The following is a 57,114-nucleotide window of genomic DNA, read 5'->3' on the forward strand; positions in this document are numbered from 1 at the left end:
CACTCCATATCCTTTCATATTTTCATTGGGTATACGACAGACTAAAATACTGCTACATACTACAACTAAAAATCAGAAAGCTTTAGTCATGGTATCTATTTACAACCACTGGGTCGATGCCACTGCTGGTGGAGATTTATTTCCCCCGAGGGTATCACAAGCCCAGTAGTCAGCACTTTTTGTGCTGACATAAATTGTCATTGATATGGTTATATTTATAAATTTACTGTTTACAATTTTTTGAATTTTTTGAAATACTAAGGCTTTTCTACCTCAGACATAGATCACCTTAGCTGTATTTGGCAAAACTTTCAGGAATTTTGGTTCTCAATGCTCTTCAACTTCTTTGGCCTTTTGAATTTTTTTGGATTCGAGCGTTACTGATGAGTCTTTTGTAGACGAAACGCGCGTCTGGCGTATATACTAAATTTAGTCCTGGTATCCTACATGTCCTATGATGAGTTTATTCTGACAAATCCTTTACAAAATGTTTTTATTTGAATCTGTTAGGTTGCAGAGAAATTGCAAAGTATTAACGAACACCAATTGGTTATTTGAGGGGATCGAAAATCACTTTCAGTTATTGAAACAGGCGATACATTCCCCATTTCCTTTCTCAATTTTACCTATTTAAAAAACCTCCCGAGATCGTTTACGTTGAAAGTAAAGATATCTTTATTATAATTATGTTTTTAAATGATCAAAACTGTATATATTATAATCAAAATAGAATATACAATAACTATATTGAGAAAGCAAAAAAACACAAACTATTAATCATTTTCCAATGTTCTAACGACGAGTTGTTACCTGGTTTCATTTCTAAAAATAACCTGGTTTGGGAAATCCCCAAATACGAGTCAAGCATTATGTTCATAACAAAACAATGAACATTTCGTTGTTATAAATATTTTGCATCATCTTCTTATATGAAAATTAATAAAAAAAAAAAATGAATTCACTTCAATTATCTAAAATATTTAATTTTCATAAACCGCAAAAAATAAAAATATAGATCCACAGAAACGCATGTAACAATCTCACACCCATATCATATAATGGACATTGGCAATTAAAAATATTCTTTTTGTTTGATCATGACAAGGATTTGAATAGTACTATACAAATCCTTGTGATCATGATCATTGATCGTAAAAGATATGATAAGTTTTACAATGACGGCTCGTCTAGAACGATATATGAAAAAGTTTTACGACGGCTTATCGTTATCATCCTATATTTACAAAATAATATTACTTTTGGGAATACGTTTATGACATTTTGGTGAATCGTAAATCGTTTTGCTTTCGCGATCTGTCTGTGTAATAAAAGACTTAAAGTTCTATTTGAAATTGTCTCAATAAAATCTCCAATATGTGTGAAGGTGTAATTAACGCAAAATAATTACATTAGATGTATGTTTCACTATAATACGTATTCTGATTGGCCAACTGTACATCACGTGTTATTCCTTCAGCAATTGCATTACTCAATAAAACTTTTCATTCATGATGACACGAGGTCCAACAATAAAGTGCACAGGTGAATTAAATAAAAAATGATAAAATTCGTGTTTTCATGATCCTAGCTAAAAAATGTAATTATAGGTTGCACTTTGTAAATACAGCTGTTTCTCAAAACACGCCTCTTTTGGGGAGTAATTGAATATTCATAGAAAATTCATTTTGTTTACATACTGGTTCCCAGTTATGCTCTCTGTGTTCCATATCGCAGAGACAGAACTTGGGAATGTTACCAGTAAATAAACACGTGCATATTGTTTACATTGAAATCTGTGGTAACCTTTCATTCGAGGTAGGGGTAGTTAAGAAAATTAGTGTAAGTTTAAACTCTGGGAAGATCAGGGCATTTAAACGTTGAAAATATGCCGCACAGCCCTATATTTTAACCTTTGAAAAAAATTGTGGTGCATATGAACTTTCAATTCTAGGATAAGATTTTTTTCAAAACTTCATAGTAAAAATGCTTCTTTTTGTAACTTCATAGGGTTGTAAAAGCGTTGACCGTGTGCACATTTTTAGAATGAAGTGCTTCCGCGCTTCATACAAAATGTACTTCGGTCAACGCTTTTACACCCCAATGAAGTTACAAAAAGAAGTAAAAGCGTTGACCGTGTGCACATTTTTTAAAATGAAGCGCTTGCGCGCTTCATACAAAATGTACTTCGGTCAACGCTTTTACACCCCAATGAAGTTACAAAAAGAAGCATTCAATTCTTAATTAAAGACTTAATTTTTCATAAAAGAAAAAAAATATATAAGACACAAACACGGTGGGTATGGTTGTCCTGCGAGATAACGTACTGTGCTGGTGATTCGGTCCTGACGGGTGCTGGTGATCAATGGAAAAATGTAAACAAAGACGAAAATGATGATTTTTGACGTTTTCACTCATAAAAAATGGAAGAAAACAGTTGATATTTTTCAATTTTGTTTCTTATGGGTTCATATGTAAACCATTAAAAAGTTGACCCTCTAAACTGTTTCACTAAGCGTAACACAAAAATGCTCATTTTCAGAAAATCTAGAATGAAAAAATAAAACAAAAATACTCATAGAGTCCGCTTTCTATACCGCAATCCACACGACAAAACTATTTTGTGAAAAAACATTGCAATTTATTAAAATGTATCATTTTCTCAATTTATTCATGTCCTGATACTGTGCTGGTGGGTCCTGTCATTGTGCTGGTTGGTCCTGATACGGTGCTGGTGATTTTGGATAAGAAGTTGGTCATATTTGAAACAAATGTTACAAAATCAATAAAATTTATAAAATCAGATAAATGTTGTCAATAGGATCTATGACTCCTATTTTAGCTCTTGTGCATCCATTTGGCTGTTTAATATGTGTTTTCAAATGATCGTAACTTGTATTACATAATTACATAAAAGGGCAACATCTTTCGTCCAATATAAGAAAACAATATATAGTATCTAAAATAAGAATAGTTATAGCTATAGAATAGAAAAGATATTTAATGCTTCTTACATTGATGCTTCAACAATGATCAAAGCCCATGCCGCATAGACATGTTTGTTAGAGCTCCGCACACCCCTCCCCACTTCCACCCAACCAACCCTCCTCGTTTCCTCCTTCATTGTTACAGTGGTGTACCAACACAACAATTTATCACATAAAATAATAACACAAAGACACACATTATTGAACAACGAATGCTCGCAGGTACTAAAAGCTAGTTCAAAGCCGCATTTTCAACTAATAGATAAACCATGTTCTCATATACAAAAATCCCAATCGTGTCGATTAAAAAAGTCTCAAAACTTAAGTTCACATTTTAATGTTTGATGAAGCAGAACTTTAAAAGTGTGCAGTGAATCTTGTGCTCACAACAGTTATTGTCATAATTATGTTTACATAAGACTTATAAAGGAATTAAGAAGGTACCAAGAAATATTTTACAGTTCAATTTAGTAATCATGAATGGAAGGAAATGGTACGGAAGTTTACATAGGACAAAAACAAATTGATCGTATTTTTTGGCGAAAGACTTACACGCTTCTTTACATTATACAGTACAACTCTTCTATAAAAGCATGCAAAAAAAACTTTGATTGACTTGCTTGCTATGTTTGCTTGGATGTTTTCAAACAATAGGTAGACGGAGTTTCAATACATACTGGGATTAGATTGGACAAATACAAACTGACAGGAATTGAAGTTAATGTTTATTGTCCAAACAAATTCTAGTATATAGTAAACAGACTACTTACCTGTCGTTTACAAACATCCAAACAATCATAGCAAGCAATTTGATCAATGGTTTGCTTTGCATATGAAGTTACTACCTACAAACGTTTTACCGTCGACCACACTGTTATGCAATTAATTCTATGTACACAGATATACATATAAGACTAAAACTGACATTCGGTCTTTACTGACATCTTCATTCCCCAAGTCATTTTCAAATCTGACTTCATGATAAAATAAGATTCCATATCTACAACCAATGAAAATCAAATATCCCTCTAATAGACTAGCATTGAAATCTCAGTTTTCTTAAATGGTAGCTAGGTGGAACCTAAAACTAAAAATTTGAAACAATATATCTTAAATATTTCAAATGCATGTACGTGTAATAATATAAATTCTCCAAAATTCGCTATATTTTTCCTTTTTTTTTTGTCACGAATATAGTCCCTATTGTTGACAGTGGGTTACTTGCCATTTATTTTTATACTCCTTCCAAATTTATTTCTCCATCTTTAATGCCTCAAATTGCAAGTAGGGGGGGGGGGGGGGGGGTGAAATTACACTGTAAAAAAATTTGGGTCAAGAATTTTAGAGGAAAGTAGTAATTTGGTCCAGCTGAAAAAGGTTTTATTAAAATTTAGCACCTCGGAAGCTGTCAAAAGATTTCAAGACGCTCCAAACATAAAATGTCCATATTTTGAGTTAGAGCCGATGAAGTTTTCTATAATTTTGATATAATTTGTCCCACAAATAGTACAACACACTGTAAAAATTTCTTTGAGAAAGCGCAAGTGGGATTTTTTAAATTTTCATTTATGTTCTAAAAGAAAAGCACTACGAAATAATTGTGGTCTCGGACCTTCTGTTCGAGACTGTATATTGACTTCTTAATGTCTTTAAATTACATTCAGTTTGGTGTGGGTTGATGTTTGATTGTTGTACATGTTACAACCAGATGCTCCGCAGGGTGCAGCTTTATACAACCGCAGAGATTGAACCCTGAACAGTTAGGGACACTACATTCAAGCTTCGGTTTTGAAATAAGGGGGAACAAGTAACTTTTTCAACTTATAAAAGGGGGGATACATTACCATAGAATAAAACTTTTCTGAAAGATGATTCCATTTATTTTCAATAAATAATAAATATTGAAGTCTATCTCAGTCATCTAGGAACAGACTCAACATTATTTCTATACATGTATTAATATATTTCAAAATGTGGACAAGCTTACATTACATATTCTACATAAACGACTTTAATTATAGTGGAGGAGATCAAATTAAAGAGTCGCAATGGTTAAATACTCCAATTGCCGAGTCTTTCCTGCTAACATCTCATGTGTAGAATGTGATATTTCATTTTTGGGTCTATATACTGTATATGTAGGTCATTTTGACACAGCAAAATATAAAGAAATGTAAACTATGATCTGGAAATTGAGTTCTTTTTCGCAAAATAAACCCACTAAAACTGAACTTTAAATGCAAAAGACCCCTAAATGGCTAAACAGATATTGCTATAAAGAATAGTCCGGCCATGATTATTCTTGTTATCGAAGAATTCATGAAATTTACACCGATTCTGTCAGTTGAATGGACTAGAATGAGATAAGTTATATAGACATAAAGGGTTTTTCAACAGTTGTGGTGTAAACTAAATCAGTTGTATTTTATGGTTGACATATTTATGTACATATAAAAAAGAAGATGTGGTATGATTGCAATGTACATGTATGTAGATCATTGGCTTAACAACACATTGATATTTTACAATATCGATTATCTATTTATTGTTCTATTGTTGGATTTTTCATCAGCTTCCTAAAACAGTTTTATTCCAACATGAACGCAAGCTTGATAGGGTGTCCTCACACATTTTGACGTGGCTGAAAAATTTAGGTTGACATATCTCTTCTCATTGATTATCGTGCTATTAAGAATGCATTATGGCGTCACAATTTTACATTGAAAAGGCATGCAAAGTACAAATTCATATGACATACAAAAACATATGATCTGACCATATACATATACATGTATGAGGGTAGTAATGGGGGTACCTCCTTATTGACGTATTCGTATATATGTTTTTATATATAGTATAGTAATAATCACCTCATTTAATGATATGAAACCACAGCCAGTAATATATAGAAACATACAACTTAAAGTTATATAAATTTAATACATGTAGATACTCTTACCAATCGTCGTATTTTAAAAGGTGATTGAATATATTTTATTTCATATCGGTTGAGAATAAGATACTCTTATTGGATAAAAAGGGGTCACATGACATTTATTATTCTTCAGTAATAAATTCCATCGGTCATTAACAAAACAAAACGGACCAGAAAACCGGTCGTTAACGAACTTTTACATGATAATGACCGGTGGGGCGTGGTTTCCGTCTGATAATAACCGCTGGGGCGTGGTTTTCGTCTGATAATGACCGCTGGGGCGTTATTTCTCTGTTAATGACCGCTGGGGCGTGGTTTCTCTGTTTAGAGAGATATACCTTTTATAAAACATGTTCCTGTTTTTTTATATTTTTAAAAGTTGTTGAATTGTTTATTATATGTTTTCGCTAATTATAAAATTAAAGATAACTTAATTAAATATTTATATAACTGAAAAAATGCACTAAAGTGAATGGCAGTATTACTACGACTGGTCTTCACTATTTGCCATAGAAATCGTACAATTTTTCAAAACATGGTTTCTCAATGAAATAAACATAATAGTTCTTAAAAACTGGTCATTTTCGTGATACATGGACTGCGACAACGATAATGACCTCGCCTTCGGCTCAGTCATTATCACTATCTTTAATAGTCAATACCATTGTCCTGTGGGCAGTCCATATATCACGATAATGACCAGTTTTTCAAGAACTATTATATAAATAATGTATAATTTACAATAGCCAATAAACAACGTTATTTTCAATCATGCCTTGATTGCATTCGATTCGGTTCCTGAACATAACCACCTCGTGTTAACGAGTGTATTGTCATTGGAATATGAATAAGACTGTTATCCCTCTACTAGATTATGAAGTAAGTGAATTTAGCAGCATGACTCTGTAAGAATTTTTCAGAGAATCATGAAAGGTGAGTAAGAAGATATAAGCATTTTGTGAGTTACTTAAGGTTCATGTGGACACTATGGCTAAAATGGCCGTATTTTCACCTCAAAATTTACTCTGAGTACAGGCAAACCTGTGCATTCGGAAAAGTTTTAAGCCATAGCATGCTCTAGATAAATAGAATTCAAATGCATTGTATGATTTAGAAAATTCATAACTTAACTGGATTTTGCCGTACACTTTTTTCGTCTCTGCAGAAGATGATAAAATTAACAAACAGTTGAGTTTACCTTGATATGGTCCACTCAGGTACACAGTTTAAATAACCAATCATTATCAGGTATCTATTGTTCATCTCATGTCTATGTCAAGAAATACAGCTCACTTCAATTATTACCTGTGGGGAAGTTCTCAAACCTGTTTCCCAACTTAGTTTATTTTGGCACCTTCTGGAGGAATGAAAAAAAGTGCACGGCAAAATCCTGGTAAGTTTTTATTTTTCTAAAACATAAAACATATTTGAAATGTATTTATCTAGGGCATGCTATGCCTTAAAACTTTTCCAGATGCACAGGTTTGCCTGTACTCAGAGTAAATTTTGAGGTGAAAATACAGCTATTTTAGCCATAGGGTCCACATGAACCTTAAATACTTTTGTAAACAATAAACGCTAGCACATCATAGAACAATAAGTGAGTTATCTATGTTTAAAATTTTATAACAAAAAGCTCTGTATTAAAGTATGTGGACTTTCTACAAAAATCTTGGTTTTATTTTGACCACAGGCGCTTGGGTCTAGGATACAGATTTTTTTTTTTTTTTATTATTATTAAAATATTCAATTTTCTATATTTATAATGCATATCTATCACTTCTGTGCATGTATCACCTTGTTTCGAGTGATTTAAACGACCCAGAGAAAATACCCAATTTTACTATCCATACTAAGAAACAAAGTGTCTTAGTATGGATAGTAAAATTGGGTATTTTCTCCCAGAGAAAATACCCAATTTTACTATCCATACTAAGAAACAAAGTGTCTTAGTATGGATAGTAAAATTGGGTATTTTCTCTGGGTAAGTGTCTTAGTATGGATAGTAAAATTGGGTATTTTCTCTGGGTCGTTTAAATCACTACCCAGAGAAAATACCCAATTTTACTATCCATACTAAGAAACAAAGTGTCTTAGTATGGATAGTAAAATTGGGTATTTTCTCTGGGTCGTTTAAATCACTCGAAACTAGGTGAGACATGCACAGAAGTGATAGATATGCATTATAAATATAGAAAATTGAATATTTTAATAATAAGAAAAAAAAAAAAAAATCTGTATCCTAGACCCAAGCGCCTGTGATTTTGACCATATTGTCTTTTTCTACTAAATGCAATTAAACTATAAATAATAGTGTATTGCACGAATTTTCCTCTTGGTGTATGTACAAAATAACCCATCTTTATTATTTATTATCATTGCTGTTTTGATACTATTGCATTTGGAAAAATTCGTTATTCACAGGGTATAGAAGGGGTCATAAACCTTTAAAAAAATCTTGCATATTGTATAGTTGTATCCAACTTTATATACTGGAGAAGTATCTTCCAAAAATCTTGATAGGGAGATATCATTTAACAAAATGATATAAATAACAATTCATTACATAATGTATCATCAAAATCATCAACATCTTGAAATAGGAACCAGGGGTGGATCCAACAATTTTTAATGGGCTATTCCAACTCTTAAGTCCCCATTCAAATGCATTGATCTTCAACAGGGGGTTCCAACTCCGGGATCTACCACTCTGACCGCAGTCATCAGGTACGACAAATTATACAATGTTCTTTTTATGCCCCACGTACGATAGTAGAGGAGCATTATGTTTGCTGGTATTTGCGTCTGTTCGTTCGTTTGTTCGTTCGTTCGTCCACCCGTCTGTCCCGCTTCAGGTTAAAGTTTTTGGTCAAGGTAGTTTTTGATGAAGTTAAAGTCCAATCGACTTCAAACTTAGTACACATATTCCCTATGATATGATCTTTCTAATTAATTTGAATGCCAAATTAGAGTATTTATCCCAATTTCACGACCTACTGAACATAGAAAAGGATAGTGCGACTGGGGCATTCGTGTACTGGGGACACATTCTTTGGAAAATGACGCTATCAGCGGCATGTTTCCGATACCATTGACCAGAACTTACGGAAGTCGATTGCTGACTACGCCTACCGCATTCGGTTTCATATTTACTATTTTACATACTAGTAACTTGAATCTGCTTGTATTACGCTACACTCAAACATGGTGTTGTAGTAGGACGGAAACCAGTTTACAAACTTTATTTTATTTACCAAAAAGATATCTTGACCATATGTTTTTTGTTATTAAATAGTATTTGGAGCTATCCCTTTGTTGAATTTTCATATTTCTTCGAGCTTTCACTGTACTGCACATGTCTTACAATCGTAAACAATCGGTATGTATACATGATAAATAGATCCGTTTTGTTATGGTGTTGGACTTTTTACCCTCCAATGATCAGCAATCGATCAGCCTAGACAAAATAGTTCTCCTAAATAATGTCAACCTTTCATGCCATTTCAACTCCACAATCATTAAAAAAAGTGATAATCGAATCATTTTGATATCCATTGGATAGAAACTGGCCATGGTCTTTATCCAGATTAACGAAGATTTTAAAAATCGGAAATTAGTAATACGGTTATACCCACGCGGTGCGTATGCATATTTGTTAACAAAACAGGATTTCGGAACGTCTCTGGTTTTTGGATCATAAGTCACGATGAACTCAAACTGAAAGTAAACGTAAACAATAAGTGTTGTTTGTAAGACCCAGTTTTTATTTACTCACCATAAACAAGCTGAACGTTTCGTTCAGTATGACATATATTTTAGGTTGAAGACATTTAAAAAGCATTTTGAAAGTAGACGATGGAATTATTTCAGGTTTGGGGAACAAGTAAATTATCACAAAGTTCATTTCTTGACGACCTCATAATTTCATCATGTCGATGGTACAAATTCATGTTTACTTTCGCTTCTCATGTTTTGTAAATGGTCTTTTATTTTTAAACCCGAACCAGGCAAGATGAGTTTTCCCTCTTTATATTGAAAACTTTATTTCTAGGATGACGGGAACCATTACGAACATCCATACGCCAGTGATGGTCGAATAATTGACATCCACAGAGAATGTTCAAAAGTTTTACGATTAAAATCTTTAGTTTCTGTTGAAAATGTTCTATTATGTACTGCTCTATATGGTATGCAGATTTAAGGGATTATGAGAAATATACGCCCAAATATTGATACTTATTTACTTATTCGATGAGATCATTCTCCAGATACCATTTTGTATCCGAGTCTTTCTTTTTACCAGTAGCCAGAACCTTCGACTTGGATGAATTAAACAAACTTTAAGCTCCATTGTGAGACAAATTTATTTGCTATGTTTAAAAGAATTTGTAGCTCATCTTCCGTGTTTCCTATTAAGCAGGACAATGTCATCATCGAAAAGAAGACAGTTAATTAACTCAGAGGCGATGCTTATACCCAAATTTGCCTCCTTCAGCATATCGAATAGGTCAGTCATTAAAACGGAAAAAAGTGTAGGAGATAAAACGCATCCATGTTTAAAGTTACAATAATAAAGCATGCAAACCAAAAGTTTAAATGCCTTGCTTGCAAACTGTGTTTGGTTGTTTGTTCAGGCATTGTAATTAAGATTGGCACCTAAATTCAATGAAGAGACGGAGTAACAGTTTGTTCACTATATAAAAAGAGTTGATTGGAGAATGGATAATTGTAACCCTACGGTAGTAAAGGACCCAGAGCGGTATCAAACAAACGTCTATTGAGCTGCAAGGTAGACTACGGTACGATGGAAATTTTAATCCTTTTGGACTACAAACATGTTCATATTATATCATTCTATAACAACCGGGCTGAAGTACGTTCACTATTCACTATTCACTTTTCTATAACAATGTGAATTAAAGCTATTATATGAATTGTAATGATTCCATTTACAATTCAAACTCGCCTTTACTTCCTTTATCGGAATTAAATCAATTAAAGGAAAAGTTCAACTGGAAATAATTTAGATAATCACATATTGAAACATTAAAATAAATGTGGTCATCCGTATGTAACGCCACAGCTGTCTTATGTGGAACTCTGATATTACTTTATGTTGTTTTACCATTACTTAATAATAGTTTGTCTTTATTTGATATGGTTTTGACATTACGTAATGATGTTTTAATATATAGTCATTACTTAATGATATTTCGATATTACACGATATGGTTTCGTATTGACTTGATATTGTTTTGTCATTACTCAATATGGTTTTGTCATTACTCGATGTGGTTTCACCATTATTTAATATGGTTGTGTCATAAGTCAATGTGGTTTTACCATTACTTGATGTGTATGTGACTGAACGTAATGAAGTTGTTTCATTACATGATCATGTGGTTTTGTTATTTCGTAATGATGATTTGTCTATTCTTCATATGGTTTTAACATTACGTATAATGTTTCAAAATTTGACCATTCTACACTACTTGGTCCGAGTACACAGTAATTTCGTAGTGCATTTCTTTTAGACGATAAATGAAAATTAAAAAAATCCCACCTGCTCTTTCTCAGTAATATTTTTACAGTGTGTTGTACTACTTTTGGGACAAATTATATCAAAATTATAGAAAACTTCATCAGCTCTAACTCAAAATATGGACAATTTTATGTTAAGGGGGTCTTGAAATCTTTTGACAGCTTCCGAAGTGCTAATTTTTGACCTTTTTCAGCAGGACCTAATCACTACTTAACATTAATATTTATGACCCAAATTTTTTTACAGTGTCATTTCACCTCCCAACTTGCTATATGAGGCATAAAACATGGAGAAATAAATTTGGAAGGGGTATAACAAAAATTGGCAAGTAACACACTGTCCACACTAAGTACTATATTCGTGGACAACGAAAATCAAAGGACGATAACTGTGTACTCGGACCACTTGATGTGTTTGTTTCATTATTTGATGTGGTCTTGTCATTCTTTAATGTGGTCCTGTCATTCTTTGATGTGGTTATCCCATTTCTTGATGAGGTAAAACCACGTGACAAATTCTGAAAAACCTGTTCTATTTTTAGATAGATTTCCATGTTGTATGTGCCTTGAATGCGTTTGGCCATCAATCTAATTAGTGTTCAAATTAAAGTTCGGGTTACTGTTTAATTTAAACTTTTAGTTAGTTTTTGAATGCAAGTCATACTTATAATTAAAGTTCTAGTTAGAATAGATTTTCGAGTTGGACTTCGAGTTTGAGTCACATTTAAAGGCAGAGTTCTAGCCTAAGTTACAACTTTGAATTTGAGTTAATTACTTCTTGAGGTAGATTTTGAGTAAGATTCGAATTTAAGTCTAATTTTTATTAATTAAGATTTCGAGTTGAAATTCGAGCTATTTTATATGTCTTTTTGAGTTCGTAATTAAATTTTCTATCGCGGAACAAGGGCTTTTGCTCGGGCTTCCGAAAAAAGTGCTCCGGGATATGCGTATTAAATTAACAATGTCGCAGTATACAAAACGCAACATAGGAGTTGAAATAAAGTTATATGTGGTGTGATTGCCAATGAGACAACTATCCACCCGAGTTCAAATGCAGTGGATGTAGTAAGAAATCATATATAGGCAACTGTACAGCTTTCAAAAATCCGTTTAGTCAGCTACAAAAGGCCCCCTTGAACAATGTAGAAAAAAAAATCTATTTTTTAACAAATTTCAATATGTCGTTTGTGTAATGTGCTTTGGATGGGTATCGCCAAATTTAAAAATCAAATTAAAGTTCGAGTGGTTGTTCAGAGTTATTTGGTATGAAAAAGGGGAACGGCAGACAATAATAAAAAAATAAAATAATAAAAATTTTACAGTATTTCGGACATAATTGGGATATCCCCAAACCACTTGGTCCTGTTATTTGATCTATAGGTGTTCAAATAGAAGCAGTATTATAATAAATTTGTAAAAAAGTCCACGGAATGCTGTGTCTCGCCTGCTATTGCTGCTTTCAGTGTAAAAGCGTAATGTTGATCGGCTGTACATTCATCGGTCAAAAAATGTAAAAAAAAATGTTTTTCTGTAGATGCTTTTTCTTGATATTGAAGAAAAACTCCTATACAAGTTTTAAAACACTTCATGGAGGTAATAAATTTATCATATCAAAACAGTTTAATTCGATTTTATTTTACTAAAACAAACTGACTGTATAGTTTTCAACAATGAGCAAAACCCATACCCCATAGTAAGCGATAAAAGATCTTGAAATGACGCCACTTTCGATGACGTTGTTGTGTCTCACTGCCGCTACATTTATGTCGCGGGCTCGACACAAATCAAAAGACTAATACGTTTTTGTTGAAAAAAAATAAGACTTCAAATCAACTCACACTTAAGTCACGTCACAAGAAAATCGGAGGAGGGGGGCTCGGACTAAGCGACAAAGCATCAATACTATAAAATAAGAATTCTCTAAAAAAAAAATAATGATCATTTGAACATATATACGAAAATCAATCTTTTACTTTTAATCAATTGAATTCTCTGATTTACCTCGCACTATTGAAAAAATAAACTTTTTGGAATATCTGTTTCACATGTGACGGCGAACAGGTTCCAGTTGTCGTAACCATCGAATACCTTCATCTATTACTCGAATGTGACCAAATCACTCGGTTTGTAATTTCGCAAATAACACGACGGATGACACACGTTGAGCAGAATCTCCTTACCTTTCTGGGGAACCCGAGAGCATCCCAATGGATTTAAATTACCCAGTCATACCGATCTATTGAGCCAGCCAATTGGAATGGTTTTTAGCCACTGCAACTTTACAGCAACTGAAAGTTGGGGGCATAGTGTTTAACATTTGTCCGTCCATCGTCTTTCCGTCCCATTATGGGTATATAGTTATTCCGCCATAACTCCTCCAACAGTTTGAATCCTAGGAAGTTTTCTCTTTACTCTCTGTTTGTACATATATTGAAAGTGTGCTGCAGGTGGTCAGGGTTTAATTTTGATTAATATGTGCTCTTCGGGAGAAAGTTGAACTTTGTCATTTTTGGGAAATTTACTTGCATAAGTAGGGCGTTTCCAGCTAACTTCTACAGATTGAGTGTTAGGAATTTATCACTCTGCTAGCTGTTTGTACATGTATTGATGGTGTGCATGTGGTCAGGGTTTTTTCTTTTTATTATTTTTCCTCTTTTGGGATAAAAATTGAACTTTGTCCTTTTTGGGGTACAAGCGGTTAAATGAGTGGAGTGCGTTGGGATGATCTCGCGTTCCCCAGAAAGGTAAGGAGATTCTGCTCAACGTGTGCCATGTTCTCTCACATACATCGATTTCTCTAGCTTACATTTTTTCTCGTATTGTGCTGTTACACTACTGTTACAGTTCGATGTTCTCTCTCATACATGTTAAACTCCGCCACGTGCACTTTCTGTGTGTACCTGACCCAAGTCAGGAGCACGAAGTTCAATTGTTGTCGTTGTATACATATGTGTCATATTTGTTTTTTTGTAAAATAGACCGTTAGTTTTTCGTTTGAATTTTTGCTCACATAGTGCATGGTGACCTTTTGTAGCTGACTATACGGATTTTTGAAGGCTGTACTGTTGTTGATACATGATTTCTTACATCCACTGCATTGAAACTCTGCTGGATAGTTGTACCATTGGCAATCACACCACATCTAACTCTTATGTTGCGTTTTGTATACTGCAACATTGTTTATTTAGTACGCATATCCCGGAGCCTTCTTTTCGGAAACCAGAGCAAAAGCTCTTGTTCCGCGATAGAAAACTTAATTATGAACTCAAAAAAACATATAAAACAGCTCGAATTTCAACTTGAAATCTTAATAAATCTAAATGAGACTTAAATTCGAATCCAACTCAAACTCTACCCAAAGAAGTGACTCAAATTCAAAGTTGTAACTAGAACACTGACTGCCTTTAAATGTGACTCAAACTCGAAGTCCAACTCGAAAATCAATTCTAACTAGAACTTTAATTATAAGTATGACTTTCATTCGAAAACCAACTCAAAGTTTAACTTAAACAGTAACCCGAACTTTAATTTGAACACTAATAAGATGGATGGCCAAACGCCTTACAGGCACATACATGGGAATCTATCTAAAAATAGAACAGGTTTTTCCGAATTGGTCACGTGGTTTTACCTCATCAAGTAATGGGATAACCGCATCAAAGAATGACAGGATCACATCAAAAATAAAAAATGACAAGACCAAATCAAATAATGAAAGAAACACATCAAGTAGTGTGAAATGATCACATTTTGAAACATCATTACGTAATGTTAAAACCATATAAAGAATAGACAAATCATCATAACCAAATAACAAAACCACATCATGTAATGAAACAATTACATTACGTTAAGTCACATACACATCAAATAATGTTAAAACCACATTGACTAATAATTACATTAGATGAATGTTTCATTTTAATACTTTATTCTGATTGGCTAATTGCACATCACGTGTTATTCCTTCAGCAATTGCATCACTCAATAAAACTTATCATCCATGATAACACGTGGTCCCACAATAAAGTGCACAGGTGAATTAAACAAAAAATAATATAAAATTCGTGTTTTCATGATCATAGCTAAAAAATGTAATTATAAGTATTGAATGCTTCTTTTTGTAACTTCATAGGGTTTTAAAAGCGTTGACCGTGCGTACATTTTTAGAATGAAGCGCTTCCGCGCTTCATACAAAATGTACTTCGGTCAACGCTTTTACACCCCAATGAATTTACAAAAAGAAGCATTCAATTCTTAAATGAAACAACCATATTAAATAATGGTGAAACCACATCTAGACTAAGTAATGACAAAACCATATTGAGTAATAACAAAACTATATCAAGTCAATACGAAACCATATCGTGTAATATCGAAATATCATTAAGTAATGACTATTCCATATTGAGTTATATTAAAACACCATAACGTAATGTCAAAACCATATCAAATAAAGACAAACTATTATTAAAAAATGATAAAACAACATAAAGAAATATCAGAGTTCCACATAAGACAGCTGTGGCGTTCCATACAACCGTATTTAACTGGGCATAATTTTGAATAAGTAGTTAATTGCAACATAAGGTTAATATAGTCATTAAATCTCTCGCTATAGTCTATAATTGTCTATGTTTTATTTTTAATTTAAAATGTTTGTAATATGTATCATCCTTCTGGAACACGATAGTGTTACATAATATATTGAAAACAATTTTGATATTCATTGACCAATTAAACCTTTGTGTATAGTAAACAGTCTGTTATACTCCACCTACCCATCATTGAATTTAGCTGTCAATCTTAATTACAATGCCTGAGCAAACAACCAAACAAAGTTGGCATTGCCTCAAGCAAGGCATTAAAACTCTTGGTTTGCATGCTGTATCATTTTAGCTGTAAGACCAAATTCTTAATCGAACCATTCAGACTCGTAATTAACAAAAAGGACTTTATTGCTAACAATCTTATATAGTGCCCATAGAATATTCCAGCATTAACCCTGGATACCCCTTTTCCATAGCAGATAGAACATTCCATCCCGCCACACTTTATAAAAAGCCGATCAAAGATCAAGGAATGTCATAAAGGTCTTTTCCTTACTTTTGTAAGAGTGTTACATCTGTAGTTTAGTTTAAACATATTTATACTTTATAGTGGATTGGGAAACAAGTTTTGCAACTTATATTAATCCCTTTCCACTTTGCGGGTGCGAGTGCTGCATTGTAGCGGCATTAGCCTACTCTTTTTCGAAATCTACAAGGGTGTCTTTAACGTGCAAGAGATATGGCTCTCTCTTAACACGGGTCAGTCATTTATCGTCTCCTTCCGACGGACTATCAACGATTCCTCAAGACCATTTGTAGCAACTCAGAGAGTGTGTAGACCTACCTTTGTGTATGGGTATAATGATTCCTGTTGTTTCTGGATATGTAATTTTTCTAAAATATGAACAAGTGAGTTCAACAAGATGTCCCCACCATATTTAAGGAATTCGTTAGGAATGCCATCAGTACCACCGACTTTTTTCAGATTTGAGACTTTAAATAGTCTGTGAAATTTTATTTTCGTAGAAATTAACCGATAGGGGAGAATCTGATATTGATATATTTTCTTCAATCTTTGTAATAAGGTGTTTAACATCTTTTTCAAGTTCATGGCATTTTCTCATTTTGAAAGGAGCCTATAGCGTCAAAATGCTTGGAGATGGCATTATCTATCTTATCCGTAGCCGTTAATATTTTATCCGAATTGTGTGGATCGTAAGCTCTATAGAACCTGTATCGGTTCGTTTAATTTAAAAAAAATTCCAAAACTCTTTCATTAACCGGATTTTTGTGACAAAAATGTCGGTTATTGATTTGGGGATGTACGGTGGGCGGTCGGGCGGCCGGGCAGTCGGGCGGCCGGGCGGTCGGGCGGGCGGCAATCAAATGTTGTCCGTGCATTAACTCATGAACCGTTCAGCCAAAGCTTTTTAAAATTTTAATATGTTGTTACTGACAACTAAATGAAGGTCAAGTTCAATAATGGCGATTTTGACTTTTACCGTTCAGGAGTTATGATTCTTGAAAGATTGAAAAATGGAGTTTTCAGTTGTGTCCGTGCATTTACGCATAAACTGTTCTACCAAAGCTTCCCAAATTTTAATATGTTGTTACTGATGACAAAATGGAGGTCAAGTTTAATAATGACGATTTTGACTTTTACCGTTCAGGAGTTATGGTTCTTGAAAGATTGAAAAATAGAGTTTCCAGTTGTGTCCGTGCATTTACGCATGAACTGTTCTACCAAAGCTTCCCAAATTTTAATATGTTGTAACTGATGACAAAATAGAGGTCAAGTTAAATAATGACGATTTTGACTTTTACCGTTCAGGAGTTATGGATCTTAAAAGATTGAAAAATGGTGTTTCCAGTCGTGTCCGTGCATTTTCTCATGAACCATTCAACCAAAGCTTTTCAAATTTTAATATGTTGATACTGATGACAAAATGGAGGTCTAATTTGATATTGACGATTTTCACTTTCACCATTCATCAGTAATGGTTCTTGTGATATTGCCAGGACACAAATAAATATTAATAAATCCGGTTTGCTGTCGTTGTGACAGCCTCTTGTTTTTTTTTTTGCATTGGTACATTTATATTAAACTGTCGGATTTAAGCTCAACGTTCTTTTCGTTTGATGGCCTCTTGTATTTGTGCTTTTCTATTAAAATATATAAATGTACATATACATTTATAGATGCTTTTCTGGGTTTTTCAAATCTTTTTGATTTATATATTTTTCTATAATTTTCAATCTCTTTTTAAACATAACTTCTTAGTGCAATAGGCTCTTTATTTATAAAGAGCCTATTGAAGTAACTTTATAGATATCAAAGAAAAAATGTGTTCCGTGTCATTTTCCGAACTCTCCATGAATTTAATTAGGAGTAAAACACTAACTGCATTGTCATCTGTAATTCTATTATCTACAGCAGTTTAGGTGTGTTTTAAGAACAAACAATTATTTTTTAATTCACTCACTTTTTAATGAAAAATTTAACTAGTCAAATTGAGTATTGAATTCATGAAATGTAAAAAAAACCCGAAGTCGAACACACCGTGCAGTAACATTCTTTTTTTTTTACCGCAAAATCTTGACGACAGACTTTACAAGGGTTGCTTGAAAATGCATAAATTCAGAAATTTTGTGCGTGTATTATCTACTTTTAAAATGTGTTTTGGGCCCTAAACATAAACCTATACATGTAACGTGTAATGCATTTGTAAACACATTCTCATCCTTGATTGTTCTTCTGCTAAACATGTTGAGGAAAATGTTTAGAGCTTCAAAAGGTTTAACCCTCTATGTGTTTAACCTGACAACATGTTGACGATACACATGTTTTGATGCAGTAACTGCTACTTATTGAAACATTTTAGGTAATAAGTTACAATTTTTAATAAGTCCCAACAGAACTTTGATAAGGCTAAAAACTCATTAAACACATTTTTTAAGAACATAAACTTCATACCTGCCAACTTTTCAAAATGCCCATGGGGGTTTTACGTGCGCGATGGCTCTTATGGTCCTACAATACCTTTAAACGGGCCTTCAAAAACGTTTTAATGTTGTTTTTTGTCTTCTTCATACTTTCACAAGCCTATAGCCATTTTAAAATTCATTATTTTGTTTAAAAATGTGGACAAAATTGCTCTCTCAAAATTTCCATTTGGGAGCTTCCATGGGAGAAATCCCCCGCAAATAGTGACAATTGGCAGGTATGAAACTTAGTGTCTCATAAAACATAATAACTCATAAGAATATATGATAGGCCTAGTGTTCAATTCTTATGAAAAGGAATACTAGTATAAGCTTAGAAAAGAGATTACCATCGATTCTTGTGATTATAAAGGTCGTGGCTTGTGGCTGTCTATCACATTCTCATAGACATAGCCTATATATCGACTATCTTCTTTTCCTTTTACGTGTAGTCTCGAGATTGTTATCCATTCTGTTAAGTATAGACATACATGTAGGCTTGTGATTGTCTTCCATTGTTATGAATATAGACATATGCGTTTGATTCTCTTCCGTCCTTATAAATAGAGGCTCCAAGTCAATAAACGTATGACTGTCTTCTGTTTCATGAATACAGGCTTAATCAAACTTGTGACTGTTCTATTCTTATAAATACAGGACTGAGGTATTAGATTGTAAAAGTCTAATGCTCTTAGAAATATATAGGCTTTGGCATCGGAATGTCTTCTATTCTCAGAGAATATATAGTGATGCTCGTGGCGGTCTTCTGTTTTCATGAATATAGGATGTAGCTTGTGACTGTCTTCTGTTCGTAGAAATATAGACTTTGGCTTCGGAATGTCTGTTATTCTTAAGATAATATAGGGTGAGGCTCGTGGCTGTCTTCTCTTCTTCTGAATATAGGCTCAGGCTTGTGACTGTCTTCCGTTCTTATAAATATAAGCTTTGGCTGTAACTGTCTTCTTTTCTTTTCACTTCTTTAATTCTTATGAATATAGACTCAGAATGAAGTCTTTAATTATTATGAATGTCGACTATGGCTGTGACTGTCTCCATTCTAAGGAATATTATAGGCTTATTCATGTCTTTAGCGTGTGATTGTTTCCCACGCATAGGACTTTATGCGAAGGAATGAATTTTCTTTGATTCATAGGTACTTATAATTTGCCATTCTTTCGCAACAGAATATGTACGCTTTGGCTTTTGTGACTGACACCCATTCTTAGGAATATAGTTTTTGGTCACAGGCGCTTGTCTTAGACCCCCCTTTATATATCTTAATATAACATATATATGTTATATTAAGATATATAGGAGACAACAATTCTGAGAAAAGTGTCTGTGTTTTTGTCAATGGTTTTATCTTCCAGACTTAGATATCTTAATTCCGTGTAGCATGGCATTTCTTAATTTCGTGTAACATAACATACATAAATTTCGTGTAGAGTATAGGCTTAGGCTTCTGACTATTCATGATTTGTCTTCTTTTCTTAGGAATATAGGCCCAGACTACAAAATAGGTTTAAAAGAGTCAAACAAAATACAAATAGTTTAGGTTTAAGATGGATGGTCATTTAATTTGATGTCATTTAAAATATACATGCGATAAAATAACCCTTAATGCAAAAACAACAAAAACTAAAAATAAGTCATAGTTATTTGAGGCCAGCAAGGGATATAATAAGTATAACATTAACTGTCCTCCTTATCCAAGCTTACTGTGACATTATCCCGGTCCCGTACACAAGTACAGGACGTGTTCAAAAAAGAAATCACCGATTGATTTCTTATTTTGATAAAATACTGTAATATTTAAACATGACTGTTTGTAGTCGCAACACAGGAACGTATGTATTAATGATAAGATAACATTATGTACGGTGACACGTCAAATCCACAATGGCCGGTTCTTGTAACGGTAAGTCTAACATGTATTCTTTATTATCATTAACGCTGTCTGTTTTTTATTTGTTTTATACAACATAATATATGTGTACATATATGGCACTAATTTACTACAATAAGTAGGTCAGTTTGTTATGAGTGGTGATGTTGCTTACTACTATTTTGATGGATACTACGTAAAAATAATTAATTAATGTGTTGAAGGACCCACACTAACTGACGTAAATCAGATGATAAATAACGGTTGATAAATATGTACTTATAGTTCAGTAAACTCCATTCCTTTCCGAAATTTTCAGTAAAAATTATCAGATGCTCATTATCCCCACGTTGGACAGCAAGTAATAGTTCAGAACATGTTTAGTCATTTTTGTTATTGTTTTGATCCACTTCTGTTAATGTTGAATACCTAGTAAAATATGAAGTTATAATTTAAATGGTTAAGATTTGGCACCAAACAACATGCAATGTTATGCTCATGCAATAACCCAAAAGCTGTCAGATATTTCTTATAAACAAAACCCATGTATATACCTTAAACATCCCTTGGGGGGTAAACTGAGAACCGATACTGGGGTTAGAGGACAATCACTGAATTTCCTGGGAGTAGGCAGGAGGATTTTTTAGTTAACGAAATATTCATGCGCCCTTTGTTGTTTGTCTTATTTCGTATGTACACACTTATTTCCTGCATTATGTTGGCTAGAATATTTTTTATATCCTGAATTTGTAAAGGTAGCTTTTTCAGTTCTGAAAGAATATTTATTTCGAAAATAAGGGGATTTGCTTTCTGTATTTCGTTTAGAAGGAGTCAGGAGTTTCTCTGATGTCTGGTACCATGGCCCCATTCAGTCCTAAAAATGCTGTCATACGTTAAGAGAGATCTCAGACTAGTTAAGGGCTTACCTTTGAACTAAAAACAAACCGTGCATAAAATGGAAATGACCACAGACTGGGATATTGGTACAGCAACACAATATAAAAAAAAACATTCATATCTTAAGTAATACAAACACATAATATTAAGTATCACACACATACATTTTTCTTAAGTATCATTCATTTCTCTATACATAGTATGCGACGCGTCACTGTTTATAAGTAGATGTTCTCTTATATGCATTTGATACGGTGCATTTGTTATGGATATATTTCAGACTTCATTTACGAAAGGAAAGGAAATCTATAGAGCAGAAATTTGATTTTTTTTGTATCAATTTAAATGTAGATTCAAATATTTTTCACTTCAAAAGATAAAGTAAAACTTCTTCAAAACTTATATATGATGTATAGTTCGGCGTCCGCAAAGAAGAAGTCAAGGAAAGTGTTTCTCTTCTTCACAAATACGTATTTTATTGAATCTCGATATTTATAATGTTTATAATCTTTCTACTAACAATGACGTTCTACCTCCATAAGCCTGGAAATGTCATGGCGGGTCACATATATCTTAAGTAACCGTTATATAAACATTAATTTCTTGAGGAACACACACACACATATCTTAAGAAACAGTAACATACATATCTTGAGTAACAGTAACATACATATCTTAAGTAACATACATACATATCTTAAGTAATACACATTCATATCTTAAGTAACAGTGAAAAACATATCTTAAGTAACAGTGAAATACATATCTTAAGTAACAGTAAAATACATATCTTAAGTAACAGTTACATACATATCTTAAGGAACACACACATACATATCTTGAGTAACAGTAACATACATATCTTAAGTAACACACACATTAAAATCTTAATTAACAGTAACATTCATATCTTGAATACAGTAACATACATATCTTAAGGAACACACACATACATATCTTAAATAACAGTATCATACATATATAAGGTACCAATAACATACATATCTTAAGTAACACACATACATATCTTAAGTAACAGTAACACACATATCTTAAGGAACACACATACATATCTTAAGTAACAGTAACATACATATCTTAAGTAATGATTTATTTAAGGTATATGGCAAGTGATCATATAAAAATTTAGTCAGACAATATAATGAAATAGCTTTATGTAGATAAAGAAAGATGTGGTATGGGTGCCAACTCTCCATCCAAGTCTCAACTTATAAAAGTAAACCATTATAGGTCAAGGTACGGTCTGTAACACGGATCCTAGGCTCACACCGAACAGCAAGCTATGAAGGGCCCCAAAAGGGTAGTTATTGTACATGTAGATAAAATTGATAGAAGAAACTGGCTATTTTATTTTCTGGTAAAAACTTATTATTGTACATGTTTTCACTTAAAAAATGTATTCTTTGTATTGTGTAGATTACTACATGTAAGTGAGTAATATTAAGTGGTTACATGTATGGTGTTGATTAGATCATGGAAAATTACTTTATTTATACATTATACTAATGTTCAGACAAGTGTTTCCGCTCCGCAGCCGTCACATTCATGAAGAATGAACATCTAAACTTAGGATTCGAATCTTTACACCACTAATAATGTAGAAAACACTTTTTTTTTTAAATAATTTATAAAAAGTGGATCAAATTAAACTTGATAATCAAAACGATGAATAACGTAGGCCTTGTTTGGACGTATAGTTTGTATACTTAATTTTATACCTTAAGTGAAAAGATAAATACCTTCTTAAATTGTATAAAATATTCTTTATGCTTATAGTAATTTGTTCTATTAGCATGAAAGTAATGGTTTACTCTAGAAATATTATGGTGGTAGGAAGTATTTTGTTTTTATTTGTTTTAATTAATACCCCGAAAACACAACAGACCTTTTTTACTTGCCTGACTACTAAATGTGTCAAAAACCAAACTATGACTATTTATATGAACTAAAAAAAAAACATTTCACATGAGTAATTTCTATTTTGGTCGAGATTAATTATTAGTAGTACATGATTTTGTACAAATGCACTGTATACTTTTAAGTTGTTTTATTTGTTTGTAATAATTTATTTATTTCAGTAGGAGATAACAAATGATTCAAGATAACATGTATAATTCAGATTCACTGAATGCTTTTTTTTAGCATTGATTCAGTTAAATTTTCCAAGTTCATACATTGCATTTTAGACAGTTTAAAACATGTAACGTTTAATAGTGGTCGAAGTATTTACTTTAGCATCAACATTTTAGATATATGTTCACCTTTCGTAAGCTATATATATGTGTGTACTACTTGAACGAATATTTGTGTACATCTTTGACTAAAAGTGTGTAACCCTTCAACACCCAGTATTACACTTTCATAGCCTACTGGAACTCTAGAATTATGTTCCAGAATGGTGTTAATGTCTAGAAAATCTAATATAAGCATCTTGATAGGAAGTCAATCGTTTCTTTAGTTTTTAATCATTTATATTTGTATACTTATGTGTACCCCCAGTTATAATCTTAACCGTATTTAGCATTTAATTCGGAATCTTTGGTCTTCAAATTTGTTTTGATTTGTCCTTGCATCTGATTTGAATGAATGGAGCCTTATTGAGGAGTCTTATGCTTACCACTCGGTTGATGCCACTACATGTATCATCACGGTCTTTCAATTTCGTATTTAAATGCCCTTCAATGTGATCTGATTCTAGAGCCGTAGATGTAATTAATGGCACTTTTTATCATATATATTCAGTTTATATTGGTTAAGATTTATAATGATATCAGCTTTGATTGGAGGAAGCAACTGGAACATGAATGTGTCTTAGAGGTGCCAAAGTCGGTGTTCGTAACGATGTTTCCTTGAAGTTGGTCCCAGTCTCGGATTATCCAAGAAGTGTTCATATTCAGAAATGTTGCACTGTAGTTGCATTATATTGGCAGAGTAACGATTGTTATCACGATAATACCGTTGAATTGGCTACTTGGTGGTATAGTACCTTCTGAAATAGGATTAAGCTGTTAACTGTTCATATTGTTTCAAGTGTTGGCCAATTTAAAGAGTGCAAGATTGTTGTCATTGCGCCATGTTCGTTAGTGTAATTGTTGGTTACAAGTCATGCCGCTCTGTGTTACATCATATTCAACTCTTTGATGTCGTTCTGCCAACGTGGTTCCCATACTGAAGTGCTGAATGTTAGATGTGATCTAACCAGGGCAATATAAGCATGTTGTTTGACATCTGGAGGCAACTAACTATTCAAATTTCCAATTGAGCTTATTGTCCAGCTTCACTTCTCATTATGGGTTATGGTCTTTTATTGAAAGTTTTGTTTCATAAAAGAAGGAACTTCATGGTTCAAATCTATTACGGATATTACGAATTACGTGATGAACATTGCATTTCTTTTGATTGAATGACATTAATAGACCACCTTTCTACGCCATTTTCATAGGTCTTTTTTTGTAGAATTTTTGTGTTGTTTCGAAATATTTGAGCAGTTATCTACATAGAGTCCTTTTCTGGTGAAGTTGTAAGTTCCTCTCTTATGTATTATAGATAAATAGAAGTGAACAAGAAGAGTACCTTGGCTAACTCTTGATCGTACTCTTGTAGGATGTGTTTTTTACCCATCTAGAAGTTTACTGATTTGGACTATTTTTCTATCCAATTGACTTAACTTGTGAACACCATTATGTTTTATTTTTTTTTACGATGTACTAGCTGGCAATGAGGCACAGTATTTAAGAATTGTTGTTCACACGTGTATTTTTTTTCTTCTAAATCCATAGGAGTATGATGACAGGAGTATATTTCCATCTAGATAGTTCATGAAATATTAATGGAAAGAATACGATTTTGAAAAAAGTGGCAAAGTAGAGATGCGCAAGTCAAAAGTTTATACAATTTGTATTGGTCTTTCATTAAAGTTTCTTCATATTTGATTTTACATAATAAGGCTTGTATGTTATTGCGTAACAATTAAAATGTCAATAGCCGGAAAATATACGTACACAGGTCAGTGTGTGTTCATTGTATGTTACTACGTTTTTTGATGGAGTTAAGCCATTCCAATATTTTATATCTTGTTGTTCGGTGTGAGCCAAGGTTCCGTGTTAAAGACTGTACCTTGACCTACAAAGGTTTACTTTTTTAAATTGTGACCTGGATGGAGAGTTGTCTCATTCGTACTCATACCACACCTTCCTATATTTAGGTATTTTGTTTTCTGAATATTTTATTGATCAAGTGATCGCCATCTACATTTTTATCTTCATTCCTAAATATCTTAGAAATTCCCCCCCCCCCCCTAAAAAAGAGGTAAATTCAAACTCAATATTCAGTATTGCTAAATAAAGTGACAATCCATTTTTACAATTAATATGAAAAATACAATTTAAATAGTGGCGAGTAATTCGTTATAAAAGTTTCTTTTATAAAATTTATGCAAAGTCTGTTGTACTGTATTAAAGTCGAACATATTTTTATGGGTATAAAGAGTTTCCCACAAAGAATATGAGAACAGTTTTGTTTGACTAACTTTGATTTACTTTCATCTTCTGATTTATGAAAAATCAATACGTATGCACTTTTTATCTTTATTTAAAAAATAAACATTTAAATTTTGTCTCTCATTCGACGGAAGGTGTGTTAAACATGATATGGTACAAATCTTGGCATACAATTGTTGTGAGGGCGGTGTAAACTTTGAAAGGACTATACCTCCATGGTCAGAAGGAAATATATATTTTGTATCTCTTTTATTGGATCTGAATGTACTTAAGTTTATTCAATCATCTATTTTTTTTTTTCTAAACTTCTAATACATAGCTATAAAATAATATATTCTAATTTAATATCAGTATTAAACGTCTGTCTGTCTAAAATTAAATTTTTGATAAAATATTTATTAATTATAATCCTGGTACCTTTGATATATATTTTACTAGATTTCTGTTCAAAGGGAAATAACTCTATTTGTTTTGTTAAAGATTTGTAAAAGACATTATATTAAGATAAAAGACATCTTGTTTTTTTTCTGTTCTACAGTAAATTGTTTTAAGAAATTTAGTGGTAGGTTTGTTTGTTATTTTATGTAGTTTACACCATGACAAGTTATAGATCAATTTAAAATTTCGTTCCATTACAACGAATTTTTAACCAGTAGGGACTATCATGTATTACCATGCAATACTCACAGAATGATTGTTTATTTTAGATAAATCTTTAAATTACTTATTTTTGATTCCAGGTTATCAACATTGGATAAAATATGTCGTTGTCGTAACCATACTGATGACCTGTTTGTACGTGACTTTATACCAAACAGGTAAACATTACGGAAGATATCATCTCTGAAATATGACTTCTAATTAGTTCAAATGGATCTAATTTATCCTCTCTATGAATATAATTGTTGACTGATTTGTATGTATTAGCATGAGCTTTAATCCAGTTGAAGAAAGACAAAAGAATTCCACCGATAATGCTTTATAATCAGCAATAACTGTCCTTTTCTAGATTTCGATGTTTACAAAACGATTGGTATATTTGTTTCCTTTATATCTTTATTCTCAATAAACCATCATTTTGACAAGGTATAGAGAAATACACAATATTATGTACAATATTTACAATATATACAATATTCAATAAATACAATTAGTAAAAGACATGTTACAAAAAAAATTAATAGGGTGGCGTCACACTAGATAAAGCCAGGAGTTCACACAGATTTATTTATAATTTTGATAAATTTGCAGAGTTTACTCAACTTAACCTTCTTTTTTGATGTCATTAATAATTTATATTTTAAAATATTTGGCTTTGTGTAGCTATACTTTTCAATGTAATTTTTCCTCTCCTGTTCAAAAAATTTGCATTCCAAAATAAAGTGAAATTCATCCCCGAGTTCATTGTTTTTACACAGAGTACAGTTTCTATTTTGTCTGCTGGTGTTTAGCCATCTACCAGCTTCAATGGGTAATTTATGATTAGTCGTTCTAAATCTGCAAAATTCTACAAGATTTTTGTTATCTAAAATATCTAAATAAGCTTCAGAACTAAAACTATCTTTAAATACTTTGTAATTTATAGCTTTTGGTGATTCTTCTAACAGTAAGTGCCAATTCTGTTCAAATTGATCTTTAAATTTTCTACTAACTGTAAGACGTAGCCAATTCAAATTAATACAAGTTTGTGAATTCCAAATATATGTTAAGCCACATTCATTCAAAATATTTTTTATGTTATCTAACCATAAAAATTTATCTCCATTTACAAATGACAATTGAAAACACAAGTTATAGACAACTTTTGACAATTTTGACTCCTTTCCAGAAAGAATTTTACCCCAGAATGATATCATTCTATTTTTTATGTCAATTTCTAGAGGATATCTTCCAAGTTCGCCATATATCATATACGATGGTGTAGAAGATTTTAAATGTAAAAGCAATTTGCAAAATTTTAGGTGGACTTTTTCGATTATTTCATTATTGCTAAGACCCCATACTTCGCACCCATATAATAAAATAGGCTTTATCATCTTATCGAATAATTCTAGTTGCTTTTTGATTGAAAGCCCGTGGTTTCTGCCTAATTTTAGAACCTCGTAGAAAGCCTTCGTAGCTTTATTAGCTATGGACTGTTTCGCTTTCTTAAAATTCCCACTTCTAGCTAAGTCTATTCCTAGATAATTAATACTATTCACTATTTCTAATTCTGTTCCGTTCAAATTGAAATGTAGGTTTCTTGGAAGTGTTCCTTTAGAAAATATCATAATTTTACTTTTATCTGCATTTACTTTCAGTTTCCATAAAGTACAGTAATCTTGAAATGAGTCAAGTTGCTTTTGAAGATCTGCAGCTGATTCTGCCATTAGCACAGTATCATCAGCATACAAAATTACAAATAATTTCAAATATGTATTAAGTTTGATTTCAATTTCGTTAGATATCGTTTGAAGACCATCTAAGTTACAGTTTGATAAATATGACTCGAGGTCGTTCATAAATAAGGCGAAAAGAAATGGTGATAAATTTCCCCCTTGGCGTACCCCGTTACTACACGGGAAAAATTCTGACTTACAATCATTATAAGAAATACATGACTTTGTACCGTTATACATATTTACAATTATATTATACATGTTACCGTTCATATTATTCACTAGCAACTTGTACCATAGTCCATCCCGCCAAACTTTATCGAAAGCTTTTTCAAAATCAATAAAAGCGCAAAACATTTTTTTCTTTTTGTTTTTTAGAATTTCAAAAAAGTTAAAAATTATAAACAAATTATCGATTGTTGAATAGCCCTTACGAAATCCACATTGATTTTCGTTCAAGATAAGAAATTCGTCTGAGAACTTAGTTAATCGTTCACTCAAAATTGCAGTAAAGAGTTTCCCGAGGCAGCTTAAAATTGTAATTGGTCTATAATTTTTTGGGTCCATTTTGTCACCTTTGTTTTTGAAAAACGGTTTAATATTTCCAATCAGCCAACCATCTGGGACAACACCTGTTACAAAAATGATATTAAATAGTTGTTCGTAAATATCTAAGAATATAGTTTCTGTTGACTTGATATATTCATTTACAATCAAATCTTCTCCCGCGGCTTTATTGTTTTTTAGTTTTATAATACATTTTTTAATCTCGTCTTTTGAAATGTTTTTATTTATACTTTCGTTCAGACGATTAATATCGTAAGGGTCAATGTATGGTATGTTAATGTCTTGCTTGTCATTTGGTTCCTCGTTTAAAGATTTAAAAAATTCAAAAAGTTTTTTCATGGGAATGTCGGGTTGCTCCCGGTTTTTCCCACTTTTTAATAGTTTCCAGAATTCCTGTGAATTATTTGATTTTAAATTTTTAATTTTCTTTGACAAATTTCTTTTGTGATCAAGAATAGCTTGATCCATAACTTTTTTATATCTTTTTTCAGCTTGTTTCAAGTCTTGAAAATTTTGATCTGTTCTACATGTTTTGAATTTTCTTTTACGTTTTCTGAAATTTTGTCTCTCAAAGTGACAGTCGTCATTAAACCATTCTTTTTTCAATTTTCCAAGTTTCTTTTTACCTTTTTTCTTAGAATTCGAAAATTTACATGTCCCGAATATGGATTTCGCAGATTTACAGAATATTGAACATAAATGGTCAAGTAAGGTATTGATTTTTGTTTTATCAACTGACGAATACTTTTTACTAAAATCTAGATGTCCACTTTCTACTTCGTCTAATAGTATCTTTAATTCTTCAACTTTGCCTTGTTCAATCTGATCTTTAAATTCATGACATTTTTCATTATCCCATTTCTTAATTTTTTCAGAAAATATTTGACCATTACGATTCTCCCCCATTTCCTCTACATTTTTCAGGGATAACCCCGACAATGAAATTGCTAGTGCACAATGAACATCTGAATAAAAATGACTAAAATCAAGTATAGAAAAATTTCTAAAATATTTCAATAAACTTGTAGAACTTATACAATAATCTACAATGCTAGCATTTTTACATGTTAACTTTCCTGTCATTCTGTCTTCACCTATTCTACCATTTACAATAAATAAGTTATTTCCTTTGCAAAAATCTAAAATTTTGTTTCCGTACCTGTTTCTTATAGGGTCTAAACTATTTCTTTTTCGTGGTATATGCAATAAGTCAAGCGTTAAAACATCGTTTTCTACAAAATTCGCCGCATTGTTTCCATGCGTTTCTTTTGAATGTAAAAAATCATCGTCGTTGGCCGTTCGTCCGTTAAAGTCTCCAATTAAGGCTACGAATTTGTAATTTTTTGAGAAATTTGTATACTCGTCCTCAAGTTGACTAAATGCATCATGTGAAGAAAAAGCAGTATATTCAGGGGGTATATATACTATACCTATAACAATATCTTGATCTAAATTTAAAAGGTCAGATGAGACTTTAAACCAAAGCACGTATTTACAATGTGTAGATAATGGTTTTATTTTACTTGCTATTTCTTTTTTGTAGCCAAGAATGATACCCCCAGATCGAGTTTTAGCTATAGCTTTTCTATTTTTCATATGAAATTCATATCCTGTTAACTTAATTGTGTCAATATCATCAGTTTTGGTTTCTACTAAACAAATTATGTCATTTTTTCTTATTAGTTTTTCAAATTCTTCATATTTCAATCTCTTCTTAATTCCACAACAATTTAGACCTATAATATTTAAAACATTATTATCTTTAGTTTGATATGTATCATTATTATGGTTATTTATATTAATGTTATTAACAGATGGATCATTGTCTTTTTCTGATTCGTCTACACTGATAAATGTATATTCTCCTTGGCATTTCTAATGAGGTGTCTCAGGACTAGACCCTGCACGTTGTCGTTTGTATCGTCCATTCTGTGTATCATTGGATGGAGTCATCAGAACGTCCCTGTATCCAGTGTTCTCTCCGCTACCTTCGCGCTGTATTTCTGTTGGTACTGGTTCTTGGTTTTGCGGAGTGGGGTTTTCTGTATTTGATCTTGGAATAAACAGTTTCCCATCGATATATAACTTGTCTCGAAACATTTTGACAAGTTTTCCGTCCTGTTTTGCCAATTTCATAATGGGATAAAGCCTTTTTCGTTCTTCTTCTATTTCAGCAGGGAACTGTTCCTGTATTCCGAAAGGTTTACCTCGTAACTTGTTCACATTTTTAAGAACGTGTTCTAGGTCACGATGATACATAAACCGAGCTATTATTGGTCGTGCTCTATTTAGGCTTCTCTTTCCAAATCTATGGACATTTCCAAACTCAATAGGATGTTGTATATCAAGTTCTTCGTACAAGAAGTTCTGCAGCTTTTGTTCACAATTTTCATATTTTGCAAAAGCTAAACCTTTAAAAATCAAATTGTTTTTCATTGACCTACATTGTAGATCTAAGATCGAGTCTTTAAGTTTATTAATTTCATTGAGAGGAAGCTCTAGTTGTTCTTTGGGACTTTGTTCTAGATGAGTAATTCTTCCATTGTGGTGAATAACTTTTCTCAAAATTTGTTCGGATCGAGTTTGAATGTCATCAAAAAGGTTGCTTACGCCTTGACAACTCGCCTGACAATCAGCAAGCTGAACGTTGATTTCACTTGTCTTAGTTTCCAAAGTTCTAACTCTTGCGGACACCGACAGCATAGATTGGTGAAGGTCATCTATACGTTTGTCAAGTTTCGTTTCCATTCGTTGAACTCTGGAATCAATGTTAGTTACAACTTTCAGGATCATATTAAGTAGATCCATATTATTAGGGCCATCTTGTCCAGTCTCAATTATTTTGCGGGTTTCCTCTATAAGTTTACCGGTTTCGTTTAGAGACATTTTTACAGAGGTCATAGGTCAAATTTACTATACAGTTAGTTGATTTTACACATTTCACATAGGTACAAAGTCCAACTTCATTCAAGGCGTTGTGAACTGTTTTATCCGTAAAGTTTCGCCCCTGGGTATATTCGAGCCAAGGTCTCAATGAACAAAGAAAATATTAATAAGTTCTTATAAAATGTGCATAAGACACCTCCAAAATATTCAAATTTTACACAAAACTGTATACTAAAGTCAAGATATTTACGTTTTGCGAAAGATAAATTCCATATCATAAGTAAAACTATCCAAACTCGAAGAAATTTTGTGGAACGAAAAAACACTTCATGTTGGTTCAATCACGTGACCTTTCCGATCGAGTTTTATTATACAGTAATTTTTTTCGCAAATGACTGTCGCTTTAAAAGATTTAATGAAACTTGAACCCGATAGCTACTATGTTTAATTTTTTTAAAGCTCTAGTTGTTCACTTTGTTTTTACATATAGTCATCTTATGAAAATGGTAGTGGACAATGCATTAGCAAAACATTGGAATTCATAATAATGCATGTTGGTATTTTATATTTTGCAGGTTACATAAATCGCACAAATATACCAACCACATTTTTTATACCTGAACCAAAGCCAATCAACAAAACAGAGCCACTACCAAACAAACAGACGCAACTTAAGTATGTAGCACCCACGGCGACCTTAGTCCCTGTTGTGCCTGTAGTCGAAAGTGACTGGAATGAAACATTTCCAGTATATGATGATGTACCTAAAGATATATATAAAACTAATTGGTGGATGTCAGCAGCGTTTTTAGAATGGTTAGTTGTATCTTACATTGTTTGGTCGTCTACTATTAAGACTAGTTATATTGCAATTTTGCAAAGCAACCTGGTAAGAAATATTCGCTACGGCTCAACATCCTTGCTAGCTTACCCTGCTAGAGCGTTGGGTGATGGGAGCTCAGTTATTGCCAATGCATATCGACCGGTCTTAGTCGTCAGCGTATTTGTATTTAAAATCTTCTATAATATACGTACCACATTAATCCACGCCATGTGTACTGTTGTGGATAGATGTGTCCATAGCAATTATATGGCTGCTACTTTTAATGATTTTAATTTTGCATATTTTACCAAAAGAGCCATTCTGGTGGGTCCTGTCAGCTCCTGTGTTTTACTTTATTGCTTTTTTTGTTTTTTGTTTCAGGGATTTAAAACACAGAGGAATTGACTACCAATGTCAGGACATTAAAAAAGTTGGAAACTGGTGGATCTGCATAGATGAAAAATATGTAATTAAGAAACCATGTTTAGTGTATTCATTTGGGTAGGTAGCGTATCTCAACAAAAAAAGGCTTGATAACAAGACGCGGATCCAGAATCTTGAAGGGGAGAAGGGGAGGGGAATTTTTCAGCATCTTTACCTATGCATAACGAAAAAAACCACAACAGTTAAACGTAGCAATATCTCATTGTGTTAAGTAAAGTTAAGTTGTGATATATAATATAAAGGTCCTAAGTCAGGAATTGCACCGCTATCCCCAATGTATTTGCAATATATACATTGTAAGCTGGAGCTTGATTCTCGGTGCTGTCATTGAAAACATTAACAATTGGCAATTGGCAATTTGACATTTAAACTACAGAGACGAACATTTATGCAATATAAGGAAAGTAAAGAGCAAACTCTTAAAAAAAGGAGAGGATGTAAGTACTCAAACTTGTGAATAGCTTACATCTAAAAAAAATAAAAAAATGAGCAATTGTAATAGATTTATTAATCACAAATCTGCTACATTGTACCAACAAATATGCACATTATTTAAATTTCGTAAATTTTTGTGTATACATCGTTTTTCATGGGCTGGCTCACATATAAATGAAATATCTAAATCAGGTTCACAAACTTTGAAACTGATTTGCATGTCTGTGCGACCGTTTGTTCGTGTGTTTGTCGGTCCGTCCGTCTGTCCCGCTTCAGGTTAAATTTTTCGGTCGAGGTAGTTTTTGGTGAAGCTGAAGTCTAATCAACTTGAAACTTAGTACCAGGGCCGAACAACATTGAGGCAAATGAGGCAAATGCCTGTACACTTGTTTCCTATGATATCATCTTTCTAATTTCAATGCCGAATTAGAGGTTTGGTCCCAATTTCACGGTCCACTGAACATGGAAATTGAAAATGCAAGGTTGATATCCGTTACATTCGTGTTAAACCATGATACTAGAATTGCCATGTTTGTCGTTGGTAGGTACTCATTATATGAGTTAGTGTAGAAGATACACAAACTTGATACCCCTTTTATCAACACTTAATACATATTTATATTTGCAGAATTGCTAATGATTTTAGTTTTGATGATGATATGGCTGAACATGGCTGTGAAGTACACTCATTTGATCCAAGGTAACATACTATTTAATGGCCTCTTTTGTTCCGAGGTATCATATTATTTAAATGCTCCCCTTTATGGACCCATGGTAACATATTATTTAATGGTCTACTGTGGTCTAATATAACACATTATTTAAAGCTCTCCTATGATCTAAGGATAAATAACATATTATGCTCATCTTTGATCCAAGGTAAGTTTATTTGAATAAATGCTAGATACCTTGATCTATGATAACGTAACATATAATGCTCTCCTATGACCCAAGGTAAAAACGGTTTAACGCACTCTTTTGTTCCGAGGTGACATATCATTTAATGCACTTTTGTTCCGATGTAGCATATTATTTAATGCACTCTTTTGTTCCGAGGTAACATATTATTTAATGCTCTCCTTTGATCCAATATAGCATAGTTTGTAATGCTCCCCTTTGAATCAAGTAAATCAAGTGAACACTTTATGTATTATTATACTTCACGTTAAAATGACAGATTTTTATTTGCTAAAATACGAGGGTGACAAATAACTTTATCACATGCTTTGGCACAGAACTTTTTGGTTCCACCGTTGAATATCAAAACAAAAAGATAAAACATCTTGCTTCACCTCTGTTGATATTTCGAATACCCATAACGTTGTTATATACGTGACGTCAAAGTAAAATGCATTGAATTTAAAATTCAACTGTAAAAGATAATAACGAAAAGACATTCAGTATAACAAATTAAATAACACATAGCTGAGAGTGTGATAAAACAGATTGGTAACCCTGAAAAAGCATTGTCAATCTTGGCTTCGCCGCGGTTGACAATGTTTTCTTGGGGTAACCATCTGCTCTATTACCCTCTCAATTATGTGTTATTTATAGAATGCTCTCCTTTGATCCAAGGTAACAAATTATTTGATGTTCTCCTTTGATCCTAGGTAACACATGTAATGATCTCGTTTGATCCAAGATAACAAATTATTTGATGATGTTCTCCTTTACCTCGGAGTTCAGTATTTTTTTGATTTTACTTTTTTTTATCCAAATTAACATATTGTAATTTGGATAAAAAAAAGTAAAATCATTGACTGATATGTTTCCTTTGATCATGGGAGAGCACTTAATAATATAATACCTTAGATAATAGGAGAGCATTAAATAATATGCTAATTTGGATCAAAGGAGAGCATTAAATATCATGCTCTCCTTTGATCCAAATTAGCATATTATTTAATGCTCTCCTATTATCTAGGGTATTATATTATTAAGTGATCTCCCATGATCAAAGGAAACATATCAGTCAATGCACTCCTTTGATCCAAGGTAACACACTATTTGATGTTCTCCTTTGATCCAAAGAAACTTAAAGGTAAAACTAATATGTTATTTAATGCGGTCCTATGATCTAAGGTAACAAATTAATCAATGCTCTTCTTTGATCCAAGGTAACACGTTACTTAATCCTCTTCTATGACCTGAGGTAATATATTATTTGATTCGGTCCTATAATCTAAGGTAACAAGTTAATCAATGCTCGTCTTTGATCCAAATTAGCATATTATTTAATGCTCTCCTATTATCTAAGGTTTTATATTATTTAGTGCTCTCCCATGGTCTAATTAAATGGAAACATATATCAGTGAATGCACTCCTTTGATCCATGTTAAAACCTCATTTTTTTGGTCTCATATGACCTGAGTTAAAACATTATTTAATGATCTCATATGATAGAACTTTAAGGTTATATTTTATTTAATGTGGTCCTATGATCTAAGGTATCAAATTAATCAATGCTCGTCTTGATCCATGGTAACACATTATTTAATGCTCTTCTATGACCTGAGGTAACATATTATTTAATGCGGTCCTATGATCTAAGGTAACAAAATAAGTAAATGCTCTCCTTTGGCCCAATGTTACATATTAGTTATTGATGTGTTTAAAATCCCATAGCTGATAGTTAATGATCGAATGCAGAAGCACAAATATTGGCCTCATCAAGACCATATGACAGTTATTCTCGATATTTTAATTTAGTGAATTTGAAGAAAAAAATATTCATCCGCATTTTTAGGAACTTATATAGTTTCAACATGACTCTAAATTAAAGTATTTATTATGTTATATATCACATAGCCAGCAAGCCTTTGACACAAAATGACAAAAAAAAAAAAACAAAAAAAAAACCTCGTGAGGTCAGCATACGAACCTACACAAAATGTCTCATTCACCACAAAATTAAAACTACTACTAAGTTTGGGGTAAAAACTTAACACGAACAATCATGTATCTTTCTGTATGACAGTGTCTTTGAATATGTAAATGCATTTCACATTTCCTATTGAATGTATATCGTAACAGAGAAATAGTTTTAACCGATGATAAGCATTACTTCTTTATATTAATTGATGATTGATTGATTGTTGGTTGCTTAACGTCCAGTGGCAAATATTTTATGCATATTCAGGACGAGAACAAGTTCACAATAAATACAATATGTAGGTTTTGTCACAAGAGATACCATCTGGGATGATGGTTGGGGAAATTTGGACTGCCACTGGAAAATGAGGGTATATTGGATAGGGACAGAAATTTTGCCTTGCAACAGGCCACCTGCGGACCCCTCGAAGAGTTGTTGCAAGGGTTCTTAACGTGCAAAAAGCGTGGCACTCTCTTTACACGAGGCATCGTATTTAACGTCCCCTTCTGAACGGACGTGACTGCGAACTTGATACATCCCGCACAGCCAAACGGACGCCCCACTTCGGCAAGCGTTTTACTGCAGGTCGGGAGAAGACCAAGTGACCATATGTCTATACCTCAGTCACCCTTGGGGTTTTATATTAAATGACAACTAATATTTAATTTAGGAATTTTTAAACCTTCAACATGCAGTTGATTGAAATTAGTCCTTACAAGTTTTCTATATGTTACATTTACATTTAAAATGTTTGATTTTCAGTATGAAAAGAAATGATTTTACCAGACCGTCATCAGTACATTTCCATGCTTTGGGTCTAAGTAGTTATACAGATGATAAGTTCCTCCCTCGAAAGGATATTTATGTTCATGATAATGATACCTGGACTATTATGACACTTAATTTAATAAAAACAGCTCTTGGTCATAAAGAAGTAAGTAGAGTACACAAACCATTACAACTTTAGCTTTTGTTATTGTTTTACAATATTTCACTTCAGAATGAAAGGTTTGTATCAACATTAGCATGCTTAGTATCGAACCTTTTATACTGCAAAAAAAAAAAAAAATACGTGAAGAATACTTATCAAGCAGACATACACCTTCATAACTGTGAGAATTGCACAAATAGAGTTATTGCAATTTCGGACCATTGCAATACTCGATTTATTTCAATTGACTGGGCGGAGTTTAACCGATTCGCTCGCAATAAACCAGTCCATCTTTAAATAGGTGTTTTAGGATAAACTCATCAATGAAGTGTCCTGTCATTGATTTATAAATTCCTTTGATGACACTGATAGGTGATTAGAAATCAGTAATAATTATAACGGCAATCATCCTTTTCACCCTAAAAAAATAGACTGTCCTTATGCAAATTAAAACGTAATCTCCGTCCGATCAGTTGAAATAACATTGGTAATATATATACACGTTTTGACCGACATAAAATCTTCACTTTTTAATATGAATAGAATTTCTGCTTTTTGACATCAAAATTATCATATTACATTTGTATTTTCACAGAAATAATTTTCGTTTTCATCAATTACAATTATTCTGTTTTTTATTTGCATGAAACATTTGAATATGGACTTAACTATGAATCGCCATTTAGTAAACGATCGAGTAAAAAGTAAAATCACAAAAAATACTGAACTCCGAGGAAATTCACAAAGGAAAGTCTCTAATCATATGGCAAAATCAAAAGCTCAAACACCACATCAAACGAATGGATAACAAAAATATAAAACAACACGTTTAATAATTTATTGCGTCAACTGTCATATTCCTCACTTGGTACATGCATTTTCTTAAACCAGGTTTTAAAGTAGTTAAACCTCTCACTTGTATAACAGTCGCTTCAAACTCCATTATATTGACAACGATTTGTGAAAAAAACCCAGACATGATAGGTGAAAAATATTAAAATAAGTTGTACAGCAGTCATTATTATGTTTTCTGTAATATTGGTAGTCACTATAAAAACAAACAAATATGTAACAAAGAAGCACAAAATGGCATATCGACCAAGCATAGACTAGTAGCAAAAATTAAAGACAAACATACGCAAATTTACCATAGTACAAAGCACAATGGCGGTATCTATAAATACAGATCCACGTTATATGTATCAACGAAACACCAAGAAAATCCAAGGAGGCATATAGACAAAGCACATTAGCAAAAATAAAAGACAGGAGTACGAGAATTATCATAGAACAATAACACAATGACGGGATGTACTGAGCCACGTCAAATGGCTTTAAAAAACCCAGACTAAACAGTAAAAGTAATATAAAAAAAGATAAATAAAAGAACAATATAGCATGTTATTAAGATGATAAACAACGTCAGTAACCAGAATCTATACTTCAAGACCATCGTTTATAATTTTTGAAATTGATACGGAATATTCATCAACAAGGTCTTGGTACCTTCCGATGAACTGTTTTTTTTTGTTGAAAATTGACGAAATGTTCTTTGACATACCCCTGGTTCATCAACTTTCTGCTCAGACACTGGTGATGTTTTATAGAGCCTGAGTAGGAGCTGCAAGCTCTTGAATACTACTGCAGACTTGCACTGAAATCCCACGAGGAGGTTGTAATTAAAGTAGCCAAATAAATGGTCCTGTACAGATTTTAGATTGATATTAATACTATTGGACAAATTGTAGCTACGTGAATATAAAGCATGTACAAAAACATGCGAAATATGTTTCAGCTACCATACAAAATAGTTAAAAAAATGTATTTTGTTTGATGATACTTACTGGGATGCTTCGAATATTTTGATAGTAATAAATTTATATATATGGTCATACTTAATCAGAATGAACCAAGTCGACAATCAAACCGCATTAGTTGAAAAAAAAACAAGATATAACCAAGACAACAAAATCTACATTTTCCATATTTAGAATCCATGAGAACGGGGAATGTCTGCGTCAGCAAGAATATATCTTTGAAAATAACTTGTTGTTTATTGATATCTTGAAGAATTTCACAGTTAACATTAATGACGTCACAGAAAACTTTTGTCGTCGGTCCACTATACCGGTCCAATATTCGAGATGTGGACTGTCTGCATGATGATCAATACTGGTAAATAGCGGCAACATTTTATGTTATTTTGATGCATAATGAAACTGTTAATTATTGTAGTGTGTAATATTCCTTTAAATAATTGATATATTATGTTGGTAAAACATGTATTACTCCTTAATATTTCCCTTTTCTCTTTTGATTTTACAGAGGGATATTGATGTGTTAAAAATAGACGTTGAAGGCCACGAGTGGGCAGTAATAGAAAATCTATTCGAAGATGAAATCTTCTCACATGTTAAACAATTCATGTTAGAGTATCATTTATTCCCGGATTGGCCATCGAAATCAGACTATTCAAAACTTTTGCGGACTTATAAAAAATTACATGACATAGGATATCATAAATTTGTGACAGCCATGCATCCATGTACTCATATACCAGAACAGTTTAATATTCAGGCTGACGTAGCATATGTCAATACAAAATATATTACGTCCAGAAAGAAACGAAGACCTTTATTAAAATTGAAAAAACGAAAAAGACTTAACGTCGGAAAGTTTTAAGGCAGTATAATAGGAGTTATGTTAACTGAAGAAGAGTATGGAATTGGATTAGCTGAATGGCTGTTTTTGCACTTTATTATTGAATCTCGGCGGAATTACGTGTATGGATTTGACATATAGCTAATTATGTTATTAGAAGATCATTTTATGTGAACTATAAAATGTATATTCATGTTCGATTTTGCAACTGTTACAAATCAATCATGTCTTTCTTTTCAAGGATTAAGAAAAAAAAGGATGATAACTTTTTAGATGAAATACAATTTGACAATGTTATATTCAATGATATCATACATTCATTCTATGCATTAAGATTATCATCTGAGAGACCGCTCTTTCTGGTCGTTGTAGTAGGATTTTACGTCTTATATAAATTAGTGAATATCGCTTTGCAAAAGAGAGACGAAAGATACCAGAGGGAAGTCAAACTCATAAATTGAAAATAAACTGACAACGCCATGGCTAAAAATGAAAAGGAAAAACAGACAAACAATAGTTTACATGACACAACATAGAAAACTAAAGTATAAACAACACGAACCCCAAAATCGCCTACATCACCCTGCACAGTGGCTCATTAATTCTTGCAACTTTCGTATCTCGGCTTTGGAACGTCAGCGGAAATTATCAGCGACGTCATAATGTTTTTTATACTGCAATCAGCTATTTTACTATACAGATAAAGCTATACGTATAAACGTTAGCTTTATACGTCAATGACCTCAGCTCACCTATAAGCCCCGCCTACTTACAACGTCACGTCACAACCATGACAACGTGTAGTAACAATGGTCAAACTTTTATGAATTTAAACTTGTTATGTTTTCAAATTTGTAATTTATATACCATGATTTATCAAATGTTATTAATTAAATTCATTTTCCCTTTCTAATTCCTTAAATTGTCAATGCTTACCGCCCAGACTACGCTCATAGGGAAATACCCCAAAATGGTACCCCAAGGGGGAAATTCCAAACACTTTTTTTTAATAATATTTGTTTCATATTTTTATTATTTTTTTATTTTGTTATCGATTTCAGTATAAAAACAATATACGTATAGTGTCTTGAAATATGAAATTTATTTGTATTCGGCACGAAACGGGAAAATGCTCGGTAGAACCTCGCATTTTCCCGTTTCTAAGCCTCATACAAATAAATTTCATATTTCAAGACACTATACGTATATTGTCTAAATATTTATTTCAACGTATATATGTATATAAAGATATAGAATATTAACCGCTAAACATATTATGAGGCTACTCGGCTCGAAACAGGTAGAAATGCTCGGCACAGCCTCGCTTTGTACCTGTTTCTAAGCCTTGTACAAATAACATTGATATTTCGAGACAATGTATGGTTATTCTATATATCTATACGTAGAAAACGCGATATTCTGTTTCAAGACTCCTCGCACATTATGACGTCGCTGATAACGTCTTCTCGAATATTACGACGTCGCTGCTTCCCCTCATACATTGTGACGTCGCTGATATTGCCTGCTCACGTCTCAAAGCCGTGATACGAGAATTAATGAGCCACTGTGCAGGGTGATGTAGGCGAGTGCAAGGATGATAATAATATCAGCTGGTAGCCATGACATGAAGCATTTTGTCAAGTTAGTTCAGCGAACGAACGAGCGCAACTCACATTATATCATTTGGTTTCTGGTTTAAAGCTCTATTATTTAACAATAATTTAATTTTGGATGTAACACGTCTTCTGATTGGCTGAAGTTGTTTTGTTTATCAGCTCATAGACAGAATTGTGTCATGTGACCGTGACGTCATCAACGTTTTTTCATGATTTACTCCGGTTTAAAATGGAATTAAATTATAAGGAATGACTGATATATTTTTTCTGTCTGTTCAAAATAACATTAAAAATGTGGTGCTCTCTTTAAAATAACCCGTTTCGCGAGTTATTCAGTGTGCACCACATTTTTTATGTTATTTCTTCATAGACAGAAAAAATATTACAGTTATTCCTTAAATATCAAAATGATGAAAATCTAAAAAAATACTCGTATTTATAAGTGTTTTATGAAAGAAATAAAAGTTTGGTATCAAAGAAAATCGGAAAGAGGACTTCAAAGTTAATGAAAGAAGTAATAGTAAATGTCAATTAAAGACTTAGTATTTCGAAACGAAAGTAACTGGTATCTTATATCAGTTGAATAAATATACGCTCGAAAAATATGTTTTGAATGTATCGCTTATCCATAATGCCCGAGGATTATCGCAATTCTTTTTTTTTTTTTTGCCCCCGAAATTAAAAGTTGTGGGCCGTAACTAAAAGTTGTTTGTTGTAAGGAATACAGTATAAATGGAGAACGGAAATAATTTTTATACTAAAATAAACTAAATAGTCATACTATCAAAGCTGGTACATGTATATATTAAAAATAGAGAGAATTAACGAGAAAGTACGATTTGAGAGTACTCGCAGTTACTGAAAGCTTGATAAAAGCCAAAAACAATGAACAAAAAAAAAAAAAAAACATGCATCAGAGACTGAAATTTAATAAAACACATCCCAGGGATTTAGTATTTTAACGCCATGGATAGTCAAAGAAGACATGGTTTATGCAATGCTAAAAATAAATTCGTATTTTAGGTAATGTGTATTCCATTAATAAACGTTTGTTTGAACTACTAGTATTAATAAAATTATTTGTTTTATTTTTCAAAGTATAAAATATAATTTCTTATATAAAATTGAAAATGGAATATGTAGTATGTTAACAATTTCAGTTTGGGTTTGTGATCTAGTGATATCACCGATGACTAGGGTGCTTAAATTTCCGGGTTCTATACTGATTCGGGGCGCTGGAAAATTTAGTACATCAGAACATACATACCCCAGACTTCTAACCGGCCGAAATTTTAACTAGAATGGGTATTTTGGGGGCCTCGGTTGGTCAATGACACCCTAACTGGTATATGGAGATCACTCGGCTTATAATAAAATTGAGAATGGAAATGGGGAATGTGCCAAAGAGACAACAACCCGACCATAGAGCAGACAACAGCAGAAGGTCACCAACAGGTCTTCAATGCAACGAGAAATTCTCGCACCCGGAGGCGTCCTTCAGCTGGCCCCTCAACAAATATATACTAGTTCAGTGATAATGAACACCATACTAAACTCCAAATTGTACACAACAAACTAAATTAAAGTTGAAATAATACAAGACTAACAAAGGCCAGAGGCTCCTGACTTGGGACAGACGCAAAAATGCGGCGGGGTTAAACATGTTTATGAGATCTCAACCCTCCCCCTATACCTCTAGCCAATGCAGAAAAGTAATATGTTTAGTTTATCCTGCCGATGGGCCCGGTGGTTTCCTCCACCACCATAACATACTTCCAGGTAACCTAGTACTCCCTTTGTGTTTGGGATTGTCCTTGTAAATATGGTTGCTTTAAAATACGTTAGTGTGACGCATCTCCATTCATCCCGATATGGATTATTGTACATTTATTCTAATGTAATATTGCAAATTTCGAGGGTTGCTTCGTATAACGGAGGAATCTACCAGTGCAAAAAATACATACATAGTACAGTATACTCGCAAATACTAAAGGGCTTTTTTAAATCATTTAAGTTATAGTGACATCCTATGATTTAAATCTATCCTCATCGATTTCAGGAGTATAGAAATTATGCTTAACAAAACATAATATACCATCTGTTTAGTATTTAGTATGGTTTTATATAGAACTAGTAACGAAGCACACGAAATAAACTGAAGAACATGTACGAATTCCTGTTATGAAGTAACAAGAAAATGTACATGCGTATAGTACTAAGGTATGTACATTTTGGTGTACATGCGTATAGTATCTAAGGTATGCACATGCGTATAGTATCTAAGGTATGCACATGCGTATAGTATTTAAGGTATGTACATGCTTATAGTATCTAAGGTAATGGCAGTTGTTTGGATTATGTCCTTGGGGAAAAATCGAATAATGTCGGAACGTAATGCACAGTAGGCAGACTAATCTCATGTAAATTGTTGCTATATTAAGAGTGAAATACCCCAACCAGACCCTTCTAAAAATATTTGTGAAGAAACGAAGAAAGAATGTCATTATATGATCCGAAATCAAATGATGTGAAACATTGATTGCTAAATGATTTGAAATTTAACATTTTCAGTATACCGGTTAAAATTGTTTTCCTTACAGTTGATCGTCGAATGGCTTATTTTTATTTCAAATCAATGAAAACTATCCCTTCGAGTTTAATAAAAGTTTAACTTGAATTTTGTTTGAAGTAAAATTCTTAATATAAATCAAGCTCTTGTAAGTTTAAGATGAAATTAGATCAATTGTTTATTTTATATATTTTTTTTGGAAATAATACATCAGCTGTAAAACACATCATATTAAGATATAATTTGAAAAATAAATAGCAACAATACATTGCACAAACTCTTGTAGCTGTCATGGCAAGCAGAAAACAGACACATCATTTGTCTATTGTTGAACGCAGCGTGTTGACTACGAAATGTCTTATGCGTATTTGTGTTGTTGTCGAATTGAAGTACCGCCACACCTCATTTTACGAATGAATGATTTTTTTTAATTGTATGGGTTAGTAAACAAAGGGTAAACAAGCTTACAAATTATACAAGAGTCTACAAAGAACTTTTGTTCAGCTTTTAGCTTAATAAACTCTCAGTTGTACACATTCATGCAATAAAAAAATAAAACCGGTACCAATTTGTCAAGCTGCTGACCGAGTTATAAAAAAATGATAATCATACAATGTATGAAATATTTACCTTCGTTTTAGACCGTTCGTTTAAGCGTTAAAAAATAAAAATACCTCTTATAGCAAGAAATTTTTTCTGAACGATAATTCGACTTCTTATGCAATCTCGACCTCGAATATTTAGTCATTCTAATTCCTTCTCAGACAGTTTTATTATATTTTAGTTTTTAGCTCACCTGCCCGCAGGGCCAAGTGAGCTTTTCTCATTACTTTGCGTCCGTCGTCCGTCGTCGTCGTCGTCTGTTAACTTTTACAAAAATCTTCTCCTCTGAAACTACTGGGTCAAATTTAACCAAACTTGGCCACAATCATCATTGGGGTATCTAGTTTAAAAAATGTGCTCAGTGACCTGACCAACCAACCAAGATGGCCGCCATGGCTAAAAATAGAACATAGGGGTCATACAAATATGACACTTTTTCTAGACAATCCAGATCGTGCAAAATACTTCGCTAAAATTGTAACCTTTAAAATTGTTGTCGCGCACTAAAAACCACCATGGGAACTTTCAAAAGTTGGCGGGTATGTAACAAGTCTTACTATTTTAATGCCCCATTTAGGGGCATTATGCTTTCTGGTCTGTCTGTCCGTCCTGCTTCAGGTTAAAGTTTATGGTCGAGGTAGTTTTTGATGAAGTTTAAATCCAATCAACTTGAAACTTAGTACACATGTGTTCCTTATGATATGATCTTTCTAATTTTACTGCCAAATTAAAGATTTTACGTAATTTTCACAGTCTACTGAACATAGAAAATGATTGTACACATGGGAAATCCATGTACTTCTGACACATTCTTGTTTGAAGAAGAAAAAACTATATTGGAACAAAGCAGGCTGGGTTAGTGGGGCTGCTTTTATGGTAATTCAAGTAACCTTTTATTCACCTTCTTCCACCTCAGAGCTATCAGCTCTTTGATTTAGTATGGGACGAATTTACATATCACAATTATGTATTGGTTACTCTCCCCAGACTACAAAATGCCCCTGTCATCAATAGCAGACGTTATCAAAATTTATTGTTTTGAAAGTCTGTCACTTTCTAAGAACTATATTTGTGCTAATGTAGATTATCTAAGAGCATATGAGCTTGTACTGGGATTGATGTTCTGATAATATTTTCTAGAAAACTAAGTGCTCTTTATATTTGAAAAAAAGCAAAAGGCAGTTGCTATTTGTTCGGCTAGCCAGACGAATAGTACCAGGACTTTTGTCTGGCCAATACAATGCGCATGCACCAGACTCAAGCTAGCGACCAATCCTAGCGACCAATCAAGCTAGCGACCAATTCTAGCGACCACTAAAGAACACAATGAAAATCAACTTGTCAAAGAATCATAATGTGGTATATGAGAAAACCACAAAACGACATAATGAAACAACGTTCTGTTAAAAATAAAATATGGCTACCAATACGGTTTATATTGTTTTTTACCTTTAAATAACTAGAGGTATCCATCATATCAAGTCAGAAGGTACACTACAACATCAATGCCGTCTGTAGCCTTATGTACTGACTATTTTGCTTGCTAAATGTCTGCTTTAATATAAATCAGTAAAGGGAGAACGTCCCAGAAAATCGTAAAAAGTCAAAATATCGTAATACAATAGAAAAACAAAGGAGATAGGGTATCTTTAATCAGCAAATGCACAGCGCAAAATACACAAAAAGCAAAGGAACAATCTTTTTAGCGACGATTTTTATTCCCCTACATAAACACATACTTCATGTTATTATATATGTATTTATAGAATGGAAAGTGCGCTCCTCTACGTATTTTACTCTATAGAGAAGGGCATATACTATATTTTGATGCCTTCTTTACGTTTTCTCAGTTTCCCAAACTCTTAACCGAGATGGTAAACAAAAATCAAGGATTGCAAATAAACTATTAAAAACGGATCGTATATCCCCCAATCACATAATAGTTATAATATACGAGTAATTTACGGATACGAAATGAGAATAAAAAGTAAACGAATTAAATTAGAAAAAATCCAACAGTGTTTGTCTATGATGATTTGCTCGCACAATTATTTTCAATATTCAGAGAACCGTAAATAATTTTAAAAAGAATATATTTTAATAAACATGTGTACCTAGTTTCAACTTGATCTGACTGCAATGTCGTCTTTCAATCTAATACAGTATAAATGGATGGATACACGGAAAAACGAACGAACGAACAAACCTACAGATCAGATACATTACGGTCTTTACTGTTGTAAGCGTAGCATAGAACAACTATTTAATGTGAGTTGACTTAAACTCGTTCCTGTGTAAATTGTATAAGCTTTCAAATAAACGAAATAAGAAATATCTTATGTTCGAAAGAAATACTATATACTGGCGTTCTATACATTCAGCATCCTCAAATGATCGGAGTACACAGTTATCGTCCTTTGATTTTTCGTTGTCCACGAATATAGTCCTTAGTGTGGACAGTGTTTTATTTGCCATTTTTTTTTATACCCCTTCCAAATGTATTTCGTCATGTTTTATGCCTCAAATAGCAATTAAGGGGATTAAAGCACACTGTAAAAAAAATTGGGTCATGAATTTTAGAGTAAGTAGTGATTTGGTCCGGTTTGATTAGAAAAGGTTAAAAAATAGCACATCGGAAGCTTTCAAAAGATTTAAGGACCCCCTTAACATAAAATTGTCCATTTGGAGTTAGAGCCAAGGAATTTTTCTTTAATATTTGGATGTTACTGAGAAAGTGTAGGTGGGATTCAATTTCCAGAAGGTTTTAACCCCCAAAAAAATCATTTCATCTCTGATTTATTACCTTTTATTTGAGCCATGTCCGGTGGCGTACTTTACCGTATGGAGCTTGCGAGGCTTGCCGAAAGAATGTACGTTGGACACGAAAAAAAACAACATCGCCACGGGTGGGAAAAACTTTGCCGTAAGGAACTGTACAGAAAGACTGCTGCCACCATCCATAATGGACAAGCTTCCGTTGCACTTTCCCACCTGGGCATTTTCATGAATAAAAGGGTCTGGGACAAGCTTTCAATCCCACTAGGTGTGGGAAAAAACTTTGCTGTAGGGAACTGTACAGAAAGACTGAAAAAATGAGCCCATACCCATAACTGTATAGGTACCTCAGACTTTGGATGGCTAGTGAAGTCTTCAGGTGCACTTTCCCACCCAGGGATTGATACGAGTTGAAGATATGGATAATAGCTTTCAATCTAACCACCTGCGGTCAAGAACTTTGCCGTAGGAGGGTGGGAGTAAAGCGACTGCTGCCACCACCCATAATGGACCAAAATGAGAAATTGAGTATGTTGCTGTCAGCTTCCGGTGCACTTTCCCACCTGGGCATTTTCATGAATAAAAGGGTCTGGGACAAGCTTTCAATCCCACTAGGTGTGGGAAAAAACTTTGCCGTAGGGAACTGTACAGAAAGACTGAAAAAATGAGCCCATACCCATAACTGTATAGGTACCTCAGACTTTGGATGGCTAGTGAAGTCTTCAGGTGCACTTTCCCACCCAGGGATTGATACGAGTTGAAGATATGGATAATAGCTTTCAATCTAACCACCTGCGGTCAAGAACTTTGCCGTAGGAGGGTGGGAGTAAAGCGACTGCTGCCACCACCCATAATGGACCAAAATGAGAAATTGAGTATGTTGCTGTCAGCTTCCGGTGCACTTTCCCACCTGGGCATTTTCATGAATAAAAGGGTCTGGGACAAGCTTTCAATCCCACTAGGTGTGGGAAAAAACTTTGCCGTAGGGAACTGTACAGAAAGACTGAAAAAATGAGCCCATACCCATAACTGTATAGGTACCTCAGACTTTGGATGGCTAGTGAAGTCTTCAGGTGCACTTTCCCACCCAGGGATTGATACGAGTTGAAGATATGGATAATAGCTTTCAATCTAACCACCTGCGGTCAAGAACTTTGCCGTAGGAGGGTGGGAGTAAAGCGACTGCTGCCACCACCCATAATGGACCAAAATGAGAAATTGAGTATGTTGCTGTCAGCTTCCGGTGCACTTTCCCACCTGGGCATTTTCATGAATAAAAGGGTCTGGGACAAGCTTTCAATCCCACTAGGTGTGGGAAAAAACTTTGCCGTAGGGAACTGTACAGAAAGACTGAAAAAATGAGCCCATACCCATAACTGTATAGGTACCTCAGACTTTGGATGGCTAGTGAAGTCTTCAGGTGCACTTTCCCACCCAGGGATTGATACGAGTTGAAGATATGGATAATAGCTTTCAATCTAACCACCTGCGGTCAAGAACTTTGCCGTAGGAGGGTGGGAGTAAAGCGACTGCTGCCACCACCCATAATGGACCAAAATGAGAAATTGAGTATGTTGCTGTCAGCTTCCGGTGCACTTTCCCACCTGGGCATTTTCATGAATAAAAGGGTCTGGGACAAGCTTTCAATCCCACTAGGTGTGGGAAAAAACTTTGCCGTAGGGAACTGTACAGAAAGACTGAAAAAATGAGCCCATACCCATAACTGTATAGGTACCTCAGACTTTGGATGGCTAGTGAAGTCTTCAGGTGCACTTTCCCACCCAGGGATTGATACGAGTTGAAGATATGGATAATAGCTTTCAATCTAACCACCTGCGGTCAAGAACTTTGCCGTAGGAGGGTGGGAGTAAAGCGACTGCTGCCACCACCCATAATGGACCAAAATGAGAAATTGAGTATGTTGCTGTCAGCTTCCGGTGCACTTTCCCACCTGGGCATTTTCATGAATAAAAGGGTCTGGGACAAGCTTTCAATCCCACTAGGTGTGGGAAAAAACTTTGCCGTAGGGAACTGTACAGAAAGACTGAAAAAATGAGCCCATACCCATAACTGTATAGGTACCTCAGACTTTGGATGGCTAGTGAAGTCTTCAGGTGCACTTTCCCACCCAGGGATTGATACGAGTTGAAGATATGGATAATAGCTTTCAATCTAACCACCTGCGGTCAAGAACTTTGCCGTAGGAGGGTGGGAGTAAAGCGACTGCTGCCACCACCCATAATGGACCAAAATGAGAAATTGAGTATGTTGCTGTCAGCTTCCGGTGCACTTTCCCACCTGGGCATTTTCATGAATAAAAGGGTCTGGGACAAGCTTTCAATCCCACTAGGTGTGGGAAAAAACTTTGCCGTAGGGAACTGTACAGAAAGACTGAAAAAATGAGCCCATACCCATAACTGTATAGGTACCTCAGACTTTGGATGGCTAGTGAAGTCTTCAGGTGCACTTTCCCACCCAGGGATTGATACGAGTTGAAGATATGGATAATAGCTTTCAATCTAACCACCTGCGGTCAAGAACTTTGCCGTAGGAGGGTGGGAGTAAAGCGACTGCTGCCACCACCCATAATGGACCAAAATGAGAAATTGAGTATGTTGCTGTCAGCTTCCGGTGCACTTTCCCACCTGGGCATTTTCATGAATAAAAGGGTCTGGGACAAGCTTTCAATCCCACTAGGTGTGGGAAAAAACTTTGCCGTAGGGAACTGTACAGAAAGACTGAAAAAATGAGCCCATACCCATAACTGTATAGGTACCTCAGACTTTGGATGGCTAGTGAAGTCTTCAGGTGCACTTTCCCACCCAGGGATTGATACGAGTTGAAGATATGGATAATAGCTTTCAATCTAACCACCTGCGGTCAAGAACTTTGCCGTAGGAGGGTGGGAGTAAAGCGACTGCTGCCACCACCCATAATGGACCAAAATGAGAAATTGAGTATGTTGCTGTCAGCTTCCGGTGCACTTTCCCACCTGGGCATTTTCATGAATAAAAGGGTCTGGGACAAGCTTTCAATCCCACTAGGTGTGGGAAAAAACTTTGCCGTAGGGAACTGTACAGAAAGACTGAAAAAATGAGCCCATACCCATAACTGTATAGGTACCTCAGACTTTGGATGGCTAGTGAAGTCTTCAGGTGCACTTTCCCACCCAGGGATTGATACGAGTTGAAGATATGGATAATAGCTTTCAATCTAACCACCTGCGGTCAAGAACTTTGCCGTAGGAGGGTGGGAGTAAAGCGACTGCTGCCACCACCCATAATGGACCAAAATGAGAAATTGAGTATGTTGCTGTCAGCTTCCGGTGCACTTTCCCACCTGGGCATTTTCATGAATAAAAGGGTCTGGGACAAGCTTTCAATCCCACTAGGTGTGGGAAAAAACTTTGCCGTAGGGAACTGTACAGAAAGACTGAAAAAATGAGCCCATACCCATAACTGTATAGGTACCTCAGACTTTGGATGGCTAGTGAAGTCTTCAGGTGCACTTTCCCACCCAGGGATTGATACGAGTTGAAGATATGGATAATAGCTTTCAATCTAACCACCTGCGGTCAAGAACTTTGCCGTAGGAGGGTGGGAGTAAAGCGACTGCTGCCACCACCCATAATGGACCAAAATGAGAAATTGAGTATGTTGCTGTCAGCTTCCGGTGCACTTTCCCACCTGGGCATTTTCATGAATAAAAGGGTCTGGGACAAGCTTTCAATCCCACTAGGTGTGGGAAAAAACTTTGCCGTAGGGAACTGTACAGAAAGACTGAAAAAATGAGCCCATACCCATAACTGTATAGGTACCTCAGACTTTGGATGGCTAGTGAAGTCTTCAGGTGCACTTTCCCACCCAGGGATTGATACGAGTTGAAGATATGGATAATAGCTTTCAATCTAACCACCTGCGGTCAAGAACTTTGCCGTAGGAGGGTGGGAGTAAAGCGACTGCTGCCACCACCCATAATGGACCAAAATGAGAAATTGAGTATGTTGCTGTCAGCTTCCGGTGCACTTTCCCACCTGGGCATTTTCATGAATAAAAGGGTCTGGGACAAGCTTTCAATCCCACTAGGTGTGGGAAAAAACTTTGCCGTAGGGAACTGTACAGAAAGACTGAAAAAATGAGCCCATACCCATAACTGTATAGGTACCTCAGACTTTGGATGGCTAGTGAAGTCTTCAGGTGCACTTTCCCACCCAGGGATTGATACGAGTTGAAGATATGGATAATAGCTTTCAATCTAACCACCTGCGGTCAAGAACTTTGCCGTAGGAGGGTGGGAGTAAAGCGACTGCTGCCACCACCCATAATGGACCAAAATGAGAAATTGAGTATGTTGCTGTCAGCTTCCGGTGCACTTTCCCACCTGGGCATTTTCATGAATAAAAGGGTCTGGGACAAGCTTTCAATCCCACTAGGTGTGGGAAAAAACTTTGCCGTAGGGAACTGTACAGAAAGACTGAAAAAATGAGCCCATACCCATAACTGTATAGGTACCTCAGACTTTGGATGGCTAGTGAAGTCTTCAGGTGCACTTTCCCACCCAGGGATTGATACGAGTTGAAGATATGGATAATAGCTTTCAATCTAACCACCTGCGGTCAAGAACTTTGCCGTAGGAGGGTGGGAGTAAAGCGACTGCTGCCACCACCCATAATGGACCAAAATGAGAAATTGAGTATGTTGCTGTCAGCTTCCGGTGCACTTTCCCACCTGGGCATTTTCATGAATAAAAGGGTCTGGGACAAGCTTTCAATCCCACTAGGTGTGGGAAAAAACTTTGCCGTAGGGAACTGTACAGAAAGACTGAAAAAATGAGCCCATACCCATAACTGTATAGGTACCTCAGACTTTGGATGGCTAGTGAAGTCTTCAGGTGCACTTTGCCACCCAGGGATTGATACGAGTTGAAGATATGGATAATAGCTTTCAATCTAACCACCTGCGGTCAAGAACTTTGCCGTAGGAGGGTGGGAGTAAAGCGACTGCTGCCACCACCCATAATGGACCAAAATGAGAAATTGAGTATGTTGCTGTCAGCTTCCGGTGCACTTTCCCACCTGGGCATTTTCATGAATAAAAGGGTCTGGGACAAGCTTTCAATCCCACTAGGTGTGGGAAAAAACTTTGCCGTAGGGAACTGTACAGAAAGACTGAAAAAATGAGTCCATACCCATAACTGTATAGGTACCTCAGACTTTGGATGGCTAGTGAAGTCTTCAGGTGCACTTTATCACCCAGGGATTGATACGAGTTGAAGATATGGATAATAGCTTTCAATCTAACCACCTGCGGTCAAGAACTTTGCCGTAGGAGGGTGGGAGTAAAGCGACTGCTGCCACCACCCATAATGGACCAAAATGAGAAATTGAGTATGTTGCTGTCAGCTTCCGGTGCACTTTCCCACCTGGGCATTTTCATGAATAAAAGGGTCTGGGACAAGCTTTCAATCCCACTAGGTGTGGGAAAAAACTTTGCCGTAGGGAACTGTACAGAAAGACTGAAAAAATGAGCCCATACCCATAACTGTATAGGTACCTCAGACTTTGGATGGCTAGTGAAGTCTTCAGGTGCACTTTCCCACCCAGGGATTGATACGAGTTGAAGATATGGATAATAGCTTTCAATCTAACCACCTGCGGTCAAGAACTTTGCCGTAGGAGGGTGGGAGTAAAGCGACTGCTGCCACCACCCATAATGGACCAAAATGAGAAATTGAGTATGTTGCTGTCAGCTTCCGGTGCACTTTCCCACCTGGGCATTTTCATGAATAAAAGGGTCTGGGACAAGCTTTCAATCCCACTAGGTGTGGGAAAAAACTTTGCCGTAGGGAACTGTACAGAAAGACTGAAAAAATGAGTCCATACCCATAACTGTATAGGTACCTCAGACTTTGGATGGCTAGTGAAGTCTTCAGGTGCACTTTGCCACCCAGGGATTGATACGAGTTGAAGATATGGATAATAGCTTTCAATCTAACCACCTGCGGTCAAGAACTTTGCCGTAGGAGGGTGGGAGTAAAGCGACTGCTGCCACCACCCATAATGGACCAAAATGAGAAATTGAGTATGTTGCTGTCAGCTTCCGGTGCACTTTCCCACCTGGGCATTTTCATGAATAAAAGGGTCTGGGACAAGCTTTCAATCCCACTAGGTGTGGGAAAAAACTTTGCCGTAGGGAACTGTACAGAAAGACTGAAAAAATGAGCCCATACCCATAACTGTATAGGTACCTCAGACTTTGGATGGCTAGTGAAGTCTTCAGGTGCACTTTCCCACCCAGGGATTGATACGAGTTGAAGATATGGATAATAGCTTTCAATCTAACCACCTGCGGTCAAGAACTTTGCCGTAGGAGGGTGGGAGTAAAGCGACTGCTGCCACCACCCATAATGGACCAAAATGAGAAATTGAGTATGTTGCTGTCAGCTTCCGGTGCACTTTCCCACCTGGGCATTTTCATGAATAAAAGGGTCTGGGACAAGCTTTCAATCCCACTAGGTGTGGGAAAAAACTTTGCCGTAGGGAACTGTACAGAAAGACTGAAAAAATGAGTCCATACCCATAACTGTATAGGTACCTCAGACTTTGGATGGCTAGTGAAGTCTTCAGGTGCACTTTATCACCCAGGGATTGATACGAGTTGAAGATATGGATAATAGCTTTCAATCTAACCACCTGCGGTCAAGAACTTTGCCGTAGGAGGGTGGGAGTAAAGCGACTGCTGCCACCACCCATAATGGACCAAAATGAGAAATTGAGTATGTTGCTGTCAGCTTCCGGTGCACTTTCCCACCTGGGCATTTTCATGAATAAAAGGGTCTGGGACAAGCTTTCAATCCCACTAGGTGTGGGAAAAAACTTTGCCGTAGGGAACTGTACAGAAAGACTGAAAAAATGAGTCCATACCCATAACTGTATAGGTACCTCAGACTTTGGATGGCTAGTGAAGTCTTCAGGTGCACTTTATCACCCAGGGATTGATACGAGTTGAAGATATGGATAATAGCTTTCAATCTAACCACCTGCGGTCAAGAACTTTGCCGTAGGAGGGTGGGAGTAAAGCGACTGCTGCCACCACCCATAATGGACCAAAATGAGAAATTGAGTATGTTGCTGTCAGCTTCCGGTGCACTTTCCCACCTGGGCATTTTCATGAATAAAAGGGTCTGGGACAAGCTTTCAATCCCACTAGGTGTGGGAAAAAACTTTGCCGTAGGGAACTGTACAGAAAGACTGAAAAAATGAGCCCATACCCATAACTGTATAGGTACCTCAGACTTTGGATGGCTAGTGAAGTCTTCAGGTGCACTTTGCCACCCAGGGATTGATACGAGTTGAAGATATGGATAATAGCTTTCAATCTAACCACCTGCGGTCAAGAACTTTGCCGTAGGAGGGTGGGAGTAAAGCGACTGCTGCCACCACCCATAATGGACCAAAATGAGAAATTGAGTATGTTGCTGTCAGCTTCCGGTGCACTTTCCCACCTGGGCATTTTCATGAATAAAAGGGTCTGGGACAAGCTTTCAATCCCACTAGGTGTGGGAAAAAACTTTGCCGTAGGGAACTGTACAGAAAGACTGAAAAAATGAGTCCATACCCATAACTGTATAGGTACCTCAGACTTTGGATGGCTAGTGAAGTCTTCAGGTGCACTTTATCACCCAGGGATTGATACGAGTTGAAGATATGGATAATAGCTTTCAATCTAACCACCTGCGGTCAAGAACTTTGCCGTAGGAGGGTGGGAGTAAAGCGACTGCTGCCACCACCCATAATGGACCAAAATGAGAAATTGAGTATGTTGCTGTCAGCTTCTGGTGCACTTTCCCACCCGGGCATTTTCATGAATAAAAGGGTCTGGGACAAGCTTTCAATCCCACCAGGTGTGGGTAAAAACTTTGCCGTAGGGAACTGTACAGAAAGAGTTAAAATATGAGCCCATACCCATTTCTGTATAGGTACCTCAAACTTTGGATGGACAATGAAGTCTTCAGGTGCACTTTCCCACCCTGGAATTGATACGAATTGAAGATATGGATTATAGCTTTCAATCTAACCACCTGCAGTCAAGAACTTTGCCGTAGGGGGTGGGAGAAAAGCGACTGCTTCCCGGGTGGGAAAGTGCACCAGAAGCTGACAACCCCATACCCAATTTCTCATGTTTGTCCATTACGGGTGGTGACAGCAGTGGCTTTACTGCCACCCCCCTACGGCAAAGTTCTTGACCGCAGGTGGTTAGATTGATAGCTTTTATCCATATCTTCAACTCGTATCAATTCCAGGGTGGGAAAGTGCACCTGAAGACGTCACTGTCCATCCAAAGTCTGATGTACCTATACAGTAATGGGTATGGGCTCATTTTTTCACTCTTTCTGTACAGTTCCCTACGGCAAAGTTTTTACCCACACCTAGTGGGATTGAAAGCTTGTCCCAGACCCTTTTATTCATGAAAATGCCCGGGTGGGAAAGTGCACCAGAAATATTACATTAATTTCTGGACCTATGGCTGGTATAGCTATGAAAATACGGAAAGTCAAACAGAAAATAGCCCATTAAACATGTAAAAATAACATTGATGTTTTTCTTAACCATCTTTGAATGCTAAATTAGTAGTCAGCTGTCTGAAAATGATTTTTATTGCACAACAACTTTCATATATAAAAAATCCACAGGGGCCAAAATGCGAAACCAAACTCCTAACTGTGTATTGCTGTCTTCTGGTTCCCTATAAATTCAGAATAAAAAACAGGTACTAAGCTAACTATACAACGGGGGAAATATGCCCTGTTTTTTATTAATTTTTTTCTGATTATTATTCAACACGGGTCTTTCGTGATCCTAAGTGAATATGCTTTCATTTGATACCAAAATGAACTAAATATTATACTTATTGACAAAGATTTATAAATGTATAAGTTGAATGATTGAATAAAGGTAAAATAACAACAAGTCGATACACGAAATCAAAGATATATATTTGAAACTTACTCTGATCACATATGAGAAGATAAGAAAGAATATTCACACAACATTAGTTTTTGTCATTAAATCAGAATTTTTTCTTGACAATGCATTGTGTAATTGATGAAAAAAAATACGAATAATTTATCTTAAAAGAATATATTGAATAAGGAATAATGTATAAAATGTTATCTGTTAGACAACTTATTACTCTTTTGTCTTCATTGGTCACTTTATTAATAACATGCTACATAATGTCTGAATAAAGGTTGAAACGAGA

The 57,114-nt window shown here is 34.7% G+C and overlaps 1 protein-coding gene across 3 annotated transcripts; it reads left to right on the forward strand.

Moving 5' to 3' along the window:
• The first annotated feature begins 6,701 nt into the window (after positions 1–6,701).
• LOC143064585 (putative methyltransferase-like protein 24) lies at positions 6,702–42,986 on the forward strand. Of its 3 annotated transcripts, none has more exons than XM_076237507.1 (7): positions 6,702–6,798; positions 27,035–27,112; positions 32,701–32,941; positions 33,330–33,449; positions 34,456–34,527; positions 37,462–37,633; positions 39,956–42,986. In XM_076237507.1, exons 2-7 carry the CDS (start codon positions 27,079–27,081, stop codon positions 40,310–40,312), a joined length of 996 nt encoding a protein of 331 aa, XP_076093622.1. In that variant the 5' UTR covers positions 6,702–6,798; positions 27,035–27,078; the 3' UTR covers positions 40,313–42,986. The 3 variants fall into 3 exon arrangements, with proteins under 3 accessions (XP_076093622.1, XP_076093621.1, XP_076093620.1); XM_076237506.1 differs by lacking the exon at positions 6,702–6,798 and adding an exon at positions 6,829–6,852; XM_076237505.1 differs by lacking the exon at positions 6,702–6,798 and adding an exon at positions 20,681–20,910.
• The last annotated feature ends 14,128 nt before the right edge of the window (positions 42,987–57,114 follow it).

The sequence above is a fragment of the Mytilus galloprovincialis genome, chromosome 2, assembly GCF_965363235.1.
Source record: "Mytilus galloprovincialis chromosome 2, xbMytGall1.hap1.1, whole genome shotgun sequence".
Lineage (NCBI taxonomy): Eukaryota > Metazoa > Mollusca > Bivalvia > Mytilida > Mytilidae > Mytilus > Mytilus galloprovincialis.

Excerpts from the sequence above, each read along its gene's own strand:
- LOC143064585 (XM_076237505.1), top strand. Across the intron at positions 32,942-33,329 it reads TCAGCAGCGTTTTTAGAATG|GGATTTAAAACACAGAGGAA; the intron begins GTTAGTTGTATC and ends TTTTTGTTTCAG. Across the intron at positions 33,450-34,455 it reads TGTTTAGTGTATTCATTTGG|AATTGCTAATGATTTTAGTT; the intron begins GTAGGTAGCGTA and ends TTATATTTGCAG.